Below are 72089 nucleotides of genomic sequence, written 5' to 3'. Positions count from 1 at the left end.
CCATGGCCTAACTTCTGTAGGCATCAATGCCTCACAGCCATGCTAGAATTGTAAAAATCTGTACTACATAATTTACCAACCAAGAATAGATCTCTCATATCTGTTGTTAAATGGGAAATGCTGAACTGCAAAAAGATCACCCAAAATAGGATACACTGAGATTCAAACCCAGAAAGTGATAAAATATTTTCAGTGCCCTATTGCTTAGCCATTGGAGTTAATGGACATCACACACCCTTCAGTAAAAGTATGAAATAATGAGGGAATATCCATTTATCCACCTTATAACATTAGCATGTCTCATCAAGTTTAACAGGCGTAGTTTTCAAAAAAAATCCTGTATACAGGGAGGCCAGAAATATTGTGATGTCATCGGGGTCAATGCTCGTCCACCAGCAGTGACATCTCTCCTTCTCTCATAACATCTTAACCTGTTGGCTGCAAGGTGAATAATGTCTGAGCAGAGAATTGACAGGCATCATAGGATCTGTTGTGACCTCCAACCACATTTATGATGTTGGTGAGGGTGGTCAAGATTTCATTTCTTCAAACTGTACTCCCAGAATTGCAAAGGACTCTCTGTTCACATTCTTGGAGACCATCAAGTTTGATGTAATTTTCCTGTGGGGAGAAATTCTCACCCCTAGGATGGTTATCCATCTGAAAGACAGTGATATGAACATGATTATATTCCTGCATGAGCCCAGTTATGCAGATGATTCTGTGGACAGAGTATGCCAACTAAACAGTATGCATTCCTGTGCAATGCATAGGTCTATATAACACTGTCTGTGAGAAATACTAATGTGACATATAAAAAGTAACAATGCTTGCATAAGTAACATTCATAAAATAAACAGAACTTACATCTTTAGATGCTGTGTGTGGGATTAGAGCTCCTTGGACAACATATCTGTGGACGGGGGCCCAAAGACAACAGCATCATTCTGCAGGAGTCTGCATGCATTTCATATTTCATCATGAAGATAGTTATCTGAACATGCTAACTGGTCTAAATATAAGTATGGGTTTGATTCCCATGTTGTTAATTTATTTGATAATGTTTATAATATACATAATTATGAACATTGCAGATGTACATATGTTTTTATAGCATATAACATAATTTCATACATCTACTATCCTCATACAACACTGATGCCTACAGCAGCTAGACTGCTGATGAATGTGCATTTCCTGTCTGACTGCTTACGCATATGTTTTCAATTATGTGTTGATAACTGTTAGTTCTTTATAATAAGATGTACAATAACTGTTGGAAGTTTCTGTATTCATCTGTTCTTCACAGGAAATCAAATAAACATCAGCAGTACCTGTTTGTTAAAAAGAAGCACCTGCGGCCTGTAAGGAAACTGGCCAGCATACTTAAATTTTTGCATGCTGTGGGTTCCAAATTCATCAGGGTTGCCAGACATCCCTATTTGAGCAGGACTGTCCCAGGATCAGTAGCCTGATCCCAAGTCCTGTGCTGCTAGTTAAAAAATCCTGGCAAAACAGCCTCCACTTTTTTTTTATTGACCTGTATGCGTGTATATGAGCCAATCAAAAAATCGCAAAATGGAGCTACTTCTGTTTAATGAGGAACTGCCTGATGTTCTGCATTGAACAGAAGAGGGTCCGCTGTGCGATTTTTTGATTGGCTCATATACAGGCATATGGGACAGTCAAAAACTGCCAAACATGGAGCTGCTTATGTTTAATGCAGAACTGCTTGATGTTCTGTATTAAAGATTTTTTTTTTGGCCCCTACCTGTCCCATAACAAATCTGGTATCCCTGGTTCCAATTCACATAGGGGTAACATATCAATAACTTGTTCTGTTGGTTTGCTTTTCCCATAGAATTTCTTTAGAGTAGCATACTCCATTTATTAATATTTACATTTATTTTGTGCATAGTTACTATTAACTTAGTTATTCATTGCATTCCTATGAAGATGCCTGTAATCCATAACACTCTGTTAATATCAGCTTGTTAACTGCAGGATTAGTTGAACAATATCTGTTTGCTCAAAAAAAGGGCATGTGTTGCCTTTTAGCTCAACCTGTAATGAAACCAGCTAACATGTCTTATTTTGGTGTACTGCAGGTTCCAATCCACAGAGAGGAAACATATCTTAACTTGTTCTCTTGAGGATTACTTCACCCATAACTTTTCTTTACAGAAGCATATCACACTTCTTGATATTAATATTTATTTTGTGCATGGTTATTATTAACTTGGTTATTTATCGATTTCCTACAGATATGCCCATAATCCATAATACTCTGTTAATAGCAGCTCTTTAACTGCAGGGTTAGTTAAGCTTAAGCAGTACCTGTTTGTTTAAAAGGAATGTGTGCTGGCTGTTAGTTGGACCTGTAAGGAAATCAGCCAACATGCCTGCATTTTGGCATGCTGTGGTTTCCAATCCACATACGGGGAAACATATCTTTCTTTGAAATCCTAAGCCAGGTTCCATATTAGTAGGCCATCTCCCATACAGGTGATGTCATAACACCAATTCTTTTCACTGCATTCACAACAAATACTTTCAGTCCAGATGAGTTAGCTAGGCAAATAGTTGTCAATATTAAAGCTTGGCTGCACATATTAGTTGCAGGGTTGAATCTCATGTCCACCAATCTGTGATCAAAGACATTGAAACATGTATATAACCCTGAAAAATGTGCATGATGATTAACTAATGTTCTTCAGAAGTAAATTGCCTAGAAAGTGTTCTGAGCTGCTCTTTTCTTTTTTAGATGATGATGATAGGACCATAAATCATATTCTGTGCATTGAGAAGATGCACAGCCTTGAGGTAGAGTTGCCAGCCATCCCCTTATCAATGGGAAACTCACAGGCTGAGATACATCAACCTGTTGCCCACTGTGTAAAGCAGTGTGACTTTAAAAGTTCCACTTTTCAATTGCACCAAATTGCTGTGGAAAAGCCACAAATACTTCCTGCCTTTCAACAGTAATTTGGGTACATCAGCAACCCGCACCTGCAGGCGGAGCTACTCCCTGTTAGGTCTGGGTGTTATAAATTGTTCAGCAATTGACTGCAATTCATGGAGCTGGTGGGGATTAAAGCAAGAAGTCTACAGAGGTCCCCAACTGAAAGAAAACAGGGACAAATTAGAACGTTCTATGCAGATTGCCTCAAGGCCCTATACCTGTATTCTGTCTCCTACAGGACTTTGAGGGAAGATCTATGCCTGGCATACATGGCATTGTTAGACCCCACTCTGATGGACCTTTTGCATATCCACAAAACAAACAGCACCAGAACCACTGATTCTAAAGATTTAAACCTTGCATGTGATATAAATAGGACCTGGTGGAGAGACAGGTATGTATCCCAGAGACTACCCCATCTATGGAACAGGGTCACCATCCATCTGAAGTAGAGTTCCTCCCTAACCAAATTCAAATGCAATTTGGACAATTGAATGGGGAACCAGAAATTCATCCCTGGTTTGGCACCTATGCCTCTAATGGACACAGGCAACCTGTAAATGGTTCATCTTCCAGGCCCCTGCTTACACTTATCAAGGGTATCAGAACTTGTCAGAGATTTGTGATGCGTGGCTAGACTTAAAAAGGTAGTTATGTTCATTAGTGTAGTAAACACCTTTGAACACCTATGAACCCATGAATCTATGAAGAACCCTAAAAAGGTCACAGCTGTAGAGCATTTTTATTAGAACTTCAACAGTTGCTAATAGAGGACTGGGATTTGTCTTTTTTTTTTTTTACAGCCAAAGCCAGCCAGCAGGCAAGCTACTCCAGCAGCCAGTGCAAGCCAGCCAGCAAGCAGACAAGCTACTCCAGCAGCCAGAGCCAGCCAGCCAGCCACTCCAACAGGCAGCCGGCCAACTAGCCACTCCAGCAGCCAGACAGGCAGCTTCTCCAGCAGGGAAGCAAGCCAGCCACTCAAGCAGGAAAGCCAGCCAGCCAGCCACTCCAGAAAGGACGCCAGCCAGCCAGGCGGCCAGCCACTCCAACAGAGAAGCCAGCCATTCCAGCAGGGAAGCCAGCTAGTCCAGCAATGACTGATTGTAGTTGTAGTAAGTACAAATAGTATTTTATGGCTATAGCTTTTAAAAAAATGGGAATATTGTGTTTCATTTCAATTTAACTTTTTAATGTATAGAGGTAAATGGGTGCACTGTACACTATTTAAATCTGTGTAGTGGTTATTTTAAGATTTGCATGTGCATGCATGTGTGTGCGTGTGTGTGTGTCTGTGTCTATAATTTGATCTATAATTGTTGTGGTTGTTTTGGGATGATTTGGAAGCATTACAGCAGTAGCGTTGTCACCTCAGAGCAAGAGGTTCTCCCATTTGGTTCTCGGCTGGAGCACCTTCTGTGTGGAGTCTGCATGTCCTCCCCACAGTTCAGTGGCGTTAGAAAGACATGCGTGAATGGGTGTGCCTTTGTTGAAGGTTGGGTGTTGGGCTGGCACCTCGGCACCGTAAAAATCTACTGCCAGTCATTAGCAGACCGGAGTTCTGCTGTGGTGACCCCTAACTGGGAAAAGCCGAAAGAAGAACAACTTTTCATAGGCTAAAATATGTGTATAGAAGTTTCATTTTTCATTTCTAGTAGGGGCAATCTTCATGGATAAATGTAGTGTGATCGATATATTTCTATTGTTATTGTGTCTGTTTCAGGGTACTTTGCATTTACAGATGGATATGTTTTGGGACAATTTACACTTTTTGGGTGGAAATATGTGCAATTCATTTTTTAATGCTGTCTTCAAAAAGTTAAGATGTACTGCTCTGGGTATTTTTTATAATGGTTGTTTCGTGATGACTTGCAATAACTACTTTAAAAGTGAAAGTGTATGGGGGGGATTCAGTAATCCTCCATGTAGAATGAACAAAGTCCTACTTGGAGACTGCCGTCTAAGAGTATGATGTTAGGGTGTCATGCATATGCATGAGGGCATGCTGACTCAACTCCCAGGCTAACACGGAGCATTTAGGAGTGCAGGGGGTGTGTCAGACTGCTGAGCAGTCCAAATATCCACGCTCCTGCGAGTGCCTAAATCTGCAAATGTCAGCAGATATGAGCGAGTCCGCTCAAATGTGTATACCCGCAACACCACACTCCCCCACATTCAAAAGCCCTGTACAAATTAAATAAAATGTAAAACAATTTTTTTTTTATTCACGATATAGCTGACCGTATTTGCGCGTGTGTGCATGGGTGTGCCCATTTCTCAGCTACAGTTAGCAGTTTAGACATCGAAGAGGATAATAAACCATTTATATGCAAATTAAGCCAAATAGCAATAGCGTAGTGGTAGAGCCTTCGCACAAAGAGGAGGCATTCGTGGTTCGAGTCCCACCACTCCCCTTCCCATTTCAAGCTGGAAATCTGTGCATTAAAATAATTCCTGACATTTGCCATTTACATTTTATTAAAATGCATCAAAATGGCCTATGTAGTAGTGAATGATATTTTAAATATATATAAGCAGGTGAAATGGTCATGCATACTAATGAATGCATAAATAACATATCTTAAGCAATGTGAAACACTGCTAAACAACATTTACCAGTATTAAGCACATTTAAGAATAATTGCCCATAGCTAAGCACTGATTTAACTAGCGCTATAGCTTTATGTGGAGCTGCACATTGCGGCAGCTAGCGCAAACCAAACATGTTTGCGCGAAGCTGCGCACCACGCTAACTAGCACAATGTCGGGCAACGTCGAGCAACATCGGTAAACCTAGAGCAACATTGGGCAAAGCTGAGCAAAGTCGGCTAAACAGAGCCACACCCCCTACCGGTCAGGCCAGTAGTAAAAAAAAAAGCTATGACAGGTCTCGAACCCGGGATAGTGTGCACCATAATCACAGTACTGATCCACTAAGCCATGACAACATTTGATGTTCATGGATTGTCAACACACATATACATATGAATTAAAGTTTACCTAGTGCTAAGCAGGTTTGCACTCAACTGAGAACATTCAAATCTGGCCAATCACAAATAAGTGCAGGAAATGAGGCATATTTAAGCTCCATAGGTGGGAATACTCACCATAACTGGTTGTAGCTCTTATCTGCAGGCAGCAATGGCTGGTGTTGGAGAGGGATCTTGCTTCTGAGTGCAACGGTGGGACATTGAGGAGTCAAAAGTGATGGTTTGGCTCCTCGTCCATCATCATGATGCTAGACTCCTGCAGGGCCAGTTCCAGGGCACAGAATACAAAGGAGAGGCCTGGAACCGTCTTGCACATGAACTCACCAGTGCCACAGGCATCCCTCAGACTGGTGAGCATGTTAGATATCACCATGGAGACCTGAAGAGACGCAAGCAGGACCAACTGAACCAATGGATACAGGAGTCCAGTGGGATGCAAAATGCCCCACTACTGTGTAGGTAGCCGTGGACTGAAGTATGTAAAACTTGCTAGTGTAGTCGATAGTATGGATAGGTATATGTCTCAATATCACTTCATTTACTTCACAGTTGCAGGTGTCCATGCTGCGAATCAGCAAGCCTATGCAGATAGGCTGCTAAGGCTGCGCCACCAGGCAGGTTAGTAATTTTTCTGAATGAACTGTTATATAAAATAAATGAGAGAGCCTGACTAAAAGTGTCTTAGCCCAATAATAAAGGTATAATAAGGCTTGAATATCCTTTCTGCATGAACTGTTATGTAAAATAAGTGAGAGAGCCTGAAAAAAGAGTGTTGTAACCCATTAATAAAGGTATAATAAGTCCTGAATTATTTCCCTGCATGTATTGTTATATAGAATAAGTGAGAGAGCCTGAAAAAGAGTGTTGTAAACCATAAATGAAGGTATAATACATCCTGAATAAGATGCCTGCATGCACTGTAATAACAAATATATGAGAGAGCCACTAGAAAAGTGTGTAATGTAATTAATAAAGGTATAATACCTGTAGTGTGTCCATGTCACTTTCTTTGAAATGTTGATGTACTCTTGCAGTATAGAAATAGTAGTGTTGTATTAAGCACTGTTAACCCACACTTAGGTAGGCCAATAGAAAGAGGACGAAGGGAGTGCCAGTATCTCTTAAGCATATATACAGACCTCAACTGTAGTTTCAAGGCTGGCATGTATAGGTAAATTTGGCCCATGAGTAGCTTGTAATTGTGTTCAACGGAAATGTCAGTGTGCTGCTAGAAATGTAGGGGGCTGTTAAAATATAACTGATAATGTCACCTGAACACATCCAGATATGTAGACATATGAATATAAATAAAATATATAAATACGTAGCAGTAACATCTGCATCCTGGACAGTTTGTATATTAGATATAGGTCAGGTACATAAGGAACTAGCAAAACACATCCCACAATGTAATGGACATTGCCTAGTGTAATAATACATGTAGGGGATATAGACCTGCAGTCAATAGGAATGTAGTGTAAACTATAAGGTCATATAAGTTGTTAATGGAGGTATCTTTTTACACCCTACTGTATGTGCATAAACAATGCAGTTCCACACCTCAATAGGTATGTGTAATCTCAAAACATTTGTTGGGGCATATGTCCTATTGGTTTATAAATATCTGCATTAACTTTGATGCATGTGCCCTGTTCAGACATCACAATCTTGGTGGCCTGTCACCAATCATTCCTGCATGCTGTTGGAATGTCCACTGTCATTCTATATATGCATGTGTTATGCTTGCTGTTCAGCTGTTGGAACTCTGGTGTGTTGGGTTAATGGGAATATTACTGCATGCTGTTACAACTAATTTGGAATGCCGTTGGCTATATTGTCATTAAAATCACCTAAACACAGAACGTATGGGAATGTCGGTCCCAGCGGCCACACCTGTCCCACCTCAGCTGGCGATGGCACCAGGCAGCAGCAGGTCTGGTGCCCAATCTGAGACCTCCTCCTCCATTGACCCTGTGCCACCTTCGGGTGGAAGCACTGCAGGGGATGGGGCTCATCCCCCCTGTGCAAGTGTGGCCGGAGGACGGCCACCTGTCACCCTCCGAAGAGTCCGGGATTGGTGCGTAGTGAGATCCCGTGTTCAGTCGCTGATCCCCTATGCCAGCTAGAGGCAAAAGTGGCACGACTCACGGGTGAGCCTGCCCCTCCTATGCAGCCTCCAGCACAGCCACCCTCCAGGCTGTGAAGGTGCAGTGGTGACTGCCCATGGGTGGGGATCTCAGTTCCACTGTTGCCATCTGTGGGCTCATGGGCTTGCGATTTCCAAACATCCTTCCCCATCAATGGTGTTCACCCACCCTATGTGTTATATTCCACCCCTGTATGTGTCTTGTTTGTCTTGTCTGTTTACCTCCCCAACCTACCTCCCAAAACATACCTACTTCCCCTACCCCACATTCCACTCTCACCTGAAAAAAAAAATGGTCAATCTGCTCCCACAAAATAAATTATGCCCCATACATAGCTGCCCATTTTGCACAAATGTCCACTGGACACAGAAACTGAAATTCAATTGGCAGTACAACATACTTCGTTGTCCTCACCCCTCTCTCAGGGTAGAAGGTTTCAAAATTCCCTCCAAATTACTAGTATATGCACAGCTGTTGCTGTTAAAGAAATGGGCAGCTATGGACCTTCCCTACACCCATCCTGCACATCCCGAGCTGTTTTCCCTGCTGTCTTTCCCTCTTTGTGCTCCTTTTTCACCACTTTCCTATCTCCCTATTTTCTTTTCTTTCAAAGAAATTAGTGCGGGGGTTAGCGGGAGTAAGCACTTTTAAGCAGTAGTAAGCGGGTTTGAGCAAGTGTGCGCATGTGTGCGCTTAGCTAAATATTGCTAAGCATCGTGCAAACCCGCGCAAACCCACTTACAACTGCTTAAAAGTGCCTTAGTCACCCTGGATATGAGGGGCCTTGTTCTGCTCAGCAGCAAAATAAAACACCACTGTTAGACTTGAATCCCGGACCTTGGACACACTAGACTGCATGAATATATATATATATATATATATATATATATATATATATATATATATATATATATATATATATATATATATATATATCAGAATGTGTGAATGTAAAGGAAAGATAGGAATGCCATAACACAAAACCTGTTCTGTGAAACTTTACCAGACATTGTTGTGGAATTGCATTACATGACTGTGATAACAGAATCAGACATTCTAGCAGTAAATAATGTTACAGCAGCACTTTACAACCCCCACACAGTATCATAGCAGGACAATCAGCAAGGATGTAGGTAGGCATACTCAGTACTGGAATTGTCCAGTTTTCATGAGCATCCTGTGATAATGTCAACAAAATAAAAAGCACAAACTGTGCAGAAGTGAGTACATTAATATCCACAGTATAGCAGTTCCCAAACAGTTCATGTGCCAAATGAAAACATCTCAATAACTACATATGTATGGCAGCTAATTGTATAAGTTGTAAAGAAACTCCATACTCCCATGTATCTTGAGTTAGCATTTCTAGGTGTGAGTACAATTCTACACTGTCAACTGTGTACTGGAAGTGGCAACATTCAGGTCTGAGTGCAACATACAAATAACTGGCTACACCCTTAGCAAGAGTTATAAGAAGTATACCAGCTTTCTGACTTACACAACTGTGTCCACAGCAAACAAGCATGGTTCCCACTTTGGAATTCTGAAAGGGCTACGCCTACCTGACTTAGCAATTTATAGCACTGGGTTGCTATGACAGTGAGTACTGCAAGTACCACACAGCAGGCTGCATGCAATTTCCAAATGGTGGCCACCAATTGGTACAGAGGCCATCACATGCACATGTGCAGATACCTATAAAAGCAGTCTGTACTTGCTGTCCACACATGCAATCATTCCATTGAGAGAGAGAGTGAGAGAGAGAGAGAGAGAGAGAGAGCAAAAAAAAAGTGATGTAGTGTAAAAAAATATAACAAAAAGAATATATTGAAAACAAATTAATATACTGACAAAAGAAATTATATTGAAAAAAAATATTGAAAAAAATATATTGAAAAAAATATTGAAAAAAAATATATATTGAAAAAAATATATATTGAAAGAAAACTATCTTGAAAAAATATTGAAAAAAAAATATATTGAAAAAGAAATATATTGAAAAAAATATATATATTTAGAAAATATATTGAAAAAATATATATTGAAATAAAAAATATATTGAAAAGAAATATATTTTGAAATAAAAATCTATTGAAAAAAAATATCTTGAAAAGTAAATGATATATTGAAAGGCAAACGTATATTGCGAAACAAATATACCAGGATATACGGCAACAAATACGAACACATACAAAGGAAAGGTATGTAACAGCTATGTATTTACTGGAATGTAGTAGATGTTTATGAAGAGTACTCTACATAGTTTGAATCATCCATATCTGGCAGCAGTAAGTATCAATGCACAGATGCCCTGCATAACTACTGGCATGGAGAAATGAGTGTGTAGCTGTGTGCAGTAGGATGTGACGGTGACATATGTAGTTCAGCATTAAATGTCAAACATCTGATCCATGTTATCTGTGTTCTGTACAGTAGAGTGTACAATGTCTGTTTGGGGTAGTATCCCATACGGTTATGCAAACATGGATGTGACAGAGTAACAAATGCATGATAGTCATATTAACGTGTAGCTTAGCATTGGCAACAGCTGTACCAGGCTAGTATGCTAATTCAGCATTAGCAGCTATGTATACACCCTCTAATATTACCGTGTGCACACATGTGACACCTGTTCATGTTGCAGCAAAGCCCAACAGGTCAGCCATGAGTTACATGGACGTACAACAGTGTGGTCCTTGTGTGTGTATGGCACACACATACGGAGAGATCTGTCCGTGTCAGATATATTAGCATCTGTACATGTGCATTGGCAAGGGACATACTGTAACTGTTTGTGAAAGGTGGAGATATATATATATATATATATATATATATATATATATATATATATATGTTGTTGAAGTTTGTTATGTGAATATTTCTATGTAGGTTGTAGTGTGTGGCAGACCAGAGGCATACAGTGCTGGTATATGACATGTGGTGGTTAAACGCTGTGGGTATGATTCGTCAGGTTTGCAGTGTTGCAGCCAGTGAGGCCTGCTAAAGCTACATGGGCTGAGAACACCTTCAATGCATTCTGCACAACACTGTGCAATGTTATGACATAACTGTATACCTCACAACCTTCCCATACTTGATATTTCCACCATGACAGGTGGACTGTATATGTGCCTATATGTATATCTATATGTACACCAATGGATGTTTATATGTATGTGTGTATATATATATATATATATATATATATATATATATATATATATATATATATATATATATATATATATATGTACATATATATATATATATATATATATATATGTATACATATATATATATATATATATATATATAGAGAGAGAGAGAGACAGGGTCATAATTACTGCAACAGATGCCTGGTGACAAAGCCATGGACCCAAGCTCAATGTTGACACTGCATTGGCATACCTCCTTGCAAAGACTCAGTACCCATGAACTACCACATAGGTGGTAGTCTACTTAACACTGAAGGTGTGATAAGAGACCATGGGACACAGGTGGACAGTAGTCCCCTCTTCGATAGTCACAGTGCCACACTAGTCATGTAATCCGTCTACATGGCACACGTCATCACAAAAGGTGTGTCATCCAGGGAAATATAGGTCAGTGTTCTCCTCTACTCCACACACATAAAACCCAATATAGAGTACAATGCCCCATGTGGTATGTACCTCACAAGGCATCTACAGCAAGTGGAAAGGACACAGACATACCTCACAAAGAGTAATACCAGCGTCAAACAGATGCCCTATGCAGACTGTCCCACAAACCCACAACTAGACTGTGTCACATACCGCCTACCCAGAGGTGACCTCTGACTAACATACTAAGCTGTGTCAAACCCAGATCTGGTGGACATGCTCCATGTAAACAGATCACAATCTCGACGAGCTACACGCTCTAGGGACCAAAACCCTTTGACCACAATAAACAGCACATGCTGGAGGGATAGATTCCTATCTCTGAGACATACCATACTCTGGAACAAACCAACTATCCATAGCAAACAAAGCTCCTACTTAGCATTCGTCATAAATAATCCTGGAGATTGTATGGGAGAAGTGAATACACCCAGGCAATCACCTCAGTGTCTCTGATTGACAGGGCCACGTGAAATGTAATTACCTGTGTGTCAAAGGCCAGGGTAGTGTATGGCTAGATTTCTATAGGCCCTAGGGCCAATAGCCTCTTATCTACCTATGAAGTGATGCACACCCACATGTACTTGTTGCAATAATCGATATGTGAGGTTGACTGAGTGTGATGGTGAATGTGTTGGTGAATGTGTCAGAGTTTGGTATATGGGTGATAGCTTAGTGGGAAACTGTTTCTGTCATGGTATTATGTGTCCTAGCTGTGATCCCAGCAAAATATGTGTATGCAATTGCTAGGCAGAAAAAACAGTATGCCATATGGTCTGACATAGTCCCTTATTGTCGACTGGGGTGTCCCATTGTAGGCTAAAGCAGTACATATATGCTTATTGGGTGTTACTGCTGGTGAATCCAACTCCTGTATGAACTGTAGTACTACCTGAAGCTGTATGCCTAAACAGCACAGTATAGTGTACGTGCACATTTATTGAAACCACTGTTATGTGTGTTCCCTGTAGTCCTCAAAGATTACATACCTCAGGCATAAGGTCTGGTAACTACTGACACACAGTACTGTAAGGTACACAGGTAAAGGTCACCTGGGTTGCCATAACTTTGTGTCTGTTATGTATGTCTGCTGTGTGTTTGGGTATGTCTGTACCATGGCCTCGGTCATATGTGTGTTACAGGTTATAACTACGTATCTAGCAATGTGTATAGTCTAGTACAGCAGTATGCCACCTATATTAACGAATGTGCACATATGTTAGGCAGGGGTCTGCCATCAACGACTAGTGTGGTATACTGGTAATACTGTCAGTGGACTTTGCAATCATTGCAATGGATTACATATTTCATGATGCATTAGCATGATATATACCTCCTGTGGCTAGGTGGTGCATTGTGTTGCATACAATGTGCCATGCACTGTTGTATAGTCTTACATACTGTTTTAACTTTGTTGCTGCGCAAAGCATGGTTTGATATATAGAGTGTGCCAGGCACTGTCAGGCATCTGTGGATTGAGAACTGATATGTGGTATTGAAAGTGTGTATCTTCTGACAGCCAATAGGTTGCTATATATTGCAGTTAATTGATATCTGTACATTAGAATTTACATCTGCCACATGACTTGCTCAGAAATGTTGTTTCATTGTCTTCCAAGGTAATGTCCCACCATCATAATCCTGCATATAGCACGGCTGAGGAAGAAGCCATCACAGCGATCCTGGTGCAGCACTATGCACTGCTGTTCTCCAGAACCAGCCAGGAGGAGCATGAGCGGACTGCGCTATGGCAAGATCTTGTCCATAGGGTAAATGACATAGGCATGCATAACCGGACATATGTGCAGGTACGCCATCACTGCAGTGATTTAATTAGACATGTCCGGCAGCATATGTCTGATATCCGCAGACAACAGCTTGCCACAGGTAGGGGGTAGCCATCCACCCCCCCTCACCAGAGTGGAGGAGCTGCTCCTGAGCCAGGTGACTCCTGGCCAACAACAACCACAACAAGTAACATGTATCATCATGGAGGCCGGAGCCACCCAGCAAGTTGACATGGAGCGTGCAGGTAACATGGCATAGCTGTAGAATACTATTACCTCTATTGGTAGAGCATGCTTATGTGAGATGTGTACTGTGTAGTTAGACAATGTGGTGCCTAGTGTTGTGCAATACTAATAATAGGAATATAATCTGTAGGCCTGTGACTGTCAACCGTTGTACTACTGTAAGATTGCAAACACACAGTAGCAATGCCACAGTTGTTGCCACTGACAAAGTGTCTGATATCCTTGTAGGTCCCTCTGGTGTGACAGCAAGGCAGCAGAGCCATGTTGGTGAGTGTGTTATACCTTTAATATTGCTAATTAAATGTGCATGTCATAGTTGAGGTGTAGGACATGTACACGTAACACACCTACACATAATGCATGATGTGCATGCTTGCTGTGAGACTATGCACATCCTAGTAACGTGGGTAGCTGCCTAAAAACATACAATACACAGGGCATCCCACACAATTGTGGCAACACTGTAGTGGACATTGGATAGGCAGAGTCGATACACATGCACACAACATACACACCTTTGTCATACGCACTACACGTTAACATGCTACACATAGCATATTCAGACACCTGCTGTAATGTCACACTACAGTCTCCCAAACCACATCCACACAGTACACATAATATACCTGAGGAGTAGATGCCTCACATGTGACTGTGCAACACTCTTCAACACATAACACATTCATGTTAGGCAATGCCCCCTATTGGGCACCTCACAAACCCATGTAACAACTGGCCATGAAATGGTGAATATAGCCATGGTACTGCAGTTCAGGTACAGCATGCTATGTGCCAGTCTGGCACACATTAGTAGCCTTGAGTGACCACATGATGCTGCATGATGATGGCTCATGGTACTACACCCCATCCAGTTACAGTGGCCACAGTAGTACACATATCATGAATTGCTATACACCTCAATGTTGTGTGTGTGCAGACATATGCATTTATACACAATATGCATAGCAATCACCATTTGTAGAAAGTGACACACATGCCTTGTAATACTATGGGGTGTATAGGTCACATGACATACATTCTGTATGTGTGATGTTTCATGTTGCAGTTGTGTGGTAGCATGCCATGTCATGGTTGGCACTGGCATGTCCTCAACATGTCCTACACTCACCATAAACACTGTACAATGGCTATGTTGAGCAATGGTATTCCATCAGGTATACATGCACCACTCATCCTGTGTGCATACATAGCATGCCTGTGCTACATCTGTGTCCACAATTATCTGCTAAAGACACAGATGCTCTAATCAGAAATGGATATCTATGTGAGACACTGATACACATCCAGCCATGGTATGTATACCTGTGACTGATGGTGCACAGGACATTACAGGGCTTTTAATACCTGCACAGCAATGTTGTGTCCATGTACACATTGCATTCCAAGGTGAGGCCATTCACTGAACAAAACACACATGCATCAAGGCCATGTATACTGTTATTAGCAAGGGCTGTCTACACTCACACTGCATGCTGTTGAGCAACACACGTCCTGCATGCTGTCACGTTTGATATAAATGTTTGGCTTGTGATACTGTACCCCAACATCACACACTATTGAGTATGTTCGGGATTGCTGGTGGTGTGTGTGTGTGTGTGTGTGTGTGTGTGTGTGTGTGTGTGTGTGTGTGTGTGTGTGTGTGTGCATGTGTCTGTTTTAGTGAGGAGTGTATTTGTGTGCATGTGTGCATGTATTCATGTGTGCATGTGTTCATGTGTTCATGTGTTCATGTGTACATGTGTTCATGTGTGCATGTGTACATATGTGCATGTGTGCATGTGTGCATGTGTGCATGTGTTCGTGTTCATGTGTGCATGTGTGCATGTGTTCATGTGTTCATATGTACATGTGTGCATGTGTCCATGTGTTCATGTGTGTTCATGTGTGTTCATGTGTGCATGTGTGCATGTGTTCATGTGTGCATGTGTGCATGCGTGCCGACATCATGTACAGGTCGTAAAGTGTGTTTCCTGTCTCCCTCTCACAGGTGCTGATTTTGGGCTGGTTCAATGCAGCAGGGAAACTGATGTCACTGAGTATGATAGTGATAATGATGATAGGTGTGTTGAGGCACAGGCATGTTTGCCAGGGTCTATTGTGGGCCACCAATCGACATTACACAAGTGTCCACCCCATCCATGCACACAGTCATACTGCCAATACATCCATCACCAATGCCCTTAGCAGAGGGACAGCATACAGTCGGCATTGGCCAGGACAGTGTGGTATCCATGGCACATGCATCCCGACACAGCAGCCATTCCCAAATGTCTGGAAGGGTGCCACATAAGCAGATGTCTAGTGGTTCTCGTCAGAGCACTGCTGCCCATCATGCCACTGGCAGATGTGCCACAGGTCTTACAACCTCATGCATGTTCATAGGTAGGTACTAGGCTATTGGCCCTAGGGCCTATATAAGCCTAGCCAAAAAATGTACCCTGGATTTCGCCACCCAAGAAAATTATTTTCCTGTGCCCCTGTCAAGCAGAGCCACAGAAGTGATCCCTGGGGTGAATTTTCCATTTTCCTTCCAATCCACGCAGTCATGGAGGCACAGGCACGTATGGAACGGTACATCAGACAGGGACTGAGGGCACACAGGGCACATAACACCACCGTAATAGACAGTATCCATGACCTAGCTGGTGCTATCCATAATTACACTGAGGTCACCGATAGACATTGGGGAGAGACATTAGATGTCCTCCGCAATGTCATGTCCATGTGTCAGGACAGTGCAGGACGGTTGAGTCATCGACGTGGACATATGCCAGCAACATCAGCAGCTGGCAGTCGCCGCGGATATCCCTCAAGCAACAGCCGCTCCCGTAGTGCCAGTACCAGCCCCAGCAATGTTAGTGGTGGGCTGTCCATAGAACGTCCTAGAAAACCATATGCACGTGGCTCTGGGCAGTCCCAGCAGGGACCTGGGTCCAGTGTACATCCATCTACCTCTGGGGATAGTACCCAGTCTGGCTTGGTACGTGATAGCGTCAGTAGCACCCATGCCAGGCACAGGTACCATATCCGTGGCCAGAGATGGCGATCTGTAAAGCCTCACAGGTACAGTCTGTGGCTGTCCCACAAATACTTGTATGTGGCAGCCACATGGTGGAACTGTGTGCATGCAGACACACACACACATAATCCAGACACCTAGGGCTAACACATACCCACACACATTACATCAACATTGGCCCATACCAGTATTCTTGCCCCTCACACACACACACACACACACACACACACACACACACACACACACACACACATGTCGATTGAATGGCTCATTGTAGGCCTCTGGCAGACCAACAACACACATTGTGCATATGATGAAACCTGTGCCACCTCCTGTCATCTGTAACATTGATGCAGGAACAGGCTACCATGGTGCTGATGCACAGGGTGTCTTTATATCAGTATAGCAATGTTAGCATGTTGTCAGCAGTAGAGTGTAATAATATGCTTGAAGGTGTAGCTGAGCAGGCATGATGCGTTAAAGCTATGATTGTCATTGTAGTGTTGTTTACACCAGTGTTAGTTCCAAATGTATATTGTCTGCCCACGTGCCACTTGGCTGATGTTTGCAGTATTGGCAGCATGTGTTAGAGAGTGGACAGTATGTGTGGGATGTGTGTAGCACATATTTGCAGGTGTACAGTTGTGAAAATGGTGGAGGTGCACTGTCTGCATGTACGTGCATAGTGGACACATGGGCAGGGTGACATGCTCTGTATTACAAAGTAACACTCCATAGTTTCTATTGGTGGCCAGTATGCATTGTACTACACACATTTTGGAACCTGACTACACATGTGTGTATGACATGGTTTAACACTGTGCTGTGGGTGATACTGTTACTATCTGTCATTGTTTTGCATTCTGGTAGTATACATGACTTCAACAGCCTGACCATAACCAATCGTTAGATGATGTCTTGATAACTGACACACAGATGTAGGACACACAGCAACATTTGGATCCTTCAGGTACTATACTGTGCCAGTAACCAGTGGTATTCAGCTGCACCCATTACTGAGACCACTCCTGTTCGGCATATGGCTCTCTTAGGTACAAGCCATCACAGTAGGGATATGTCTGTCCAAGTGTGCTAATGCATACTGTGGCCTATACTGCATTCTCCAGGTGACACACACATCCTCCACAAGGGTATCATACAGACAGATACCTGTTGTCAAACCCATGCTGTAAAGCTATAGGCGAAACTAAGCATAGTCATCCACCTTTACGGAACATAGTATCCCCACAGTACCACATAGGTACTAGCCACCAGCATGATGAACAGGTACCCATGTGTACATGCAACCTAGTGTTATGTCATCTCTCCTTTGATAATCACATTCCCTAAGGTATTTTGAAATCCCTCGGTGGATCACATAAGCAATAAAGGGTCTGCATGCATGTCCACAAAAGTTGTTGTACACCTATAATGCATAGTAATCATTGACAGACTTTGCTGCATTTGAACAGGTCTGACATACCTCGGCCATAAACCCTCACTCACACAATTCAATAGAAACCGTAATGAGTGTGTGTGACACGGATGACCTAGGCCAGACATCACTGCAGTGGCTGGCCTTGTCACAAGCATACAGATGTGACCTAAGGTCTGTGAAACAGCAGCACAGTTTGGCAAAGATAACAACTGTGTACTTGGATAAAGCAGAGTTCCCAAACATGCAATAATTGAGGTAACATGTACATATATGTATTTGCCTCACAGCTACCTCACATGTGCAATGCCTACTGATATGTCATACGGTGGTAAAAGCAAAACCCCCAACACAATGACCAGCACTGTCACACACATACTCATCAAGTGCAGGATTCAAACCCCTACCTAACGACTTCATGATACTAGAGGAGCACGCATAAACACGTCATGCTATACACATGACTGGGAAGTCTCTTTTCCACATGTATATTTGTAGGATGGTGACATCATCAGACTTGACATAGATTGGTTTACCACTTTTAAGGTGTTACCACTCTCCTAAGAGGTTGCTCCTTCCAAAGGAGACCACATACATACACTTGTCAAGTGTAGGATTCAAACCCCTACCTAACTACTTCATGATACTAGAGAAGAACACATTAACACGACGTGCTATACACATTACTGGGGGTTCTCTTTTCCCCAGGTATATTTGTAGGATGGTGACATCATCAGACTTGACAAAGATTGGTTTAGCACTTTTAAGGTGTTTTACTACTCTCCACCACCCACAAACACACACACTTGTCAAGTGCAGGATTCAAACCACTACCTAACTACTTTATGATACTACAGAAGTATGCATTTACACACCGCACTATACACATTACTGTGAGTTCTCTTTTCCACAGGTTTATTTGTAGGATGGTGACATCATCAGACTATACAAAGTGGGTTACATTAGGTGACATTAGGCGGGCTACATTGAAGTAATGTCTAAACACTTTGGCCATGTCATCATCAAAGGGAAGTTTACTATCTACCTGTGTTCACAGGGCCATAATGACATTCTCCGTACATACTGGATTAACACCTATGTGGTAATTTGTGTGCACTTTGTTGTACCCAAATGGGATGACTATGCATTCTTTGGCATTCAGCTTGAGGGCATTGTTTTGACACCAGGTATCTGTCTCTGTAAGACACTTCTGGAGGATGTCTGTGTTAGCCGTACAGTCAATTATGGACCACAGTTGCTATTCATCTGCAGACCTGTTCAGCCATACACCTCCCATGCTTGCCTGTACCTCTGAGCAGTATCTACTGAACAGGTGGGGTCCCAGGACCAAGACCTGTGGGATGCCATTTGTGAATGGCTTAGAGTTGGACATGGCACCAGCAACTCTGAACATGTATGTTTGATCTGTGAGCCACCTGGCCACCCAGCCTGTGACATAGCTGTTAATGTTCCAGCTAGTATGCTTGTCCATGATGACAGAGTGGGGAATGGTGTGGAAAGTCCTTCGTGAGGTCTGGGTGGGCTGTGTGGACTACTTTCACCTCCATTTATGTCCTTGGTAACTGTTTGAAATAAGTCAACTAGGTTTAGGAGCCAGGATCTGACTTTAACAAATTGAAGTTGTGGAGAGTCCAGTGTCAATTTAACAATTTGCTCAATAGCTCTGTAGGCCAGGCTGAGTAGACATATTGGGCAATGATGTCCATGTTCTATTGTGGCACCCCCTTTGTGGAGCTGGATGACTGTTTGTGTATGCCATTCTTTGGGTACATAGCCTGTGGTATGCTTGTGTATGGACAGTGAATGTAGGTGAGGGTCTAGTTCCTCATGGGTCTAGTGTAAGACGCAGCCTGAGACAACATACAGTCACATTGATGCTATGTTCTTAGCTTTGGTGAGGGCTGCCTTTACCTGCATGTCCATGATGTCTGGGTCTCTGCATCCTTCTGTGATGGACACAGGCCCTTTTGGGGGTGATGGGGGGAGTTTACACTGAACTTGTCCCTCTGGATGTGGCCAATGAAAGTTGGTTTGGTGTATTTCTTTCCTTTTTTCAGTAGCTGACAGCATATTTGGAAGTTGACACCTACATGTCTGGTATAGCTACTGAAGGCTTTGTGGTTTTTAGTCTTACATTCCTTGGCTATTTGTCTTTAGAAACTGTCCTTGGATTATTTTATGAGCGATCATTGTTTCTTCCTGATAATGATCAGTGATGCCTTTCCTTTAGTGAAGTTGGATCTATCATGTGTTCGTTTCCTCCTTCTATTGTCTAGCTTATTTATGAGCAACAATCACCTGATTGTTGTCCTATTTTTGGAGGAGTGCATCTTGGTTTTATTTGTGATGTCTCATTCCATGCATCCCTGTAGATGCTCATAGGATGCACTTGTAAATGATTCTGCAGATTGTATACCATTATCCTATAGCAAGAGGGCTTTGGAACACTCCACTTTGGTCTTGGGAAGTGTGCAGTTTGCTTTTGCAAATGTCTTCACAGTGGTTTCATTGACTGGGTGTGGGGGCAGGATGTGGATGTCCAGTGTGATTACTTCATGATCTGATATTACCAGCGAGGGTTTTATCTCTGAAGTGGAACACTGTTACCCCATGTTGGTGATGATCTTGTCCAGTATGTTGTCACCTCTAGTGGGCATGTTGACCAGCTGTTCCAGGGTGTTCGGGTTTTTAAACTCTAGAAAACATTGGGCGAAGGATTTTGTACACAAGTAATTCCACCACTCACTGTTTGGGTAGTTGTAATCTCCTCATATAATGGTGTTTGATAGGACCTTTATACTTTCCACTGTTCTCTGGAATACTGAGTGAGGTTCCTGAGACAAGGTATGTGATCTGTAGCAGGCTACAATCTGATGGGCAGCTTTGGCCAATGTTAGTTGCACTTGCATGGTCTCCAAGGCCTCATGCTGTGCCACTAACCTGAAGGTGTGGATATCCATAAGGTAAATGGGTACACCCCTTCCTTTTGTATTTCACTCGTGGTTTTGGGTCCAAAGGTCATAAGGATTGTGAGTGTTTTACGTGGGGCATATCCAACAGCTCTATGTTTGACATAGCTTTGCACATTAGGCAGTGAACACCTCTGAGTAGGCGATATGTAAAGGAGTACGGAAGGACCATTTTGAGATGGTCTGTGTATGGCATGTATTTCAGGCTGCTAATGCTCTTTGTGTGGTATTGCTGCTGGCTTTCCAGTTGTTGTAGTTGTCTTGTGAGGTACATAGCAACAGTGGTGTTGTACTCTATTATAGTTCTAGTGAGTGATGAGTAGAGGGGAACATTGTCCTCTTCTATTCTGCATGGGACACATTTTGTGATGAGGTGTGCCACATAGGAGGGTTTCCTGACTACTGTGGGAATGTGATTATCACAGTTGTATCCACTGTCCACCTGTGACCTAAGGTCTCTTGTCACACTTTCAGTGTGAAGTATACTACCACCTCTGTTGTAGTTCTTGGCTACAGAGTTTTTAACAAAGGGGATGACAATGCACCTTTTGGCATTGAGCTAGAGCCCATGGCTTTGACAACAGCCATCTGTCACAGTGAGGCCCTTTTGTAGGATGTCCACATCTTTTGTGTTTACAATTATGGCTCCTGGTTTGCAGTCCTCTGGAAACTTCTGCAGCCACAGACCTGCCATGTTAATGTTTACTTCAGGGAAGTAGATATTACAAAGCCTGGGAAGTTATCTGGTCCCATGGCTGCTGTGATACTGGCTTTGGAGAGTGTTTATTACCTGTGCGGCCATGATGACAGCAACTTTGCAGTCTTCCATTATGGGTGAGAGGGGGTAAAGTTAACAGTGATCCTACCTGCCAGGATGTTTGCAATATCAGTTGGCTCTGTACATTTACTGCTATTGAGCTGTAACTCAGAACAGATCTGAGTGTAACCATGACATGAACCTGTCTGTTGGGCAGAGATCTCCTGAGTAGACAGTATGCAACAGAGTACAGACTGGGTTGCATTCAGTCTTGTTGCATGGGGTGACAATTTGAGGCCAGTAATCCTCTCTTTAAGGTACTTCATTGGTCTTTCTAGCTGCTGAACATGCCTAGTCGTATTTATCGTATGTGTGTTGTGGTAGTCTCTGACAGGTCTGATGACTGCTGAGTAGTGGGAACCTCCTTTGACCTACATGCACAAACCTTGGCAGTTTGTGTGAACACATAGCATGAATTTCCAACTACTTTGTGAATGTGTTTCTGGAAGTAGAGATGACTATCCACATTTGTCCATGGATCCCTTATTATCACATCCGTATTTAGCCTAAGTGTGTGAGCATGCCCAGTATGACCTTTCAGTATGTTGCTGCCTGACATTTGCTTCATTTCTTTAAGTGTGTGACCATGCCCAGTATGACCTTTTAGTGTGATGCTGAATGGAATCCACTACATTTGTTGGAGGGTGTGAGCACGCCCAGTATAGACATTTATACTATATGTGTATGGAAAATCAAGTTGTATTTTTACAGCAGGGCTCACCTTTGTGTCATAGATCAACAGGGATCATGCTGTGCCTGCAGGGCTTCCATGCGACACTTTACATAGACTTATCAACATTTCTACATACAGGGGGGACAGCTATTCTTTGTACATTTCTACCCGGGGGCACACCTGATTGTTACTGTGGGTGTACATAGGATGTGGGTTTCACCTGACACTTATACACATTTGCTATGCCTGCACTGCTATGTACAGGACACCATTTCAGTCTGTAATGTTGCCTATCATAGTGGCTTGAGGCATACTACTGTACTACAGATGTTGGCGTCCAATGTCACGTATATTACACTGCGACTTCATAGCCTACACAACCCACATCACACCGCCTAGCCTGATGTTCTCAGTCTGCATAGATGTGTGGGGAAGGTTACCCATTTGCCTCTTTAGGGGCATGATACTGCATTTCTTTGTGTTTGCATTAGTGTACAATTGTCCTGCTATGTCTGTGCACTGAAATGCTATCATGGCTTAGTGGTTTAGTACTGTGACTATAGTGCACAGTACCCTGGGTTCGAGCCCTGTCATTGCTTTTTATTGCCATGCTGGGCAGACCAGACTGCTTAAGGAACAGTAAAGCACATATAAGCATGTTTAACTGACCTTGCCCAGCATTGCTCAACATTGCTCGACGTTGCACCAGTTGGCACGAGCAATTTTGTTTACATATACTAGATATTGGTAAAACCTGCTTAGCACTGCTTTATATTGCTTAAAACATGGCAATCATGTCTCAGGTGGTGCTGCAGGGCTGCCTGTGTCGGATGCACACACTGCACTCCCTATACATGTTTGGAAACAGGTAGTGTCAGGTTAGGCATCCCTATTATTTTATGTGTGAGTCAGAGGGAGGTATCATTTCCAGGGTTCCTACTGAGCCAGTGTATGTGCTATGCATTGCCTCTTTGCCAAGGCCAAGGCATACTGGGCACACCTCCTTCTGCCTACTGGGGCAGGCTCAGGTTGTTCCTCCTCCGAGTCATGCTCCACCTGTGCAGACCTTGGCAATGGTGGGGGGCTGTTTGGCCCTGCCCCATGCTGTTCTTGCTGCAGCTGTTTTCACAGGATCATATTGTGTAGCATGGCACATACCATGACAATTTGGGTACATGTAGTTGGTGAGTACTGCAAGGCTCCACCAGATGTGTCCAGGCAATGGAACCGTGACTTGAGAATCCCAAACACACGCTCGATTACATTTCGTGTTTGTACATGTGCCTCATTATGGAGTTCTTGTTCAGGTGTGTGTGCATTTCTGATGGGAGTCATCAGCCACGCCTCCAGTGCGTATCCAGCATCCCCCACTAGGTGACTGTCAGGGATGTCCCCATTGGCAAATGTCTAGTACAGCTGTGACAGATGCCAGATATGGGAATCGTGGTAGCTTCCAGGGCAGCCAGCACACACATGCAGTATTATGCCCTGGGCATCACACACGACCTGGCAGTTGATGGAGTGGAAGCCCTTGTGGTTCATGTAGGCCCTGCCCCGCTCACCGGCTGGTGCTTTGATGTGTATGTGCATGCAGTCAATTGCACCCACTACCTCAGGGTATTCTGCTATTTGATGGAAGAGACGCATGTTGCTAGCCACTACCTCACGGGATTGGGGAAATATACATGATCACTGACATGTGCTGACATGGCATTCAGGAGCTGGTGCAGTACCCTGGATGCTGATGCCTGTGAAATCCCCATCATATCACCAGTTGGTCTCTGAAAGGTATCTGTTGCTAGTCTTCTTAGGCCAACACATACCTTGGTTTCCACTGGGATGGGTTCCCCTCTGTTGGTTCTGTGTGTGAGGTGTGGCCTGCACAGCTCAGCAATTTGCTGCAGGAGCTCTCTGTCCACTCTATAGCGCTCCACTATCTCCAGCTCATGTAGCCTCTGGTAGGTTACCCTGGGCCTGTACACTCTTCTTCGTCTCCTCACTGTGGGTTGCTCAGCAGCATTTGCAATGGCACCACGCTCAGCATCTTGCACATGTCACCTTATAATAGCAATGGCAGCCCCGAGCATTTTTTTTGTCTCAGTTAAGCTTTTTAAGTTTTCACTTCTCTTTGTAGACTGCAGTGTTGCAGTGTTTCTGAGAAAAACATGGGGGAATGTTGTTTGCAGAGTTTTAAGTGCTGGGCTGGGCTAGTGTACTGCCTGTGTAATTGGCTGATTCTGATTGATTTCACCTGGCAGCTCTGCTAGTTCTCCTTGGTTAATTTCCTACTACTTCCTTTCCTTCCTTTTCACATTTCTGTTTCCACAGGGGGCAGCACCGTACAAACAAACGCAAACACGCACACACAAGCGCACATGTGCGCACACAGGCTTACACAGGCTTGCACGGGCTTAGGCGGGTGCACATTCATGCATACAGGCTTAGACAGCCTTACACAGGCTTAGACGGGTTTACTGGAGGGCACACGCGTGCACACAGTGTAAGCAGCTTTGCAAGAAACTTCAGTGATAGCCACGGTGTACACCTTCGGTTTCTGGGTTTCAGTTTAGACAACTGTAGACACGCCTCTTCCAGTCCTGAGTAACTCACAGCAAACACATGCCACTCTGCTCCAATAAGCTTAAAGTCTTTTTGATACATACCCCCTCATGATGTCACCTATCTTCTACTCTGTTACTCCCCTAATCCTACTCTTACACTCTAGGGACATGGTTCACATGGCAGGGAAATTTAGGATTCACTATCCTTATACTCATTTGCATAGGATTGCCTACTAATGCTTGGTTACATCTCTCAGACTGAGCTTCCTCTCTTAGCAACCACTACTCAGTAGCCATGTTGTCTTCAGCCTGCCATTCACCTGCATGGCAGATGAATATTGTGAATAAAATACCTATTTGTGGCTTTTATTTTTTGTTTTTAGGGTTTTTAGAGCACTGCATGTTTGCGCGGCACTGCGCTACTCTTAAACATCGAGATCGAGGAAAACATTTTTTTTTTATTATTTTGCAATGGATAAAAATGCCAATGGCTGTATATTTGGCCATTGGCAAGCTTCCTCAACTGGATGCATCCTTTATTTGGAGTTGTCATAGCTCCGTTTTGCTATTTGCAGAACGGTACTCAGTTGCCAACCGAGTACATTTCTACAAATAACACTACTCTTACTCGGACAGGTTAGTGTTTCCTGGATCACAAATTTACCTCATTTGCATAGCTTTCAGCAGTGAATGAGGTAATTTGCATAAACTACCACTGTCCGTGCAAGAGTTGTTTTAGGAGCTCTCTTGCACGCCCCCTGCCGGCTGTTCCTGGATCGCTCGGCAGACATGTTGGCTGTCTGGAGTCTTACTCTACTCTTAGACTCTATGCAAGCCTTCATGAATCCGGCCCTATATGTGTGTATTATAACTTTTTTATTTTTTGAGGGGCTATATTCATACATAAATGAACTGCATTTGGTATTCTGCCAGGTACAAGTTGCTGTGGCTGTTTCAATAAAGTTTGCTTTTATAAGTGGTAATGTGTGTATTTTATTTTTTGCGCTGCCTCCAATAAGTTTAAAATGTACTGCTTTGATTAAAATGTGATTATGACCGTGCTGCTATTGGGCCTGTTCTTTATTGCATCACTGTGATGGGTAAATTACTGCTATAGGATTATTTTTATTTTTCTTAGTTAAAGGGGGGGGGGGTCCATGTGGTCTGCTGTGCATTGTAATTTATTTTAGACTAGGTGTTTAGTGATGTCTTGTAAGAAATACCTTTAAAAGGGAAAATGTTTGCTTAACTTTATTTTTTTTTTGCGGGGAGTCATGTTTAGAAATTAATTCAATGCATTTGGAATTATGCCAAAGCATATCATCATTGTTTCGGGATAGTTTGCATTTATAAAGGAAATGTGTATATTTTGATTTTAATGCTCTCTTCAATAAGTTTAAAATGTACTGCTTTGAGTATACTGCAAATATGGTTGTGCTACTGTTGGACCTGATCATTATTTCATTGTTGTGCTGGGTAAATTAGTGCTATGGATTATTATTTCTTTTTTCTGAATTGCTGTGTTCAGAGGTAAATGGGGTCTATGTGGTCTGCTGGGCATTCTAATTCATTTTGGAGTGCCTTTTTAGTGATGATTTTCAAGAAGTGCTTTAAAGTGAAAATATGTGTGTAACGTTGTTTTTGGAGGGGTGGGATGCATATTCAGTGTTAAACATAATGCATTTGGTGTTCTACTAATAGATGGCTTCAGTGAATCTATATCACAGTGCTACTTTACAAACTGCTTCATGTCCCAGATGCCAATGTTTTTATGACCAGGTTTCAGATGCCAATATTTTTATGACAATTTTCTGATGCCAATGTTTTTCAAACCAGTTCTTTCAAATGCCAGTGTTTCTAGCCAGTTCTTTCATATGACAGTGCTTCTAGCCATTTCTTTCAGGTGCCATTATATTACTACATCTTACTATAACAGTTTTGCTAAGAGCAGCAGCTTCCTCACAATCTACACAAACAAGAGAATGTGCAAGTGGCAGGATGATGGGGAAAATGGAATTCAACTGAATCGAGCAATGCAGTAAAAGCATTCTGTAGGTACTGCAAAAAGGAATTCCAAGTCATCCATGGTGGAAGAAACAATGTCGCATGACATGAGGCAACTGAACAACATAAGAATGCTATTCTACAAGCAAAGTCTAGACACCTGATGACAAAATGAGCAAGGAACACACACCTTCAGGTACCAGAACTTAAGATCATTGTAGTAGAATCCTCTGAAGTGTTTGTTCCATGCAGTTAAGCACAATATTTCCTATAACAGTTTGGACTCTGCAGTAAAATTGGCTAGCTAGTGGTACAGTGACTCGGAAATCACAAAAATAAATAAATAAACAAATAACTGACTAAATAAATAAATAACTTCTGGAAAAACCAAGGTTAAAGCTATTGTTGAAAATGTTTTGGGTCAAAATCATTGGAATGCCTCCTGCATGACCATCAGAAACCTGGCAGTTCATTTGCATTATCATTAGATGTTTCCAACATCCAATGGTCTTAATGGAGAGATGATGTCAGCAAGCAAAAGAGAGTAGTATTGCTGAAATTGAATTGAGAGGAGTTTGGGAAGGTGGCCTAATGGTTATAGTGCTTGCCTTATAAACACAAGGTGCAGCGTTTGACTCTCACAAGGGATAATTAGCTAAGCTCAACATGGCTCACAAGGGCAGTTAGCCTAGTTCTAATCTATAAACCTATGAATCCTCAAGTCTTGTTGAGAACCTTCACAAAGTGGAGCCTGTCTTTTTTACAAAATCTCACCAAGATGACATTGATATTTAGTCTGTATTTATGTAACATATATCATCAACAGAAGTAGGTTAAACATTTTAAAAGACAACTGGGTGCACAAGATACAGGATAAAAAAGTGTCCAATCCTGGTAGGTGCACTGGTGCTAGAACTGGAAAAAATAACAATGTAGAATTCTCAAGACATGGAAACATTCCTCAATGGGGCTAGGGCAGGCCCAGGAAGAGGGTGCCCCCCCCCCCTGTTGTAAAAGAAAGTAACAGTTCACAAAAGTCACAAAAGCTGATAGGCCAAAGAAGAGCCATACAGATTATAGAGTGGACTGTTGAGGATAAGAAAGACATTATGTATTGTTACTATTATGCAAGAAGCCCAGGATTTCCAGACAGAAGATATACAAAAAGATTAAGAGAGAAATTAGAGGAAAAAATACTTCAACAAGAAAAGCTGTCAGAAGCTTCAAATAAAAATTTGTGTTCATTAATACAACAGATTTATGAAAAACATTATATATAAATCTTGATAAGTTTGGAAAATGAAGCAACTGAGGAAGAGCAAAAATATAAAGAACAAAATCTAGAGACTTTTGAAAGGTATAAAAAAGAAATATGGACATGGAAAAGAAAGAGAGATCTGATCTGGTGCAATATTTATGCAAAGGAAAAAGCCAAACTAATCAACACAAAAAAGGTAGCCATAAAGATATTTGAAGAGAAATACAGGCAAAGGCATCCCAATATGGAAAATGTCATAATAAAAATAAGATCACAAAGAGGGAATGTAGAACAGAAGATTAGCAAAGGAGAAGTTAAAAAAATAGAAGTTGAAGTTATGGAGCACTTGCAACATGAAGGATTTAGTGTAGAAAGTTTAACACAGGTTACATCACAGCAGGATGGAACAATGGGTCCCCAAAGTAAGGAGAAATAAGAGGATCAGTAGACTTCTGAAGTAGAAATATGGACATGGGAAAGAAAAAGAAACTTAATATAGTGTAATATTTATGCAAAGGAGAAAGCAAAAATAATCAAAACAAAAAGAGCAGCACCAAAGATATTTGAAGAGGAATACAGGCAAAGGCATTCAGACAAAGGACATTTTACAATACAAAAAATAAGAAAACAAAAATAAAATGTAGAAAAGAGGATTAGTAATGGAGAAGTTAAAGAAATAGAAACTAAGGTTATGGATTACCTGTGAAGTGAAGAATTTAGTGTAGAATATCTAACTCAGAAAACAACACAGCAGGATGGAGCAATGGATCCCCAAAGTAAGATGAAACCAGTGGAGTGAGAAACATCTGATCAGTTGCCAGATGAAGATACTTTGGAGCCTTCCATAGGAAACTGGTGCAAACATCCAGTTGGAGTTGCACAGCAAGGGGAGGAACAGGAAACTGTGGCAACTCTGACACAGCCAATGTTGTGGGATGATATGTCAGTGAGTTCCCATATGGAAGAGCAATGGATGACACAAGATGAAACCAAAGAGAATATGGCACAGGAAGATGCTGTGGAACAACTGTACCTACAGAATGCCCACAAGAAATTTTGAACAAAGAATATGCCCTCAGTTTAGAGGAAAATGACCTAACAGAAGAGTTGCTTGATTTAATAGAGATAGACATATTAAGATCAGTGAAAGAAACAGATTACAGAAAGTCAATAAAACCCCAAAAGTTAGAAGTTTGAAACAAATGAACACAGTAATTAGGACTGTCCACAGAAATTCATGAAATATAACAGAAGTAAATATATTACTGTGCAGCTAAATTAATAACAGATAAAGTATTACCAGAAAAATACAGGGTAGTAAGGGAAAAGAAGGGGAGTAATTGAATGTCATCATGGAAGTACTGAATAGAGAACATTATAAAGAAATTAAGACAAGAAGTGTGACTGTTAGAAGAGTATAGAAGAGGGAACAGATCAACAAAAATACTCATAAAGATAGACATGATAAAAGTAATGCACTGTATCAGAAGAGATCAGGATCTATCGTGCACTGTCGCAAATAATAAACTAAAAATACCAGCACAGGCAGAAAAAATGAGAAGATATGCAGATAAATATAAAGAAAAGGTACAAAATAAGCAATTTATTGATGACCCAATAAAAGTTGTATAGAGAATTGAGAAACAAGGCAAAAGGAATCAAAATGCCACCAAAAAAAGAAGAAATGGATACATTTTGGAGAAATATTTATGAAGACCCTGTGTAACATAACAAAGATGCTAAATGGATAGAAGAAGTAAAAGAAAGAATAAGAAGTTAAAAGGTACAGGATATGTAATGGGATGAAGTAACAGCCAGAGAGAGAATGAAGCAAAATTAAGACAAGCTCCTAATTGGAAAACCCCAGGCCCAGATGCAGTACCTAACTTCTGGTTAAAAGTATTAACATCTTTACATGAAGATTTAGCCGTGAATAAGAACTATTTATATGGGCACCCTGAACAGACACCAGCCTGGCTACCAACTGGAAAAACAATACCCATACTTAAGAGTGAACCTGAAAGCTATCCTAAACACTATGGACCAATAATTTGCCCTCCAATGATGTATAAACTAAACAATGGAATTGATGCTGACAGAGTTTATAGTCATTTAGAAGAAAACTCAATCATGGCAATAGAACAAAAGGGTAATAAAAGAAAGTCATATGGAACATAGGATCATTTGCTGTTAAATAAAGGGTTTACCATCGGAAGGTCGACCGTGACACCATCGAATGATGGTATAGTTGACCCCTTTCCACGAAAATGACAATGTTGAATTCCACCATTGTCGAAATACAAATCACCGTAAACCTCGGAATGGGCTTTAACTTGGTTCAAGATGGGGGGTGACATTTGTATTTCAACAATGTCGGGTTCGACATTGTCACTGTTCGACCTTCTGATGTCGACTAAAGTGGGTTCAATCGAACCCACCTCAACCTTCTAAGTGCAACCCAAATAAAATCATAATGGAGAGCTGTAAAAAGGGGAAGATTTTAAGTATGGCATGGATAGACTATAAAAAAAAGCATTTGACAGTATTCCACATTCATGGATAAAAGAGTGCTTAAAAATGTATAAGATACACCCTACAATGATCAGTTACATTACAACAACAATGAAACCATGGCAAACCACTCTGCAGTTAATCCACAATAAAGGACAAATTATTATTCCAGGGATAAAAACTCAAAGGGGGATATTCCAGGGTGACTCTCTGTCGCTGCTGCTATTTTGTCTCACCATTAACCCATTAAACTGTCTACTTAGATTAGGTCATGGCTATAATTTGGCTTCCAGAAAATAATGAAGTGTAAAGACTTCTCATATTCTTTTTGTGTATGGTTTAAAACTATATAGTTATCCAGATGAGGAAATGAAAGCACAACTGCAGGTGGTCAAAAGTTTTTCAATTGATATAAAATGTCATTTGCTCTTGATAAATGTGCTAAAGCAACCTTTAAAGCAGGAAAGGTGCAGCACCAAGAAAACATCAGCTTGGGACAAGAATATGATATAAAAGAATTTGAGTAAGAGGCACTGTATAAATATTTCCGAACTGATGAAAGATCAACAATAAGACATGAACAAATGTAAATAAAACTCACTAAGGAATGCTTTAGAAGGCTTACGTTAATACTAAAATCAGCATTCACATCTAGGAACAAAGTCCATGCTATAAACCAGTTTGCTCTTCCTGTCCTAATTTACAGTTTTGGAGTGAGCAACTGGCCCAAAAGGTGTTGGATAGTTTGAACTGGAAAACAAGAAGGAGGCTTCATGCTCATCAAATGATTTATAAAAGTCAGTGCATACCAAGACTTTATATTCCATGATCTGAAGGAAGTATGGGCTGACTTGAAATTGATTACCTGTATAAATAGATCTGCAATAGTGAGACTGCATACATATCTACTGACCTCACAAGACCCAAATGTAGTGAACGTTTTCAAACATGAGGAGAACAAGTCTAACTTGACTTCCCTGCTTAGTTTAGCAGAATCATAACAATGTCAAACGAGAATGTAAATCAAACCCGAAGTAAGTAAAAATCAGGTAACAACTGAATGTGCCAAAAAACAAAATAAAGAATATAAGGTGATGGATCAGATGAGAAGGCAAGAAATGTGGAAAATGCATAAATGTAGTTGCAAGTATAGGAAACTCTTGGAACAGCCTCATGTTGATTAGGACCGAATGCAGGAATGGTTAAGGAGAGGTGAATTTAAACCAAAAGCTGAAAGGTTAATATTGGCAGCTCAAGGTAGTGGAGTATGTACACGTTGGTTTACAAAGTCCATTGAACATGTTGGAGAAACAGACAAATGTCGATTTTGTAAAACAGAATTGCACATCTTCTTGCTGGTTGTGATATACTAATGGCAGAAGGACTGTATACTGAAAAGCATAATAATGTAACAAGCTTGTTGCATTGAGATTGTGCAAGTATTACAATATTGAAGTAGCTGAAAAACACTGGAAATATGAGACACAAAGCATAATAGAAAATGATGAACTTTATATCGCATGGGATCATCCATTACCAACAGTTCAAAAATAGATGCAAGAAAACCAGATATAGTAGTCCATGAAAAGAAAACAAAAGTAGCATTGATAAATGAAATCGCTACACCCAGTGACTACAGTGTCTTACGTACAGAGACACAGTCATAAAGTACCAGGATTTGCAGGCAGAATCAAGGACAATTCAAAAGAATGATACCCAGACATTTTCAGTATTAGTAGGAGCAACAGGTTTTATAAAAAAGAATTTACAATCGTACTTAGATATGTTACCGATAAATGTAACTCAGTATGAATTGCAGAAGGAGTCATTACTGGGCACATTGTGGGTGCTGTGAAGAGCATTTCTGGCTAAAATCAAAGATTGAAACAATACTAATTTCATGAACTTTAATTGCACCTTGGCTTATGAATGGGATCCATTCCCGTCATGATATTAGAAACCCAAAAGACTTGGAGAAATTAAAAAAATTGGGAAACATAAAATTATTTCCAAATGTTGTGAGGTATTTTTCCAAAGAAGAAGGGGTGGTGAATGGTCTTTTGGACTGTATCATAACAGATTTCAAACATTATGAAAAAACATTCCTTGCCTGGAACAGCATTTCAACATATGGAGCTGATAATGTTAGTGTGAACTATGAAAAAAAATCTGGCATGTACTCCAGATTAAAAGAAATGTGCCCATCACTCCACATTTGAGAGTCTGTTAAGGCATGTGAAAACAAGGTGGCTGTCAATCACTCCTGCCAGCCATTGACAATGCAGTGAAAAATCTTCCAGTGCTCCAGTCATATTTTCTCTCCCATGGGGATTAGGAGACCCCCTGGCAGATATGGCAGTACTTTTCAGATAATGAGCATGGTGAGAATGCATTGCTTACACTGCCCCAGTACTGTTTCACTTTCTCAATGTTGTTCTCATGAATTTCAATGAACCTGCAAGTATATTAGAAAAAGCAACACTTACTGCCATGAAATATTTGCAGTAATTGTCTCTGTCAAGGAGAAACTGCACGAAAGAGCTGAAGCTTTCCTTAGTGGAAATCTTAGGGCACTTATGAACACATTAGACAGCACTTCTTTTAACAAGCTGAAAAGAAACTTATTCGTATTCTTGGAAACAGTAATTAAGTACTTAAAACAGTGGTTTGATTTTAGTAAAAAACAACTACTTGTTTACATTTTCTAAGTTATCTTTAACTAAGTCCTTTGTTTTCAGTGACCTACTCAGTGTGACCACTGCCCTGAGTCTGCGGGACATAGCTGAAGACCATATTTGCAGGATTATCAAGCCCTTTCTCCAGGAATTATGTAGCACAAGCTTATCTCCAGGAGAAAAGTAGCTGAAGCTTTTCAGAGAAGGGCCAAAGCTGACTGCACTACATCTGGTAATTGCTAGGGTATTACTGATACCAACATCAAATGCATTTATGGAGAGAGGTTTTACTTTGGTGAATAATAAATGGACAGATGTGTGAAACCGTTGTAGTATGGACTTGTTAAAAGCCGAGCTAATGATGACTATAAATTACCAGATGAAATGCAGTGACTTTTATTAATATTATATCAAACTGGACACTTCTTCATGCCATCAAATCAAATGTAAAGTACACATTTAAAAATAAGTTATTTAGTTTAGTTTTATTGCAGTATGCAGTATGTGGCTTTGTTCTTTTGTGTGTTTTTTGCTTTAATTTACAAAAAAATACTCAATTATATACATTTAATTAAAATGTGCTTGTGTACAGTATGTCTATTTTTTAGTTTTCTTTTTTCAGAATAGTCAGGGTTAGTGCAATATGTAGAAGATAAGAGTTTTTTACTTTTTTAAATGAACTTCTTCTTCTTTTGGCTTTTCCCAGTTAGGGGTCACCACAGTGGAATAATGGTTTGCAGAACGACTGGCAGTGGAGTTTTACAGTGTTGAGTTGCCAGCTCAGTGCCCAGCCTTCCACAGAAGGCACATACATGCACACACTCACACCTAGGGCCAATTTAGTGTCCAATCCACCTACAGCATGTCTTTGGGATGTGGGAGGAAACCCACACGATCACAGTGAGGACATACAGACTCCACACAGAAGGTACCGCAGCACTTTTTGAAATGAACATAATTGTTTAATATGAATGTTGTGTTTTTCTGTAAAGTTTGCTTACTGTTACAACTGACTAAGGTGTGCATTTTTGCAGTAATGTTCCACTTTTACTGTTCAAGCTTCATTATTTAAATGGTTTGTGAGATTTCAGTATGCTGTAATAACTTCACACTGTTGTACCCATAACTGCATCTCCTTCACCACTCCTGTGGTGATGTCATGGTAGGGGTTGTGGCCAGTGTCATATTGGCCACATCCTCACGTCCCACTTTGGCCTGCTTAAAAGGTGGCAATCCTAGCTTGAGCAGCAGCAAATAGAGATATGTTGATTCCTTTCTCTCTTTTGTTAAATGAAATGCATCTGATCCTTGTTACAGGCCTGTATTTTTGATATTGCCATCCATATTGCTTAGAATACCCAGGTAAGTTAAATAATCACAATACAGATGTGCTTATAACTGTAATTCAAATTCAAAATGTTGAATTATCATGTAGCATTAAGCAATATATTTTCAGCGCACAGTTTTTGAAATCTACTCCACAACCTAAACAATAGCTGAGTTGGTGTTATCTCTCACTGATATGTAGAGATGGATGTATTGCATATAAGAGCTAGTGTTTTGGCTGCTGTTAATAATACATGATTTGGCCTACTTATAGGTGTGTCTGTGTCTCCCAGTGATTGATTTGTTGTGCATAGACAGTTGGTTCACAGACTGATTGGGTGTCTGCTGTGTCAGCATTTTCACTTTTTGCAGACTGTGTGGCATGCCTTTCAGTTCAACATAGGTATTGCATCTGCTTACAACACTTAACTTTGGCTGCTTAACAACACACGTGTATCCTATGTTTGCTTACACTTGTGCAGATAGACATTTCTTTGCAACAGTTCATAATCAGCAGGCAATATCTGCATGTTTGCATTTTTCAGCCTATTGAGTGGTGTTAATTTTAGGTAGGTAATGCATGCAGTTGTACACATACAATACTGTTAATACAACAAATATATGTCACAGGCTGTGTTGATTGAACATATAAAATATTTGTTACTGTTGCATTCATTATATTGATGTGTGTTCAGCCAATTATCATGCTTTCTGGCTCCAACATTTTTCATATGGCTTGGGTAGTTTCACAATATTTTCATCTCACTTTCTCCTCATTTTAACAATGGCACTTTGTGACCATTCATATGAATCATTACATGCAGACACCACAATTTATGGATTTCTACATTCATAGATTTTTACTACATTAATGACCCTGGTGGGCCTTTCTAAGCCTAGACAAGTTTTCATTAAAAAATAATGGCATCCTGTTTGCAAATAGGACATTGAGGGGGAGGGCATTTATAAGGTACCTCTGTCCATTATGGACATGTATGACACTCCTTTTGTAAATTTACAAATCAGCATGCATTGGTCTAGGTTGTGTTTAAATTGTATAACATGCCAAATCATCTTCACATGGATTTGAAGCCTTTTCATAGGAGATACAGTCTGTGAGACACATATCTGTCTCTCCAGCATGTTCTTTTTAAATCACAAACAAAATTCTGGTCTTTACACCTTTTTTTCTGGTGCTCTTTAAGATTATGAATATGCAGGAGATTCATAACTGTGGTGTTTGTGGATGCCTTGTAATCTAATGGTATCATAACCCCTCAAAAGTGTAAATCAGACCAAGTAGAGCGAAATGTCTTTTAGGCCATCTGCATAAGACAGGATTTTTACACATTGTATTCTTTGTATATTTAAACTCTGAGCTAGCTGTAGTTTCCTCATATGCCTGGTTAGGTGCATACTAACGGGAGTATTGTACTATATTGCTGTTGTGATAAGGGCAGTGTACAGTGTGATAATGACCTCTTTGGACTTAGCTGCCACACCTTTACTTATAACTTGTGCAACACAAAGAATTTCCTCACCATTGTGGCCATGTGGTGGTTGAAGGTAAAGCTACTATTTACATGCATACACAGATTACTGACCACTGGGCTGACTGTTGGGGTTGTACTATCACAATGTTAATTATCCATGATGGTTGACTTTCTAAGGGGTACAATTATTCAATTCTTACAAATAATTTTAAGAGCATGGCTTTGCCACCATTGGTTAGTCATAGACAGGCCATCTAGAAGAATGCTTGTATCTGCATGGGAGTGAGTGATAACCTCCAGCTTGCAATCATCTGCAAATTTAGTCTGCTAAAAACCTTCACCATTTGAATCCACTTCAGAGAAAGAGATGCCAAAATTCAGTAGCCCCAGTAGTGAGAAATGGGGGACTCTGCTAGTGTTTCTGGTGGATGTAGCCTCACGTATTTTGACCTCCTGGGTCCTATCAGTGAGCCATTTGGCTACCCAGGTGTGGATAAAATGGTTTATACCTAATTTACTGAGCTTGTTTATAATGCTCAAGTTGGATAGTGTATCAAAATGCTTGGCCAGGTAGAGGTAAGCTATGTGTTCAGTCCTGACCACATACATTGCTTTGTTGACACTCTCAAAGAAGTCCAGTACATTTAATAGGCATGAACTTCCTTTAACAAAGCCTATCTTTTTTTGGGCCAGAATTTGCATGTTATCTATATCCTCATTTATCATGGCCATGATGGATCTTTACATGAAGTTACATATGAGCCTGGTCAGACTTATGGACCTATATTTTCCTTGATCAATGTTTTGAAATCCTTTGTGCAGGGGAATGACTGCAGCCATTTTCCATTATTGGGGCACAAAACCTGACTGTAGGCTACAGTTGAAAAATGATTCAAGATGACCAGTGAGGTCATGTTTCATGCAATGTAGTAAGCATCCCTGGATGTTATTGGGGTCTGGTAATGCAATGTATTTTTACTTGGAAAGTGCATTGCAGTACTGTTCTATAGAGATGGTTATATGGAGTGTGCTATACAGTATTTCCTTTATCAAGTGGTGATTGGAGGGAGAAATTTAAGGTGAACCCTACATTTTTCATTCTCAAACACATTTAACTGTTCAGGAAGCACATGCAGAGGAGAAAGAGAGTTAGTGATGACCTACTTTCATAAACTCATATGAACAGTTTACTGAGATAGACTGCATTATTAAACAGTGCAGGTTACCATCATTCTATTATGTGGACATTTACATGCTATATATTTTTTTCAAAGTTCACTTATGCTAATGTGGCATGAGGCAGTGTCAGACATGCTTCTAATCAAATGTCAGGATATGGTACATGTGCTTGATTTGCATATGATTGCCATGCTTCATGCTGGCCAGTATTCAAATGTTTATATGGTGTCTTGATTCCCACTGGTAAGCTGTGCTATGTATGCCATTGTACAGTCTTGATTGAACTGCTCACACTGGTTATGGATACATTCTCTGTGACATGTTTAGTTATTGGACATGTCCATAACTATAAATAAAGTGACATAGGGAAACTGTTGTGTTGTATTAGGAACAATTCAGCAGCAGCAATTGTGTTGATTATAATTCTGCTACTTACTAATATTGTCAACATTTCAAATTGAGCTGTGCTTTAAATAAGAAGTTTGATGTATGCTTCTACACCTTCAGTCTCATATGTATTTACACCAGTGGATGGTATGTTGATTAAGTGTATTATATTGCAGATATGATCATCAGTTTTATATTAAGGTCAGCTATGGTCTTCATGGGAATGTTCTATATGACACACATTTGATTTTCATTTCTGTTGTATTTTGCAATTCATCTTGACAGAACGTGGTACCCATGGATGTTTGCCTGTCAGATGCTGAAGATAAGCAGATGCCAGGCCACTGCCAGAGTCCTTAAATGATGATGGTAATGATGACGATGATCAAAGAAAAAAGCAATACGAGCAAGCAACGGACTCACCAACAATTTATTAGACGTAAGCGCTTTCACTGAAACAAGTGAATCAGCTTCTTCAGTTTGATTTTCTTAATGATGGCGATGATGATGATGATGATTATGAGAAAGCTGGACCTGCACCTGCCTGAGCCATGATGCCCACTGCACCCCAGAGGAGACAACACCAGAACGAGAACAGAAATTAATATTGGAAGGAGATACAGGAGGTTGTGACTAATGTGTGGCAAACAAAAATGAGGGTCGTGATGGGGACATTCTTCCTTGACATAGCATGGGCTATGAGCATTTTCTTCAGGGAGGTGACTCATGAGGTCATTCATGAGTCTCAGCCCCATAAGCTTGGTCCCTCTGTTATGTAAGTGTCATCTATGTGCTCCGATTGTGTTATGCTGCCAACATGCTGATTGTCATATAATTGATTGGACTGTATAAGCACTCTTCTACATGCATACCATGCAGCTGACATGCTTATATGTTATTGCCATGTCAGGTTTAATTATGTTTCAGTGTGTGCATACCGCACATTAACACATTACACTTTTCCTATGAAGAGTCTGGTAATGATGGTGATTCTTCCCCATGATGGATCAATACTGTCAGCTGGACTGGATGTTGAAGTGTAGCTAATGTGCATGGACACATGTCAGTGGGTGTCCACTTACCATCACAGGCACATGAACATTCACAGCAACATCATGGATCTGTCCTGTGGGCACTTGTCCGTGTCACCACTCATGTAGCACACTAGCTCTGCGTGTTACATGAAGGTCAAGAGTACATACATGGACAGGTCATGACAGCACTGGCTGCACAGCATAACAGTGTGATATCTGTTGTATGCTCTGTTGAAAGCCTTGTTATGTTAGTGCTAGAGCAGTGTTACATGCCCTAACTGTACTGTGCAGATTACCTCAAGTGGGGGGAGGTAGAACCAGCCCATGGACATCAATGTCTGTGCTGCAATGTGCACACACATCTGCTGTTGGACACTCAACTGTGAGCCAAGCAGTCATGCCCTGACTGTCACATTACAGTCATTCTCCTACCACAGTATCTCCCAGAATGCTACTATTGACACATCCAACTCTTTGGTCCTTGGCCCAGTTGGTTCTGGACATGGCAAGGATAGCCAGGACCATAGTGTGAGCTGACAGTATGGGCACCCTAGACTGTGCAAGAGTAACACTGACAGTTGATCCAGTGCAAGTCCTGTTGCATCATCTTGACCCTATGGCAATGATGACTGCTGTATTGACCAATAATTACTCTGTGGATGGTCGATCAAGTGATGCCACAAGTTTTTTCTGATCATTTATCTGACTTAGGTGACTAGCTTCAAGTTGTGATATCTAGTACTTTGTCATTGGTATATATTAGTACAGATGTTGATGACAGTAATGCTATATTTGACTTAATGCATTCATGTTTGCATCACTTTCTTGTGGGCATACAGCAGATATCTGCATGGGCAGCATAATGTTATCTTTGTTATCCAGCATTGATTGCTACATTACATATTACTTTGTTCTCTGCCATTATTGTGTGCACAAGTATGCCTCTGTATGCATACCTGTGTCACTTATGGCATTTTAAAATGGTACTGCACATGCCTCACTCTTAGCAGTCATTGCATTTGTGTGTACCTATTTCCATTTTCAATTGCCATGCTGGCGTGTAGATACCTGTGCTGCTATATCTCCAACATTAATGTGTGTTCCATGCATATTGTGTAGTTACTGTCATTGATGCTTTGCATGTTTGAACATATTATTTCCTCTAACAGAGTTGTATTGTAGCAATAAGCTGTGCATTGTAGCATTACCTTCTGTGTGACATTTCATATCAGACATGGGATGTGATGCTTGTTTGTGTTTATTTTCTTTTTGGCCAGTCCTTGGGATGTTTGTAAGCACTCTTGCTACTGTAAGAGTTTTAGTTTGTTGTAACACACTGTTGCACATCACAAAATGCTATGTGTGGTTCATCAGTTTTAGTATACAGCACCTGGTTTTGGATATGTTTGTGTTGATAAATTCTCATACACTTCATGGCCCTAAACATCTTTAGTTAGTGGCTGTTTTAGACGTACTATTACAAGCTAATCATCTGTATGATAATATACTACATGTCCAATGACACCTTCTGTTGTGCCCACCTCCTGCATCCCACACATTTGCCTGGGTGATTCTCTTTGGTAATGTACCTTGCAGACAGACTTCTTGTATTGATGTTTCCTCTGAGTGTTGTGTTCTTACTGGTATACCTTATGTTTCTGTTATAATAATGTTTATAATGTTCAGTGTTGACAACTAATGGGTTCTTTCCAGTAGTCGTGCTCTATGATGCTGTTATTGGGCAACACATGAATATCACTGTTTAGTCTGTGTACATTTGTATGCGTGGCTTGTCTTGACTCAAAGGTGTGTGTCAGATGCTGTCATGTTACCTGAGCTAGGATACATGGTTGCATCCTCTGTTGCCCACGCCCATTTCTTCTCACCACTGTGTCCTCCTGATTATGCTGTGACAGTTGTGATATGTCATCTACTGGTATACCTTATGCTTCTGTTATGTTCTTGGGGGAGGTCACACCACATGTAGATGGCATACCACCATGGTTTGTTGTTATAATTTTGTCCAGCATGGCCCCACACTGTAACCACCTTTGATGCTTTCTCAGGTGTGTATTTCATTGTGACCCCAAATGTGTCCAGACATGTGAATCTTTATTTCAGCATGCCAACCACATTCTCAATGGTGTTTCATGTCATGGTGTGTGCTATGCTGTATGCATCCTTGGTAGGTGTTGATGAGGCTCTGTATCATATCATCAGCCAAGGCTCTAGTGGATAACCACCCTCACCTGTTTGTGGGAAGGAGAAAACACATATGTCGTCCTCATGGTTAATGTTGACAGGTCTGGATTCTGATTACATCATAGATGTGGTCCTTTTGTTACTGAATAGTAGTCACTCAGGTATTTCATCATGTTTGAAATTGGCCCTCAGACCTCTTTCTCTCCATATGCAGCATCATGTATACTATCGGGGTGGGTTGATATGATATTGTTATTGAAACAATCTGCTGAGCACACCATCTGAAAATTGAGCAATGGTCATCCCTTTCTATTGATGTACTATTCAGTATCAGGTAAAGCTGGGGCTTTAATTGACATGTGGGTGAAGTATGTTGCATCAAGGACATGGGGGAGATGACTACAGCATAGAACAGTTGCATGCCAATTCTGAGCTCCATAATTGTTGTTGGGGAGGGGATATAATCATCTGTATTTGTGCACATTGCTGCCAGCAAATGCAACAGGATGCAAATGGCAGCTGTCTGGGACACTCCTGTAGCATCTGCTTTATGCTGTTGAAATCTCCCAGAGGACTGTATACCAAGATTCAGACACATTTTGTTTCTGTCAGTATTGGCTTACCTCGCAGACCACAAAATACATGTGAGGTGCACACATCCTACACACAGCCTTCACCAGCTCTCTGTCTAATCTGCATCTATCTGTTATTTCCAAGTCAGATAGCTGGCTTAACTGTGTAGCCTGACTTGGTACTTAGCTGGCTGTATATATATATAATTTTAATACATGGATTTATGATATTATTAGAGTTTTAAATAGTTAGGATATTTGTATAGTTGTTGACCATTTCATTTTATAACATTAGCACCTTGGTGTGATAGCACTTTAATTTGCACACCACATGCTTTTATGTCTTGTTTTTATTGGTTGCTATGTGACTTATGAGTCTATTTAAAATGTCTTGTTAAACCTGTTTAATGTTAGTCTGATGAAGCGAGAGTTGTCTGCAAAAGTGCTTACTTTCTCTGTGTTCTATTATATTAAACATTCTTTTGCTAATGTACCTGCTGTGTGCTAGCAACATTTTTTTTTTCCTCTGGACATCTCCTAGTATGTCTTGCAGGGCCACTGTCTGCTGTAGTGCATTAAATGTTGTTGCATTTTTTTAAGTAAGGTTTGTGGATTCTGCAGGATTATCCATGAATCTTTGGAATATAGTGGTGTTAAGATAAAGCACATATACATACCTCTCAGCTATCCAGATTTTCCCAGTATGTCCAGATTTTTGTCTCATATTTTTGGTCTTTTTTTCATAAAAGTCTAGTTTTATGAAAAATTATTTGCAAATCATTGAGGTTTGAAGTAAAAAACAATAATTGCTACACAAGACCAACTGCTACACAAGAAAAGTAAAAAAAATAATAGCAGTCATTTGACTTATTGACTTCATATCCTTCAGAAAATGTACACTAATGCAAAACATGTTATTCTATCAACTTTCTAATTTTTTAAGAGCAGCATTTAAAAACTGTCCCTATTTTTGGCCCTTTGTCCCCCCGTTATTTGTTTGTTCAGATTTCATCCTCTAAAAGGTTGACAGGTATGCACATATGGCCTCTGCCAAGTGGTTTCATAAGGTTGTCAGTGAAGTGTTTTCTACTATAGGGGAAAGGTGTTTACTAATTATTTAGTTTTAGGCTCCTATCACTAATAATTTTAGTTTCTACTACTAAAGTGTTTTTATTTTTTCATAAGACAAACTCATTGATATCTATATTGTATTACAATGACTAGAAGAGAAAATTTTTATGATCTATTAGTTTTATAATCAGATTCTAAGGTGAACATTTTACCACACTATCCATTATGATGAGCATCAGTTTAGAACAATTTTATTTACATAATTTATATTTCTCTCTCTCTCTCTCTCTCTATATATATATATATATATATATATATATATATATATATATATATATATATAATATTACAGTAAAATAATTGTGTTGTAAATTTTTGAATTTCTTGTATAAAAATTTTAAATGCAGGGTTTATAAAAATAAAGCAGTCAAACCTGTAAAATAGATAAATTACATTCATTTATTTCTGAAGTTTGATGTTCTAAAATCCAGTACACTAGCTTTTTGAACATAGTATAATTACAACAGTGGAATGTTTTATAATTTATGAAAGCAATCATTTTAAGACATTTACAACCTAATAAAGCTTATTATGTTAAATGGAAACGTAACAGTTTTTTTAAGTTCATGTACTGTTCTGTAGTAAATAACATTATGTGTTCTAAAATGCCATTTTCCTCCTCAAACTGTGCTGAATAAGAGTAGCTTAGGTTATGTACTAGAAAATGCAATTACATATGAAAGGCTGAGTTAATCAATAAAAGCAATTTATGACTGCATGATCTGAAATCAAATGTATACTTTATTTCAAAGAAAGTCTTATTTGAAAAGGTCACTAAGGGAAACTGTGCATGCTGCCTTCCTAAATCTGGCTAAGGCATTTGATACAATACCCCACTTAATCATTGTCAAAAATCTTATAGAACTAGGTATAAATCCATTTATAAAGTGTTGGATAGCTAGCTGGCTCACTAATAGGACCCAGGAGGTTAGAATCAGTGAGACCAACTCTACAAAGGGGGTAGTCAGCGATGGAGTCCTCCATGGCTCTGTGCTAGACCCACTCCTTTTTGGCATCTATTTTTCAAATGTCAAAGCCAATTTCAAAGGCATCTGGCTAACCAAGTAAGCAGATGATTGCAAACTGGAACAGTCATTGAATTCCTCCATGATGAGAACACCCTTCAGGAAAGTCTAATACAGACAAATGCTTGGTGCCAATGCCATGGCTTAAACCTCAATACCAAGAAATGCATTATAGTACCTTTTGGGAAGTCTGCCACCCCAGGTAGTAACTAAATTATCAATAAAACACACTTAAAAGTTAATTCACTACTCAGAGATCTGGGAACTCATGTAGGTAATAACCTACACTTAACCAAAATGTGTCTAAGGTAGTAAGAACATCCTTCTATGTTGCTCAAATTGTAAGCAAGGGCATGACATCTAGTTCCTCAGAGTTCATCATACCACTGTACATGTCCCTCATCAGGTCTGTCATAGTGTATAATGCTCCCTTCGGTATGCACCTAACGAGTCACATGCAGTAGCTGGAATGCCCACAATAGTTCCTTACAAAAGAACATGAGAGTAAACACAATGTCCTATACTGATTGCCTCAAGGCTTTGTCTGTTTACTCAGTATCATACTGAGTTCTGAGTGGTCATCTTTGCCTGGCATACAAGGCATCTCTGGACCGTGATTTCATGAATCACTTTACACATCCACAAAACAAACAGGATCAGAACTACTAGATTAAAAAACCTAAATTTTGCTTGTAACATAAATAGGACCTGTTGGAGAGACAAGATATGTTTCTTAGAGAATTCCCATTCTCTGGAACAGACTCCCACAACCATGCGCAGAGTTACTCCCTATCCCTATTGAAGCTCAGCTGGGACCAATGGATATGTAATCGGAAATTCATCCCTCTTCAGCTCCTATGTCTCTTATGGACAGAGGCAGTCAGTAAATCACCCCCTATAAATTAAATATAAACCAAATGTGTTCATCACATTTAGATTAAACAGCTAAGCTTTTAAGGGTCCTGGTGGTCATTAGCCTAGTATACAGCTATGAACCTATGACCCTGTAACTGATCATAGAGCCTGTATTTCATGAAACTACATCCTTAAAAATAGTATCTCAAACCATTGACTTTAACCAATAGGAAACAAAGTAAATAAATAAACAGATGGACTTTTGTGTAGTGGCAAGCTCTCTTCACAATATATATATATATATATATATATATATATATATATATATGTGTATATATATGTACACACACACACACACACACATATATATATATATATATATATATATATATATATATATATATATATATATATATATATATATATATATATATATATATATATATATATATATATATATATATATATATATATATATATATATACACATATATATAGGTTCATAGGTTCATAGGTTTATACTAGGCTATCTGCCCTAAGGCATTTATAAGCCTAGCCCAAATTTTTGTGGCTTACGCCACCCCTTATATGAAAAAATACTGTGCCCATTAGTTTGTTGTGCCTCTGTCCAGCAGTGACACAGAGATGATTCCCGGGGTAAACCTACGATCTCCCATCCACAGGTCTAGATTTCTCTTGAACAGAGTCAGCGAGGTGCTCTGCCTCACATGGACCGGGATTTTATTCCACAGCATAGGGAGTCTCTGAGTGATAAATCTATCCCTCCAGCACGTCCTATTTATATCCGTGCTAAGGTTTAAGTCGCTTGCTCTAGTGGTTTTGGTGGATTTGGATTTTTGAGGTGGAGCATGTCCATTAATTCCGGGTTGGACATGGCCTTGTATGTCAGGCACATGTCACCTCTGAGCAGACGGTATGCGACTGAATAGAGCTGCAGTTTCTTCAATCTGGCAGCATATGACAGATTTTGGAGTCCCTTTATCCTTTTGGTGAGGAACTTTTGGGGTCTCTCCAATTGCTGCAGATGTCGGGTGAGATACATCCCGAATGGGGCATTGTACTCGATCATTGGTCTGATAAGTGAAGAGTACAGGGGAACAATAACCTCACTAGATCTGGATGTGAATCCCTTCATGATCAGGTGGGCAATGTAGAAGGTCTTTCTAACCACTTTAGCAATGTGAGTGTCAAAAGAAAGGCCACTGTCAACCTGGGTCCCCAGGTCCCTGATAACCTCTTCTGTGCTTAGTGGATTGCCACCTATATGGTAGCTTGGGGTTACCTTGTTTTTCCCGAAGGGTATGACTATACATTTTTGGCGTTTAACTTCAGGCCATGGCTCTGGCACCAGCTATCTGTTTCCGTGAGTCCCTTCTGAAGGATATCCGTGTCTGATGCACTTTCCACTATGGCGCCCAGTTTGCAGTCGTCTGCAAACTTTGTCAGCCAAAGTCCTCCTATGTTGGCCTGTACTTCTGAGAAGTAGATGCCAAACAATAGGGGGCCAAGGACCGAGCCCTGTGGGACACCACTTGTGACCGCCTTGGAGTCTGACACAGCGCCAGCAACTCTAACCCTGTGGGTTCTGTCCTTAAGCCAGTTTGCAACCCATCTTGTGACATATGGGTTTACATTTAAGCTGGTAAGTTTTCTACAATACCCGAGTGGGGTATTGTGTCGAAAGCCTTTGCAAGGTCAAGGTAGGCTGTATGGACTGCCTTTCCCTCATCAATGGCCTTGGTGACTGTTTCGAAGAAGTCGACCAAGTTCAAAAGGCATGATCTTCCCTTGACAAAGCCAAACTGGGTCGGGTCCAATGTCTGCAAGCCCCTATATCTTTGTTTATGAGCTCCATTATGATCCTCTCCATAGCTTTGCAGACTAGACTTGTTAAGCTTATGGAGCGGTAATTACCAGGGTCCGTAGAGGCGCCGCCTTTGTGGAGTGGGACAACAGTTGCCGTACGCCACTCCTTGGGCACGTATCCTGTGGTAAGGCTGAGATTAAACAGCTGCCTTATGTGCGGGTTTAATTCCTCATTTAGCTCGTGTAGCACACAGCCGGGGACACCATCCGGTCCCATTGATGCTGTGTTTTTAGCTTTAGAGAGCAGCTTTCACCTGCGCATTTGAGATGTCCAGGAGGCTACACTTGGCTGGGATAGTTATCTCTCCTTTAGGGGGGGAGAGGGGGGTGAAGTTTGCACTGAACCTGTCTGCCAGTATGTTGGCAATGTCTGTGGGTTCAGTGATTTTTGTATCATTTTGGACTAATTCTGAGCATATCTGGGAATTTCCACCCAGGTTCCTAACATAGCTGAAAAAGGCCTTATGATTGTCCTTTGAATCCATGGCAATTTTTCTCTCAAAATTGGCCTTAGTTGATTTTATGAGTGCTCGTATTTTTTACTAATAATGATCAGGGGTGACTTCCCTTTTATGGATTTTGTTCTATCATGTAATAGCTTTCTCCTCTTATTGTAAAGTTTGTTAATGGCTGGGGTCCACCAGACTGGACGTTTGCCCTTTGTGGAAAGAGTCTTGGTTTTATTTGGGATTGCTTGATCCATGCAGTCCTGGAGGTGTTCATAGAAGGCATTTGTAAGGGCTTCCGCAGCTTGGATTGTGGTTTCCACTGGCTCAGGGGCCTTGAAGGATACCACACCAGTCTTGAGTAGTGTGAAGTTTGCTTTAGAGAAGTTCTTCACTATGGTCTTTTTTGTTTGGAAGTTATATATATATATTTATATATGGGTCTACTTCATATGACCTAAATTTCATTTGACTGAAATTCATTTGACTGAGACCAAAACACTGAAAGTTCAAAAGACTGAAAACTCATTTGACTGAAATTCATAACACTGACACATTAAAGAAAAAGGTATATGCCCTTTTCCCCACTGTAGTGCGATCCTGGAGTTAGTATATATAGTTAGGGGAGTATGGGAGGCAAAGCCTCCCACATAGCTTAGGTAAATATTGTTTTCTGCAAAGAGTAATTAATTGTAGTTATAAATATCCACGTGTATGGTTTAAAATGTATAAAGTATGTGGGGTGCTTCACCCCCCCAAACTATATATACTAACTCCAGGATCGCACTCTAGTGGGGAAAAGGGCATATGCCTTTTACTTTAATGTGTCAGTGTTATAAGTTTCAGTCAAATGAGTTTTCAGTCTTTTGAATTTTCAGTGTTTTGGTCTCAGTCAAATGAAATTTAGATCATATGAAGTAGACTCATATATATATATATATATATATATATATATATATATATATATAAATATATTTATATATATATATATATGTATATATATATATATATATATATATATATATATATATATATGTGTGTGTGTGTGTGTGTGTGTGTATATGCATGAGACTGTACAACCTTGGGGCTAACAGAAACTTCTTTACCCTTACTGTTCCATGATCTTGCTCTACTACTCAGCCTGCCTTTATTTGACAAAACATGGAAGTTACTGAAACAGTTTTCATATTTTCATTTTCTCCCAACAGGGTGTCATCCTAGCAGGGATCTCATTTTGTATTCTTAGTACTGATGGTTGGCAGACAAAACTCTTCATTAACCCATTTCCATTTAACAGAATTATATTAAGCAACTAATCCATTTTTATTGAACTGTAAGTCATCCATAGATTTTTACCCAATGAAAGTTTCAGTGTTTCAGTGCCTTCTCAAGGCCTTCAAAGAGTCTGCCACCTTCTACTATTAGATCAAACACCCTTTCTTCCAGCTACTTATCCAACTTAACTTTGAAAAGCTGCAAGTGTGTCCTTTTTTCTCTGCCATAAATATATGGAATGGCGCCAATTCCGTGCATTGAGAAAAGTCCTGTTAAAGAATGTGGTTTTAGCTCTTGTGGTTTCCACAAACCTGTTAGTATTTCTTGCCTCAGTAAAACAGACACTGAGGTTAATGTCTGTGGTAGCCCCGAATAAATCATTATGCCTGGTCTTATACATTAGTATTAGGTCCCTTCAAAACAGCCTGTAATTTATAATGAGCTGGGAAAGTTTTCTTAGTCTTTCCTTGTACTTGAAATGCTTGACATTGTGAATTTGCTTTTTAAAACTTCTTTGTATTCTTTCAAATCTATTGATCAGAGAATAACTATGTATACAGACTGAGGCACCATGTTCAAATGTAGGTCTGATAGCTGATTTATAGATCATTAATTACACTTCAGGGTCTGTACTACAAATTATTCTTAGCATAAGTTTAAATTCAAAATAATATTTCTAACCACATAATGTGCCACAAAGGAAAAATCCTTATCAGTAATAACACCTAAATCTCTTACTTGGTCAGCACTATCCAGCATGTTTTCATTCATGGGTTCTTAGGTGTTTACTAGGCTAATGCCCACAAGGGCCTTTTTAAGCCTAGCCATGCATCCCCAGGACCAACAAAGCTGGTCTGCTCCCTGCGACCCAACGTTTGCCAAGAGCAGATGAAGTTAATGGTGATTCTCAGGCAGGAGCAAATGGAATGGAGGGCTCCCACCTGCCTCAGAATCCCTGGCTCCTGTGGTCCACAATGAATGAGGTGATTTCATGCAGACAGAGAAACTGCTGTGCTGAACCTTGCAGGGATACCAAAAAAAAAAAAAAAAAAGAGGTAAGAAATCCTCTCTAACCAGTTTTCCATATAGGCAAGACTGCAGTATTTCAAATTCTTTATGCATCCTTTTCTTGCAACAGTTGTTATAATATAACAGGTCTACACTGTGCAGAGCTGTATATGAGAATCCACCTCTCACTTATTCCTTCACATGTAGAATTTTCCAAATGACAAAGTGAGAACTAACTAACCACATATATTCAGCTACATAAGTATTGATTAACTCACTGTTGCATCTTTTGAATACCATTATATACTAAATGATTTGTCTGTTTTATGTCTGTTTTCAAATGACATATTCATATTCTCTTCCATGTGAATTCTTCATTAATACTAAATGCAGATTACACTTTCATTGTTGTGTATTACTCCCACCTCCGTCACGCTGATATACTATTAAATAATGTTTTACATTAAGCCTTCTACTCAGGCTGTAAAACATCCAGCACTGTGGTTCTTTGTTGCTCATTTATGCACTCCTTTCATGCAAACTGTAGTTTGTCCGGATACTTATTAGAATACACATTGTAAGCCCTCTCACACCCTTACTAATGACACACCTCACATAGTCCCCTTATCTTCACCAAATTAGGTAAGATGAAGTATCAGCTTATCACTGGGATCTTATCTTGTGTTTTTCTTTTTAGTGTTCACTATTCATTGTTTCTTACATTGGCCCTCCTATAAATAACCATTGGCTATTTATTTCATAATTGATATATGACCATTTATAATATATATAATGTTTTTTGTTACTGGAGCTGTTCTGTGGATTTTCGTGCTATTTGTGTAGTTCTGTGGTGTTTTCGTCATTAAAACTGTGAAAAGAAGAGGAGCCGTGTCTGTTTACTCCACTGGTGCTTTTTGTTTTAGTTGTGACCATTTATAATAAAACATGAGTAGAGCCATAATGTGTTACTGCTTTTGTTTTTATTTCCTTTTATGGATTTATCTACATGACGGTTTTAATGCTACTCACATGGCACATTTGATGGCTTGCCTTTATTATTCCACCCCTTCACTTAGCATAATATTTATTTATATTTTTTCTAAAGCATCTTTTTAGTCAGGGCCCTGAAACTGATCACTCTTGCCATTGTATGATCATGTTGTGCTTATTGTGAATCACAGTGTCTGGTGAGAATTTCTACCCTGAATGCTATCAATGCATATCTTTGTGAGTCTATTACAGAACCGCAACCTGGATCCATTGTTCAGAATGATAATACCTTGATTTTGACCCAAGTGACCTGAGTTTAAATAATTACATTGGGCACTGGAAGCACTGTGTTTGTGTTTGTGTGTGTGTGTGTGTGTGTGTGTGTGTGTGTGTGTGTGTGTGTGTGTGTGTGTGTGTGTGTGTGTGTGTGTGTGTGTGTGTGTGTGTGTCTGTGTGTGTGTCTATGTGTGGTTAAGTGGCTTAGATCAGTTCCCTCATCCCACATGAAGGAAAAGGGGAGGGTTGTACAGGTGTATACATATTGCTGTGGTTTACCCCTGGCAAATTGCACATGGGATGTTGTCTACAAGCGGTCAGATAATTGTCTGTATCACATACAGAAGCATAGATAACACTACCCAGTGTCTACTGCATGCCAACCCATTAGGCAGTATGTGCACATATAGGGGAAGGGTTAGATCACAGTGGGAAAGATATTCCCTTGAAAGCAGTATGATTCTGCCCTGGGATGTCTTAATCTTTCAGTGGCCCTTCACATGAACAAAGGAAGTTCAAAGGATAATAACTGGATTCAGTAGTCCCAGCAAACCAGGAGTGGCACTGGTAGTAACTGATAGGTGTGGGAAAAACAAAAGTAGGGCAAAAACATATTACACAAAGGCAGAGGTTGAAACACACATGCATATAATACTTATTTGTTTAAAACACAGAGACATTGGAAATAAAATGCAAAACAGTTTGGATAAGATTACCAAGGGTAGAGCTGAAGAAACAGCTGTCACTAAGTCTGATATTGATAATATCAAAGTAACAATCAGGCATGCAGAAGTTTAGCAGAGGCTGGCTTTGTTAGTAGCTAGATCATTCCATATATTGATGCTATAGGGGAAAACATTTTCCAAGGCGGCGCCTCTACGGACCCTGGTAATTACCGCCCCATAAGCTTAACAAGTCTAGTCTGCAAAGCTATGGAGAGGATCATAATGGAGCTCATAAACAAAGATATAGGGGACTTGCAAACATTGGACCCGACCCAGTTTGGCTTTGTCAAGGGAAGATCATGCCTTTTGAACTTGGTTGACTTCTTCGAAACAGTCACCAAGGCCATTGATGAGGGAAAGGCAGTCCATACAGCCTACCTTGACCTTGCAAAGGCTTTCGACACAATACCCCACTCGGGTATTGTAGAAAAACTTACCAGCTTAAATGTAAACCCATATGTCACAAGATGGGTTGCAAACTGGCTTAAGGACAGAACCCACAGGGTTAGAGTTGCTGGCGCTGTGTCAGACTCCAAGCCGGTCACAAGTGGTGTCCCACAGGGCTCGGTCCTTGGCCCCTATTGTTTGGCATCTACTTCTCAGAAGTACAGGCCAACATGGGAGGACTTTGGCTGACAAAGTTTGCAGGCGACTGCAAACTGGGCGCCATAGTGGAAAGTGCATCGGACACGGATATCCTTCAGAAGGGACTCACGGAAACAGATAGCTGGTGCCAGAGCCATGGCCTGAAGTTAAACGCCAAAAATGTATAGTCATACCCTTCGGGAAAAACAAGGTAACCCCAAGCTACCATATAGGTGGCAATCCACTAAGCACAGAAGAGGTTATCAGGGACCTGGGGACCCAGGTTGACAGTGGCCTTTCTTTTGACACTCACATTGCTAAAGTGGTTAGAAAGACCTTCTACATTGCCCACCTGATCATGAAGGATTCACATCCAGATCTAGTGAGGTCATTGTTCCCCTGTACTCTTCACTTATCAGACCAATGATCGAGTACAATGCCCCATTCGGGATGTATCTCACCCGACATCTGCAGCAATTGGAGAGACCCCAAAAGTTCCTCACCAAAAGGATAAAGGGACTCCAAAATCTGTCATATGCTGCCAGATTGAAGAAACTGCAGCTCTATTCAGTCGCATACCGTCTGCTCAGAGGTGACATGTGCCTGACATACAAGGCCATGTCCAACCCGGAATTAATGGACATGCTCCACCTCAAGAAATCCAAATCCACCAAAACCACTAGAGCAAGCGACTTAAACCTTAGCACGGATATAAATAGGATGTGCTGGAGGGATAGATTTATCACTCAGAGACTCCCTATGCTGTGGAATAAAATCCTGGTCCATGTGAGGCAGAGCACCTCGCTGACTCTGTTCAAGAGAAATCTAGACCTGTGGATGGGAGATCGTAGGTTTACCCCGGGAATCATATCTGTGTCACTGCTGGACAGAGGCACAACAAACTAATGGGCACAGTATTTTTTCATATAAGGGGTGGCGTAAGCCACAAAAATTTGGGCTAGGCTTATAAATGCCTTAGGGCAGATAGCCTAGTATAAACCTATGAACCTATTTAACTTAAACTGGGAGATGGTAAATAACTCAAAATCCCCATTATTTCCACTTGCCTAAGCATTCAAAGATGCTTAATGGAAACTAAATTTTCAGGCTAGCTAACCATGCAAAATCTGAAGTTCTTTAGAAGGGAGTATCAACAGACAGAGTTGTACAGAAAAAGGAGTCCACCTGAATGAACACCTACCAGCTATGTTATTTCATTCAAGACATAAATACATTAGCTGTGATAAAAAGAGCTGGCACTGGCACTTTGAAATGGGTATCACCTGACTCCCCAAACCTCATTCAAATGATCATTTGCTAGGAAGCTTAATTTTTTGTAGTTTGGAAAATTTGTTGACTGCAGGGATCACTGTCGCTCGTCCAGTCAGGATAAAACAGACGAACAGGCAAATGTAGCTCAGTCTCCACAGCTAAAGACCACAAATCCACCAGTTCCAAAAGACACTTTATTAACAAAAATTTTATTTAAATATATTTTTGTTAATAAAGTGTCTTTTGGAACTGGTGGATTTGTGGTCCTTAGCTGTGGAGACTGAGCTACATTTGCCTTTTCTTATTTTATTTAGTTTGTTTTTCATGAAAACAGATGAACAGTTGTGAATTCAGTTCAAGCAGCTTTATTACACACAAACACATCAGGAATGAGGCTTTGCAACTTAAACTTAAACTTATAAACAAACAGACTACTACACTCATACATGTTAACACTCTGGCTGTTCTCTCAAAATGGCACTGCTGCCTTCATGTGCTCACTATTTATATACATGTGCCTACATCTAGAAATGCTCTTAAAGTTACATACACATGCTCTCTTCTACAATCAACATGCAAGGAAAATGTTTTACAGCCATAAGATTTTCTAGATGCGATGTTTGCTCTGAGAGTGTTGATGGAGAAGTACAGAGAAGGTAGAAAGGAGTTGCATTGTGTCTTTGTGAATTTAGAGAAAGCATATGACAGGGTGCCTAGAGAGGAGTTGTGGTATTGTATGAGGAAGTCAGGAGTGTCAGAAAAGTATGTAAGAGTGGTACAGGATATGTACGAGAGTAATGTGACAGTGGTGAGGTCTGCGGTGGGAGTGATGGATGCGTTTAAGGTGGAGGTGGGATTATATCAAGGATCAGCTCTGAGCCCTTTCTTATTTGCAATGGTGATGGACAGGTTGAAAGACGAGATCAGACAGGAGTCCCCGTGGACTATGATGTTTGCGGATGACATTGTGATCTGTAGTGAGAGTAGGGAACAGGTGGAGGAGACCCTGGAGAGGTGGAGATATGCTCTAGAGAGAAGAGGAATGAAGGTCAGCAGGACTAAGACAGAATATATGTGTGTGAATGAGAGGGAGGATAGAGGAATGGTGAGGATGCAGGGTGTAGAGGTGGCTTAGGTGGATGAGTTTAAGTACTTGGGATCAACAGTTCTGAGTAATGGTAAGTGTGGAAGAGAGGTGAAGAAGAGAGTACGGGCAGGATGGAGTGGGTGGAGAAGAGTGTCAGGAGTGATTTGTGACAGACGAGTACCAGTAAGAGTGAAAGGAAAGGTCTACAAGAGGGTAGTGAGACCAGCTATGTTATATGGGTTGGAGACAGTGGCATTGACAAAAAAGCAGGAGTCAGAGCTTGACGTGGCAGAGTTGAAGATGTTAAGAGTTGCACTGGGTGTGTTGAGGATGGACAGGATTAGGAATAAGTATATTAGAGGGTCAGCCCAGGTTGGAAGGTTTGGAGACAAAGCCAGAGAGGCAAGATTGCGTTGATTTGGACATGTGCTGAGGAGGGATGCAGAGTATATTGGGAAAAAGATGCTAAGGATGAAGCTGCCAGGTAACAGGAAAAGAGGGAGGCCTAAGATAAGGTTTATGGATGTGGTGAGAGAGGACATGCAGGTGGTTGGTGTGACAGAGCAAGATGCAGAGGACAGGAAGAAATGGAAACAGTTGATCTGCTGTGGCAACCCCTAACGGGAGCAGCCGAAAGAAGAAGAAGAAGAAGATTTTCTAGAATGGAATAATTCCTTTTCAAATTCTGTCATTCAGCTTGTTTGCAAAATGCAAGAAGTGATAGTATTCAATGACAGATTAAATAAGTGAGGTATGTAGCAGGTCATTGAGCCACCTGGACTACACATGTATTTTAGAATTAGATGATTTACAGAGCATGCTTTGCTTACACTGGTCAGCATTTAAACTGTTGTCTGCACTTTGTCTGTCCTTAGATCTTTAATGTTGGTGTCATTTTTTTATGATTTAATTATGTATTTTGTAATTTGGCCAACTATCATTATGCTACATTTGAAATTAAAGGTGAAATCATTATTATCACACCAAGCATCATTTTCTTATAGATCATCTTGGAGACGTTCGGTATCTTTTTTGAAGTAATTCTGTTACCCAGTTTGGAATCATCAGCATATTTGGTTATCCATATTCTGTTTCCTACTTTCATGCTGAAGAACAGTAAAAAAGAAACAGTCTTGACACTGAACATGTAGGACAACAAAAGCAACCCCCATTGAGATAGATGGGATAGACAGGTCAGCCTTCATCCTTGCATGCTGTCTTCTGTTTCTTAACCAGTGTTTTTCCACTGTGTTATGTCTAGATTGACATTTGTTGTTTTTATTTTTTTTACTGTCAGCTATTCCCTGAGGTAAAATAGTGTCACAAGCCTAACTGAAATCAGAATAAGCAGCATGCACTGTTAGCCCTTGACTACCTGCTGTGGTTACCCCCTTCAAATAATGTCACAGTATTTCAAGGATAAGATCTATATTAACAAAAAAAATAAATAAAAAAAGAAAGTTTCTTTCACTAATACCAGAAGTTGGTCCCCTGTGTCATATCTCATTTGGGGTAATTTCAATTATATTTTACATAAAATACTAGTTAGGGTAATAGGTCAAAAATAGTTTGGACCTTATACAACTCTTCTCCCCCTTTATGAATTGCATAACTACAACTTTTTGCATAGGTAAAAGATGTGTCCTCAACCTAACATTTTATTTAAAATGATTGGTAGGTAGTTGGTTGTTTTCCTTGACTGTATATGATCAACTACTGTGTATATTTTCTGGTGCAATGAAATCTTTTTTTTTTTTTTTAGGTTTTCTAGCAGTAGCACTTATTGTATCTAGTTGAATAAAAAATGTTTCCACTATAGCACGCTATATTTTATGTTATTGTGTCATTTTGAGAAAATACTTATGTGGACATGTGATAGTGCTACATGAATATGCTTGCAGTTTTTGTGTTTTTAGAGCAATGTGAGGAGGTGACCACCACTCAGGAAGAACAGCAGAGAGCTGCAGAGCTGTGCTTTTTCAGCCAAAGGTGGACAAAGTGAAGTGGTGTGCAGTGACACCTATTCAACAGGAGATTTCTTAACTCAAGCAGGAGGTATATGCATAACAGACAAGACTTTCCATGAGGGGGCTCACATTCACCAGGACAGATATCAATATGGTAGAAGTAAGTAGACATTCACACATACCCACAAAATGTGACTAAACTCCTGAGAATAATAGTTTAATGCAAGAGGCAATAATAAAAATATGTAGATTCATATAGTCATAGTTACATAGAGTTTACAAAGCAGGGTCAGTCCATACACTATAAGTGCTTTGCCACATAGGGCAACACAAGTCAGGTTCCAGAGAAATGTGTGAATATATCCATTTGTCAAGGTTTACATTATAGAAGTTGCTCTCATTTATCACTCACATCTCACAGTATCATTTGTGCTTTTTTAAGTAAAGATTATTATTTCAAAGACCCAGGGAGCACAGAGTAATACATTTGCCTCTCTCTGTTGTCTTATTTATGTGTTGATGGAAATTGAAGTCCATAGGTTCATAGGTGTTTACTAGGCTAACAACCACAAGGGCCTTTTTAAGCCTAGCCATGCATTCCAACCTCTGACAAGTTCTGATACTCTTGCTAAGTCTAAGCATGGGCCTGGGAGATGAATCATTTAAAGGTTACCTATTTGCATTAGAGACAAAGGTGCCAAACCAGGGATGAATTTCCAGTTTCCCATCCAATTGAAGACACAGCAACAAGAAAAAAAATAACATGAAATACAATCAAGAGGCAGCTGCCTCTTGAGGGTATTTCATGTTCCCATCCAATTGTCCAAGTTGCACTTGAATTGGGTTAGGGAGGAACTCTGCTTTACATGGATGGGGAGCCTGTTCCATTAATGGGGTAGTATCTAGGATATATACCTATCTCTCCAGCAGGTCTTATTTATATCACAGGCAAGGTTTAAGTCTTTAGAATGGGTAATTCTGATGCTGTTTTTTTTTGTGGATATGCAAGAGGTCCATCAGAGTGGGGTCTGACAGTGCCCTGTATGCCAGGCATAGATCTCCCTTCAAACTCCTGTAGGAGACAGAATACAGGGATAGGGCCTTGAGGTGGTCTGCATAAGACATATTACTTATGCCCTGTATTCTTTTAGTGAGGAACCTTTGTGGACATCCCAGTTGTTGGATATGCCTGGTTAGGTACATAACAAAGAGTGCACTGTACTCAATGATAGGTCTGATGAATGCCAAATACAGTGGAACAATGACTTCTTGGACTTAGATACCATACCCTTATTTATAAGTTGTGCAACATAGAATGATTTCCTCACCACGGTAGACATGTGATGATCAAAGGCTAGATTACTATCTATGTGTGTCCCTAAGTCCCTGACTACTGGGTCAACTCTAAGGGGTGTGTTATCAATATGATAGTTACCAGGGATGGATGACTTCCCAAAGGAAACTATTATGCATTAGTCTATGGCTCTAACACCAGTTATTTGTCTGTGTCAGCCCCTCCTGGAGAACATTTGTGTCAGTTTGAGATTCAATGACAGCTCCTAATTTGCAATCATCTGCAAATTTAGTCAGCCAGAGACCAATGACATTGGCCTTGACTTCTGAGAAGTAAATGCCAAAAAGGAGAGCCCCAAGGACTGATCCCTAAGGGACTCCACTTGTTGCTGGCCTCTTTGTAGAGGTGGACTCCCCAATTCTAACTTCCTGGGTCCTGTCTGTTAGCCAGCTGGCTATCCACCAGGTGACATACGGGTTTGTACCTAACCTCTTGAGTTTGTCAACAATGCCCGAGTGAGGTACTGTGTCAAATGCCTTGGCCAGGTCAAATTAGGCAGTGTGAATGATTTTGACCTCATCTATTGGTTTGGTAACCTTCTCAAAGAAGTCCACCAGGCTGAGTAGACATGATCTGCCCTTGACAAAACAAAACGGGGTTGGGTCTGGAGGTTTACTATATCTCTATTGATCATCCCCATGCTAATTGTTTCCATGGCTTTACATATCAGACTAGAAAAACTTATGGGTCTGTAGTTGGCCCACCTTTGTGCAGAGAAAATCCAGGGCTTGTTTGAGATTTGAACCCAGGACCTTTTGCATCCTAAGAGAGAATCTTACCTCTAGACCAACAAGCCACACATAGTTCAACTATTTGTGGAAAGATTTATTTTGTAGAGGTAGAGGAGATCAAGGAGGGCTGGGTCCTTAACAGCATGAAATGGTAGACCTAAATCCCTAAGTAGGTCTGACACAGAGCTTCACGCCTATATTTTGAGCTAAGGGTCTTTAGTCTTGTGATCTTTTTGTTAAGGAACGTCTGTGATCTTTCTAGCTGTGTGACATGTTTGAAGATACATACTTAAAGTGCCATTGTATGATTTAATTTGTTTGATTATAGCAGGCTATAGGTTCATAGGTGTGTACTAGGCTAATAGCCCTGGGGCCTTTACAAGCCTGGCCATAGGAGTACCCTGGCATAGTGCCAGCTGACCTTAGTTCCCAGTGCCTCTGTCGAGTAGACCTACTGGTGTTATCCCCGGGATGAATTTTCTGTTTCCCATCCACTCATCAAGATTTCTGTTGAAGAGGGTCAGCGAGGTGCTCTGCTTGACATGTATGGGAAGTCTGTTCCATATCATGGGCAGTCTCTGGGCTATGAACCTGCCCCTCCAGCATGTTCTGTTAATTGTAGTAATGAGGTTGAGGTCTCTGGAGCATGTGGTGTGGAGAGATTGGGATTTCTTTAGATGTAGCATTTCTGACAGAGCTGGGCCAGATATGGCTTTGTAAATCAAGCAGAGATCGCCTATAAGTAGGTGATATGAAACAGAGAATAGTTGGAGTTTTTTGAGTCTGTCCATATACGACAAGTGTTTAAGGCCAAGGATCCTCTTTGTGTAGCAGAATAATAACTTCTTTTGACTTGAAATAAGTTATTAATTGGGTTAAATAGAAGGATTTCCTCAGTACTGTTGCTATGTGATAGTCAAAGGATAGGGAGTTGTATATGAGGGTGTTGAGATTTCTGACAATATTATGACTATCAGTCTAGAGTCAGGTTTGCACTGTAAGTTGCTGTAAAGATTTGTTTATCGAAGGTAACAGTGCTAGTCTTACTTGTATTTAAGCCTGTTTCTAATACACCATTGATTTTTATACTATAATTCCAATTGTAGTAACATGGAAACAGATGCTGAATGACTGCAACAACTACCTAGCAGCCACTGAAAAGCGTAGTTAATCATATATTTGGGTTAGTGGTTTGGTGATTTAAGAAGTAAATGCTAACAGAAAGAATCTCAGTACTGAGCACTGAAGAATCACAAGTCAGCTTTTTGTTTTGTGATGTGACATCTGCTTATTTACCTATGTGTTCTCTACCTGTTAGCCAGTTTGCTATCAGTCTTACAACATAAGTACCTAAATTTATATTTTTGAGATTGTTCACAGTTCTAGCATGGGGTATTTTGCAAAAAGCCTTGGCCAGATTGGGGTAAGCTGTATAAATTACATGGCTGCTATTTACAACTTCAGTGATTTTTCTCAAAGAAGTTTACCAAAATTAAGTAGACATAAGCTCTCTTTGACTGCTCTTACTGACAAAGGCTCTACATTGAAGTATATTCATACATAAATATTATCTATTGCTAATACTCATAATGTCAAACAGCTCGTTATAAAATATTTCTCCAGTCACTGGTTATGCTCCTGTACTTCCTCTGGCTAAGCTAATTCCCTACCCTACTCCTATCTTTTTGCCTGTTTAACTCAATTTGATTGATTTTGACTGATTTTTTGATTTTTATTTGATTTGATTCATTTTCTGATTTGATTTTAACATCTGTTATTAACTTGTCTATGTAATTATGTCTACTTCTTAGTTACATTATGTACTGTACCATGCATTTTTTACTATAAATACTGTAACTTTACCTGAGAGCTTTTCTCCCCAGGTCTCCCCTGAAAAAGGGCTTTGTTTTTGCCCAGTCGGACACTACCCGGTTACCTCCAAATGAATTCCTATTGACATTCTTTCTTGCAGCTTATTTGAAAGTTACACATGCAATGTTTTACACAAAATTGTAGTTGCTTGACAGAAGTAAGATTTATTTAATTCAATGGCTTTGCAAATTAGGCTTATTGGGCTGAAGGATTTATATTTCCTCAGATCTAAGCTAGAGGTTCCTTTACTGAGGGGCATAAAAACAGCCATTTTCTACATTCCATGAACATACCAGTCTAAGTCTCTGTTATAGCACATATGTGGATACGCAGGAGAACCTTGAGATATTACAATTTTTTGCTAAGACTTCTAACACTAAGCAGCACAGCATTGCTGTGGTCTTTACTGGAAATTACTATGTACCTTTTTTAATAAGAATTCAGAATGTGGACCTTGAGTGAAAATCACTATGGGGCAGGTAGTACTTTGGCCAGTATGCAGTCTTGATGGAATGAAAGGTGTGGGCCATCCATGGTGAAGCCTGGACATGGTCCTGCTTCTGTTTATAGTGAAGCAAGTTCATCACATCCCAACCTGAAATACACTAGATCTCCACAGAATGACACCAGCTATTTTCCCAATTGTTAATGTAAATTATATTGTCTTTGTTTCTAGGTACCAATCTGATTAAGGACAGGATTCCACTCAAAGCTACAGTCTCACCTGCATTTGAAACATGCATAGCAAGCTTTGATGTATCTCCTTGGATGTCCTTCTTGATTGAGCACTTCAGGTTAGTCACACCTACATTAGCTATCACCAGGTCATAGTCGTGTTTGATCTTTTTGAGTGGCTATAGGGCTCTCATGATGTCATGGATCCTAAGTCAGCTGCTACCCAGTCTTTGTTCAGCCTAGTGAGTACAGAACCAGTGCACCTGACAATGGAGTCACCAAGTACTGTTATGTTTGTAGTTGAGTGAGCAGACTCAGTGGCAGAAGAAGGTTTGCAGTGTGTAGTCTGGTGACTCGCTAAGCTAATTGCATATATTGCACATGTATTGGTTGCTGCTGAGGCTCTTTAGTCCTGATTCTTGGAGGCTTGGAGAATGATTTTTTTACAACCTTAGCATGACTTGTTTTAGTGTGATCTTATGAAAGTATGGACAAGTTTTTGTATTGCTTACCAGTCATGAGTGTAAGTGGGAGGGTGGCTTCCAGGTAATTTAGATAATTACTCCTCTCACAAATCGTGTCATGTTAGTTCCACAGTAGTAGTTAATTGAAGGTTAGCATTTGGCAGGTCCTACGCCATTTCAGAATGCCAAATGCAATGACACTGCAAGACGAAGGGATACAGGTAGAGTGATCTTCTATGTTAGCTTGGTAGATCAAGTTACCAACAACAAAAATTATGTCTTGAACCAATTTAATCCATAGGTAGAAAGGATTTGTTGGGTATATAAACTGCAGTCTAAACTGAGAGCAGCACATAGCCTCAGTTTGTTACAGCATACGTGTTCAGTATAATGACACTAGTATGATGAGTGAAGAGCTAGCTTAAATAAAACACAGTAAGAGTCAAGAGTGGAGTACAACTATACTTTGGTGGGGTACACAGAGTAGTAAGAGGACAATACACAAAGTATATAGAATGAAGGCTAAACAGACTGTAAAAATTTAAATACAGTATATTCTAGAGAAGCAGGGTCACTTGCTAGCAATGCTGTGACTGGAAGATGGTTTGAATGCCACACACCCTGCATTTCAAGGCCAAACTGCCACCCTTACAATAAAGAGAGGTTGGTTCAGATGTCATAAAGGACTTGTTTCAGAGAGTCAGTAGATTCAGTTGCCACACAATGTGTGCTTCTAGTATTTATCAGACTGAGTTACCACAGTTACTGCCAATAACTAGCCTACGTAGAAATGGACATGTAGACTGGTGGCAATTAATTGGTCCCAGAGCAGCAAGAAACTATTATTACAACAATAAAAGCAACAGGAGCAATTTGAGCAACTGACCTGTAGGCAATTTTTATAAATAACTAATAGCAGCAGTGGGCAATGCAGTGCAGTTGAGCAAAGAGCTTCAAGTACAATATTTAACAGCTATGCAAACTAGGGTAAGGGCCAAGATAAACATATGGAATGTTAGATAACCGCTATAAATACTTTAAAGCAAACAAATTGACCCTGCTTCTGCCTATAGTACAGCAAGTTTAAATCTTATTAAAGCTTTTTCATCCAGACACAAATGTATAGCAAGGAAATGCAGCACAGATCAGCCCAGCCAAACAGAGCAATAGGTCTTGCTATGCAACACAATTTAAATGCTGCATTTAAAAGGGGTTCCTGTTATGTTTTTGAATCACTAAATGCCGATCGGCCAAATACTCGAAACGGCCGTTCATCAGAGTGTGTTTTGTGGGGTCGCGGTATAGTGGGGAATGGAATATTTGCCCTTTCCCCACTGTAGTGCGGACTCGGAGTTGGTATATATAATTAGTTGGGGGGGTGCAGCCCCCACAACAAACAATTCGATGAACGGCTGTTTCAAGTATTTAGCTGTTCGGTATTTAATGATTCAATAACGTAATATAGACTCTTTAAAAGCTACATCTATTGTGTAAAGCAACTGCAAATGAAGCCTGGTGCAAACAGAATGCTTTCGCCAGATCAGACTCCAAAAAAATTGTCCCTAAAGAGAGGTCGTTCTGTCATTATCCAAAATATTGAAAGGTTTGCAGTCCACGCACTCTGAAAGTACACAAAGGCAAGCAGATTAAGTAAAAATATACTAGACATCTTCAGGACTGGTAGCAATGTGAAATCTATGTTTAACTGGTCACTCCAGTAGCCCTGTGTATGAATGTCATTTCATCCATCTAGCATTATGCCTACCTATGCCACACAGTTTACAAGCTATAATTAAAAGTCACACCCAGTCAGAAAATTAACTGTAAAGTGTTCAACTTACACTAGAAAAAGGCCCAAAAGTGACACAAAATAACAAAAATTAATTCAAAAGATGCTTCAACAAAGTATTAGTTTAAAGGTGTGCACACACAACAAAGTATTAGTTTAAAGGTGTGCACACACAACAAAGTATTAGTTTAAAGGTGTGCACACACAACAAAGTATTAGTTTAATGGTGTGCACACTTATGCAACCAGCATATTGTACATTTTTAATTTTTTTATACTTTTCCCCTAACAGATTTGTTTGTTTTTCAATTGAATTGTACAGGTTATAGGTCACATTAATGGTGGGAAACGTTTTGAAATGATTTATTGTGGTCTCATTTTTTATATCACAAAAATCTGGCATTTTAACAGGGGTGTGTAAACATTATATATCCACTATATATGGCTTAAAGGATGTAAGAAGCTAAATAAATGCACTTACCCTTTCCTTCAGGGGACCATAATAGAACTATCAATATCAGTCAACCACACAGCCTTTTAGAAATACCACAAATGAACATTTTCCCATTGCCATTTAAAACAAGATATGTCTATGAGGTCAATTCAATAAATAAATACGTTATTCTATTTATATAGATCATTCTAATATCCAAGGCGCCGCTTAATACATACCAGATAAATGAATCACCAGAACTGAACAGGCTACTAAGGAATGGTTTTATGATAAATAGGTAGTTAATAAAATATTAAAAAGGAAGGACCAATGTGCAAAACCTCTATGTACCCCGGCTTGAATACTATGCACAGTGGAAAAGCTGGTGTCCTGTTTAACTCCTAAATTAAGGCTATAGCATAGTAGTGCTGTGGGAAGTTGGAAAATTGCTATTCGTATTCAATTTTTGGAATTTTAAACTGACCCTGATTATCAATGGCCTGCCAAAAATCCATAAGGACAGACGTAACCCACCCAATGCATCCTATAGTTTCTGAAAGAGGCTGGATAACAGAGCCAGCATCTATTTTTGTAGAACAGAAGTTAAAATCAGCACTCCTGTGAGCCACAATTGTAGTGAAGGATACCCCACAATTTCTATAGAAGTTATTTCCCTGTTTTCAGTCCTTGAATGACAAAACCAATCTGACAATGGTAAAAATGGATGTCAAAAGTCTCTTCACGGTCATTCCAAATGACTTTGGTATAAAGGCCATACTACAGTTTCTAAAGCAAGAAAACATATTTGATATTATTACCATTTCACAAATTTGTATGTTACTGGATATTATTCAAGAGAACAACATTTTCATCTATGGGAATGAAAATTTTTAGCAGAAATGGTGGGGGGTAGGAATGGGCACTTCGTGTGCTAACAGTTACCTGATCACTTGATACAATGTTTCCACAAAACGTGGATATAAAATAAGGGAAATCCAGAAAGGAGTCCTGGATAATAGATGTCTAAGAAACATGAGATGTCAACCTTATTTCTTGGATGTAGAGACACACAAGGAAGATGAACCAAATCCAAAAGAAAAAAGTGAAACTGGGGGGGGGGCTGAGGTGCTTGCTTACATTCAGTAATGATGTTCAACAAGTATGTGAGGTTATCAGGAGGAATTGGAAGACACTGATAGCTGATGATAACATTAGATGTATAGTTGGCGAGATGCCTAGATTCAACTTCAAGAATAAGAACTTAAAGAAGTTATTGTGCCCTGATAAACAGGGATCTGGAGTTAGACAAATTACTTCGAGATGTGGTACATTTCCTTGTAGATAATGCAGAGCTTACACCTCCATAAATTCCAGCAATCTATTCAAGCATCCTGTTACCTTGAAAACATACAGACTCCGAGTGTATGCAGATTGTAACACTAAAAATGTTATATATGTTGCCACCTGCTGTCTGTTTAGTGGATTTTATGTTGGCAAGACCAACAGACCCATTAAGGAATGAATTCTGCGTCACTTCTGAGTGACATCAGGGTACACAACAAAATTAGTGCTGTGTCTCAACATATTGCCAAATACCCTGATCGCATGTTTTCTTTCATGGCCTTGGAAGTTATTGAAGAAAGTTTGAGAGGAGGAGATCTATTCAACAGAACAAAAAATATTGACACTGGATGGATTGCTGACTTACAGGCTAACAAGTTGCCTGGCTTGTACGGGATGGTCCTTTTAAAGTCTTTGCTCAAGGGGCAGAGAATTTTGAGATGACTGTCAGATCATTATCTTTTAAAATCAGGAGGTTCTGCTAACAAAACAGGATCTGAAGAAGGCAACTGCCAAAAGCGCTTATCCACTTGTATTTATTTTTAATCTGAGTTTCATAGTCTTTATAGATTTTTTTATAGATTTTATTATTTGAGTCTATTAAACTAGCTTTTATCCTCCACTGTTTTACTTTGTTCGAACACATTTTTCAAATTTTTGTAGTTAAGATTCACACCAGTGTATTTCATGTTCTCTTTCTTATCATCAAAGTAAAGCTTTCTATGATCATTGCTAGGACTACTTACCTCAAGCTCTGGATGAGTATCCATGCAGACCCACATTTCATCTTTTATACATCTAAAGGTATGTAATCACTTTAAATATGTATTTTTAACAAGCTAGGACTTTAATGGAGTGATTATTTTACTAGTCTAATGAGGAAAATTGCATTTTAATGCTACTGTATGTATGTTGCTTTGAAACACTGACGTCTGACAGGATGCCATTCTTTGCTCTGATAGTATGCCCTAAATGATAATATATTAACATTTGACTACTTAAACAACCACTTTCTTTAATATTCTGAATGCAAAGATATATATACTTGAGTCTCCTTTTCCTTCTGCTGCTTTCATGCTTAAGCATCTTTAATCTATATTAGATATTCTCACTGATGCAGATTTAAAGCAATATAATCAGACTCAGTTGCAATGATAGCTATGATACTATGATTCAAATCTTTGTATGACCGCATACACTGTAGGAATGGATTGTTAAAATGTTCTAGGTCACTCTATTCTGTTCAATTAGTATTAACAGACCAACATATGGTTCCCCCCCCTTTTTTTCTGTATTGCTATAGTTATAAACACAAAAGACTGTAATACAGGTATAAAATAGATAGGTATTAGACGCTTATGCCGATAAAGCAACTAGGTTAATTGGTGAAACTGACTCCTTGTTTTTCAATACCTAGTAGTGGTTTACACAATATTACATACAAATCCACTGTGATTGCCTGATGGACCTTTTTATGTTCATATTTGTTTGAATTACCTTAGAAATGCTTTACTATTTATATATACTACATTTAAAGCAGAGGCTATTTATGTATGGTTTTGGTGTGTGAGATGGTGTTAAAGGGTGGTTTAGTTAATTTATTAACTAAACCTGGAACTTTAGGTTCCATGTATGTATGTTTTCTTAGTTATTGGTTTCAGAATTTGTTTCTAAAGATTTTTGACTCATCCATAATACATAACTTCATGAGTTACTTCAAGTCATTATACTTGGACGGTATTATTGATGCTCTAAATATAACTTTAACAAATGATGATATATAAATGCTTATCATTAAATATTAATGGCTTAAATAACAATGTTGAAAGAGCTGGTTTAATTAAATTCATTAAAATGCACAGAGCTCAGATAATCTTCTTGCAGGAAACCCACTTGCTGGAGAAGGATTTGCAAAAATTATCATTTAATGGTTTTACATTTCTCATGGATTCCTGCTTTAGAGACAAAAGGAGAGGTACTCTTATACTATGGAATAATACTTATACACTACCTAAAACTTTAAACACCTTTTCAGATAAAGACGAAATGTTAAGCTTAGTAGTGCTAAAAGTTAATAAGAAATGCTTCACACTGGTAAACTCATATTGGATTCCTGGTCTAGGAACTAAATATGTGAAGAAATACTTGGATCTCATTACTTTACATGCAAAGAGAGAAATTATTCTGGCGGGAAATTTCAATTGCTTGTTATCAGATGAAGACACCCCTAAAAAAAGTAAGGTTAAACTAACGACACAAGCTAAAAAGGTAAACAGTTTTATAGCCTCAATGAATTTTAGAGACATACATAATTTAAGAGCTCAAAATTCACTTCAATACACTCATTATTCTTTCCAATTTGGCACACAAACTAATATTGATAAGATTTTTGTGTCTAACACTCTTTACTCTAAAATAAGTGATGTTGCAATACAGTCATGTCTACTCTCTGACCACAATGCCTTTTTGTTCAGCTTGACTGTGAAAAAAGATGATATGATATTTTTTTAAAAGAATCACAGCCTATGTTGCTAAGTTAAAAGGTTTTAAGGAGTGGTTATTAAAAGAAATAAATGCATTTATGGAAAACAACAATAATGGTGAAGTAACATATATCATACTCTGGGATGCATTAAAAGTTCACATCTTTAGTGGAGTTAAAGCTTGGTATTTTCAAAGGAGAAAGGAATGGGACAAGGAACTTTCTGATTTACAAGCCAAAAAAGATAAGTTAAAACTAAATTTAAAAATCAAATGATAAAGCAGTACTTATTGAAATTTCTAAACTAAACCACAAATATTTAGAAATATTGAATCATAAGGTTGCTATAAGCTTAGAAAAGATTAAACTACAGTCCTATTCAGTAACCCCCAGACATTTACATAAACTAGCTATCAGATCCAAATAAATTAATAAACAAAATCACATTAATGAAATTAAATATAAGAATAATAACACAGTAAAAAGAACAACTGATTTAGGATGTATATTAGAAGCCTTTAGAAATCATTATCGGTCTATCAATGACATGTAATCACCACTAGATTCAGACGGTATAATAGATACTTTTCTACAAGAAAATATCAAGACTAAACTATCAAAACAAAAAAATAGTACCCTAAATAAACAAATAACCTTAGCAAAGGTGAAAGAACAAGTTAAAAATCTGAAGGATAATAAAGCCCCAGGGTTCGATGGGATAATCCCAGAAATATATAAAATTCTTCCAGAGCACACAATAAAATTATTATTAAACATATTCTCCATGGTTAAACAATACTTAATTTTCCCTCCTTCGTGGAAGTACTCAATAATTTCCCCCATTCTGAAGCAAGGTAAGGACCCCAACTATGTGCATCCTATATACCCATATCATTGTTAAATATTGATTATAAAATGTTCATGTCTATCCTGGCCAAAAGACTAAAGAATATATTACCCAATCAAATGCACTTTGAACAAACTGGCTTTATCTTACATAGAAAAGTACACGACAATATTATTAAGCTACTATCTCTAATAGACATTGCAAACAAAACCAAGAAACAATTAACTATTATTAGTCTGGATATTAATAAGGCATTCGATTCCCTTAGTTGGTCATACTTACAAAAAATTTTAAAGAATTTAACTTTACTTCAGATTTCTCTAAACTGATAATAAATAGTTATAGTGATTCTAAAACATTTGTTAAGATTGGTTTATGTCTATCATCCCCAGTAAAAATTCATAAGGGAACTAGACAAGGTTTCCCTCTAGCGCCATTATTTTTCACTTTATCAGTGCAACCTTTTGCTTCATTTATTAGAAATATCCCAAACATCAAAGGATTTCAAGTTAATGAGGGATACTGTCCAAATGTTCAGTTTTTTGCTGACGATATTCTACTAACATCCAGTGACATAGAAGGCTCTTTACAACATATCATAAATGCCATAACTCTATTTGGAAAAAATTCAGGGCTCAATTTTACTCAAAATAAAACCAAAACACTTTTAATCAATAAGAAAATAAATAGTAATTTGCAAAAATACAATGCATTCAACTGGGAAAACGATAAGATAGATTATCTAGGAATAAGTATTAAGAATAAAGGAATGAGACTATTAAATTTAACTTCACTAAACTGGTAGCTATAATCAGTGACTTGACTAAAAAGTGGAACAAAATGTTTTTCACCATGGAAGACAGACTTACATTAATAAAAATGATTATTTTGCCCAAGATTTTATTTTATATACAATCATTGATTTTACCTCCTCCTAAGAAATTCTTTAAACAAATAGATTCCCTATTACTAACTTTTCTATGGTTCCCAAAGAAACCAAGAATAGCCTATAAATAGCATGTTAGAGCCAGTAATGGGATTGGCTTTCCCAACATAGAATTATATTCCAAATCTGTTATTATTAACATAGTACTACACTGGATTTCATCCATATACACCTCTAGCTGGAAACAACTACATGAAATACATATAACTTCCTCTGAGAACTCAGAAACCCATTTTAAGGAAACCTTTGGAATTAACAAAATATTGCTTATATAATAAGAAATGTAGCCACTTCTCTCATGGTATAAACCAAATATTTTATATTTTCAAAAATATAATCAACAACAATTATAGTCTAAAGAACACATTTTTCATTACATTTCACATAGCTTATACACCAGATTGCCTAGATACCTTCAATATCAATAAGATGCGGAATCTTAAAGAGCATAATCTACAGTTTTGGCACTAGTTTATAGACAATAAGAACATCCAACCAATGAACTTTCTCTTACCCAGATATAATGTCTGTCAAGTTAATTGGCTCTGTATTCAATCTTTAAGACAGTTTGTTGAAAATAAAGTGGGAGTATCAATAAATCTTGAAAATGGATAATATACCAAGATTGATACAACTATTCAAATAGTGTAGTTCGATGAACACTGAACATAAATTAAGCATATCACCTGTATATAAAATCCTACGAGAAGACTTGATTACTTTTGACCAAGCTTTTTGGAATTACTCCATAAAGATTAATGGTGAACCTTTATCTAACGATAATAAGAAACCGTTATTAAATTCAATAAAAAACACTTCATCGTCTTTATATTGGGGACTATATACCTGGAGATTTAGTCATAGAAGCTTTTACACTCCACACAGAATTGACCTTATAACCAAGAGTAATGAAAGCAAATGCTGGAGGTGTGGTGATATTCTTGAAGCCAACTGGGTTCATATGTTCATCGTAGAACTCTCACACAATACTGGAGTAATTTTAGACATTTCGCAAAAACCCTGTGGTCTGATAACTGTCACATTACTAGCTCTTTGATATTATTCAATGTCCCTACCCCAAGTGTAATTCCTAGACATCAGTTACCTGTTCTTTGGTTAATTCTAGCTATTGCACGAAAAATAATTACACTGAACTAGAAAAATAAGCAAGATCTTACGTTTACTGAGTTTATTTCAATAGCAAAATCTGTATGAAAAAAATAAATGCAAACTATTTATCAGAGATCATCAAATGTAGCACACAAAAGACTAGCTTGCCAAAAATTGGAGAGATTGTTAGATAAATACTGATTACCTTTCTTGGATAAAACAAATGTTTATCATGGATGTTTGTATATAGTGTAAATAGTTATTATGTTTTATATTGTTTATTTTTAATACTTTTTGTCCATGTTTATTAACAAAATTTAATAAAAATGTTTTTGGGAAAAACAAAATAAAAAAAAAAAACAGAAGTGAGGCAGCAAGAGACACTTCAGTTATATAGAACCAAATAAGAATGCCAAATGCTCTTGTTTCAGGGACAATGGCGAGTCCTTGCTTCTCATGATGTAGTCACATCTTTCTTGTAAAGACATACTTCTAAGAAATGACAACTGGTTGAATACCTAGCTTAATTGTATACACTACAAATAACAATATCACTTGAATTTATAATTGTAAATACACAAATTATTGTATGCATTTTGTCACTGTTTGTCTTTATATTCTTTCGTTTATGTATAATTTTTTGATTCCCAGCAATAAATAAATAAATAAAATAAATGCTGAACCATTTTTGAACTGTTTACTGTTGTAGGGTCAGACAAAGTATTCTTTAGCTTGTGATTTTCCCAGCAGCTGATTACAAGGTTCAAGGCCAGGAAATGTGGAATGCTACCTCTAAAGAGATTTTAGAATGCTGTTTTAATTGTGTATTCTCTGTTTCTTGTAATAATGCTGGAAACACCCATTAAGCATGTACATTTATATGAGGACTGCATCATATTTTCCTTATTTTTAAAGTGAAGTGTTATATTAATTTTTCATAAAAGAACTAAGGTATATAAGGGGTCCCACCACAGGAAAATGCTTTCAATGGTGAAAGAAATAACCCTGAAGTTGCAATATACATCAAATGGAAATGAAAGCACAATTCAGAAAAGAATAAAGGGATTTCAATGGACCAGAGGACTACATAATATTGAGCTGATGTGATTTTATTAAATATGTTTTAGAGAAGTGACTGGAAAAAAACATAGGTTTTTAAGAATGTAGTTTCCATATTTTATTTTGGAAGACCTTGTTATACAATAAGCTCTATACATCTTAAGAATACGCTCTATCTCAACTCTCTGGTTCTAATGAGTATAAGCTATATGCAGTAGACAAAAGTGAAAAAAAAACAATTTGAAAGGTGAAATAACTTTGCAACTGCTAAATAAATAGGAAAGTAAGTCTTTATGGTAGAAGAAAGAAGGTGAGAAGGCCTGTCTCCAGAGCATAGTATTTCCCACTTGGCATGTCGTTGGTATGTCACAGATTTCCAGGTATTCCACAAAATATGAGCACAGCATAGCATAAGGAGTACAATAACAAATGAAAAGAAAAAAAAAATGAGCAGTGACACTAAGATATTGCTACTGCATACTCGGTAGGCTTTAGCCTGTTTTATATATATATATCTAGATCTGTCTATAT

The sequence above is a fragment of the Protopterus annectens genome, chromosome 3.part1 (genome assembly GCF_019279795.1).
Source record: "Protopterus annectens isolate FY-2018-M chromosome 3.part1, PAN1.0, whole genome shotgun sequence".
Taxonomy (NCBI): domain Eukaryota; kingdom Metazoa; phylum Chordata; order Ceratodontiformes; family Protopteridae; genus Protopterus; species Protopterus annectens.
This window is presented reverse-complemented; position numbering follows the sequence as displayed.